This window comes from Cryptomeria japonica, chromosome 4, assembly GCF_030272615.1.
Source record: "Cryptomeria japonica chromosome 4, Sugi_1.0, whole genome shotgun sequence".
NCBI classification, from domain to species: domain Eukaryota; kingdom Viridiplantae; phylum Streptophyta; class Pinopsida; order Cupressales; family Cupressaceae; genus Cryptomeria; species Cryptomeria japonica.
Window position 1 is genome coordinate 735,645,553 of NC_081408.1, and position 72,089 is coordinate 735,717,641.

Below are 72,089 nucleotides of genomic sequence, written 5' to 3' on the forward strand. Positions count from 1 at the left end.
GTAGGTGTTCAGTATTCATTTCTTGATCAAGCTGGACAGTTTATTCTTCGCTCATCGTGTCTTGATCAATCAAGTTCAAGATCAATTTTTATCATCACTCACTGTATCTAAGTTCAATCAAGTTCTAGATCAGTAAGATTCGCTTCTTGATCAATCAAGTTCAAGTTCGGTATCTTTGTTTTCTATCGTTCCTCAGTTCAATCAAGTTCGGGATCGGTATCACTTTAATCAGACTTTATTCAGCTTTGTCGCTTCGAATCAAGCTAAACACCTTGCTTTTCATCTAGTTCGTGATCAATCAAGTTCAGAACTGGTATCTCCTAGACATCACACATTCTTTGAACCAACGCGCTGCTCGCACATTAATTCAAAGAGGGGCAAATGTAATACCCTAAAATTGGTCATCTAAACCATGGGCCCCTAATCTTGACAACATCACCAAGGTCCTAACCAAGACAATTAAATCAATCTTGAGCACATTATTAATTCTTTAATTATCAAAAATCACATGGCAAATCAATTACTCAATATTAATTAAATATTTATTTAATTAATTGAATCATTTCCAAGAATATCATTTTGATCAATTATCCTATTTTAATTTATTAAATATCTTTGCATATTTAATTAATTAATAAATTTGCCATTCAATCATGCGAAAAGAATTAATTTACTACAAAAAGAAGAATTTATTACAAAACAAAGAGCTGAATTGAAAATTAAATAAAATAATTGAATTGAGAGAAATCAAACTTGAGATATTATTTCTTTTTCTAAATTTAGAACTTGAAATCAGAAAAGCAATTAATTGAATTATTAATTATTCTCTTAAATTGGAACTCGAAGCTTTTCAGAAAAAGAAGTTCAGTTGCATTAAAAAGACCTTTTTCTTGAATAAATCAAATATGTACATGGAATTATCTATTTTTATCTGATATGCATGGAATTAATTTATTATTATTTTCCAATGCAACTTGGACTTCTAATTTGAATGCATTTCAATTAAATTATAATTGGAATCTATCTCAAGGTTAACTCAACCTGATTTCTCAATTATTTTCAATTAATCCTAAATTGAGTTTTTTCTCTTGTGATTCTCTATAAATTCAGTCTCCAGCTCTCATTCCAATTCACCCCAAAGATTTTTGAGAACACGCTTGGAGATTGTTATCATGTTGATTTTGCTCTGGAGTCATTGATATATTGTGCTCTTTTTTTTTAGATTACTTGCATCCATTATTGCTTGAATTATTCATCCATCTTGCATCCATATAGCTTAAATATCATATAGATTAAATCCTTTGTCTTGGTGTTGTCTAGTCACTGGTATTGCTTATAAAAATCTAAGAGCAATCTTATACTCACATCTTTTAGAAGGCAATTGGTCGATTTGTCATGGTTTTCTTATTAATGCTTATATCTGACTAACCATGCATATAATGACTAAATTAAAGTGTTGTGTATTGCAGATACAGCTCCTTATCCCACTTTTCACACACACAGTTGTCACATTTTTTTCTATGTTTTTTTCTCAGGTGTCTTTATGTTTTTGTCTCAGCTATCTTGTTGTATTTGCTACATTTGCTACAGCTGAGTTTCTATATCTGATTACATATTTCTGATCTTATTATGTAATTCTTATCTTCTCCCAATAAAAATTGTTAGATTTCTTGGTTACTTCCTTCTATGCGTAACACAAAATCTTTGACATCACAAACTTTTAAGACTTTCATGTGCAAAGAACATTCGTGAGGAAGTGAACAATGTAATTGAGGCATTTGATTCTTATTGTATAGTGAATATTTGACATCAATGTCTTCTAAGAATCTTTTGTGTTTAATTGGCATTTCAAGGAGAACAATTTTACGATACATGAATGTCATTAGCGAGGAAGTGAATAATGAAATTGAGGTGTTAGATCTTTATTATGTAACTTTTGACTCCAAGCTCAATATTAAGAAAAATCAATTCTTAATGAACAAGGCTTCCCTTCTTATCTTGTTTCCTATTAAACAAAACACATCAAGCTTGTTATGCTCATCAAATATCATGACATTCCCTTAAAGATTAGGGTCTCTTCTAAATTACAATTTTTTCCATAGATTAATTCAAATTCAAAATCCAACAATTTAGAAATTAGTACTCATACTTTGTCAATAGAATATATTAGTGCTCAAATTTGCAAGCCTCAAAATTTATAAAATTGATCCATGTCCTTACCATTTTCATTCCCTAGCCCTATTTGTGCCAATCAATTATGCCCAATCTAAAAGATATTCAATGGGCTTGTAGTAGTGTTCCATATTTTCTAAGGAAATCCTTAAGGTTTTAGCCTTTCTAATTTTTGAGGGATTTTTCCTTTTTATTTCTTTGCTAGATCCTTGGTCTTTATGTCTCATGGCCCTTTATGTTACACATTGCTACCATGATATAATATTTCATTGTTGACTGCTTGCCTAGATTATTTAAGTTAACAATATGTATCGTTATTTTTTCAAACCCTTGTTCTCACTAACTGTCATTGCTCATGCTTTCTTTTTTACCTTGGATATATAATCAAAAGGAAGAGAGGTTTGTCCTAAGTACTATCAAGGAGTGTAATCATAGGTCTCAATAAAACAAAGTACAAGGAGCAATCCACCATCCTATAGAGGTACTCAATGACAATGATATCAATATGCAAGTATGTCCCAAGATCCATGGTCTAAAAAATGTCAAAGCATACCACCTGTCCTTCCTAATCATTTTCATGTATCCTCTTGGAAATATGGAAGTGTATCACTGATTTTTTTATTTGTACTTGTGGGTTCCCTGTTATTTTTACTTGCATCTTGTTTTAATCTCTCCTTGCCTCGTGCTTACTCAATATGCAAGCAAATGGACATAAGAGTTAACTTCATTATAGCATAATATATGGATATTAGGGTCCATAACAAAGCATTCATATAACCATGGACTTTCTAATCCTTTTATATAACCATGACCCCACACTAAACACATCAATTCATAACAAGAGAATGTTGCTTCCGGATTCAATTGTGTTCAATATTTTTGCACCAATGTTTCGGATCACACTCTGTGATCCATCATCGAGATGAAGAGAACCAAAGGAATCATAAAAGATGCAAAGTTGCAGACCCAATATAAATAAAGGGGGATGAGAGGAGTGAGAGAAGCTCAAAGACCGAGAGAACAAGAAGGTCAAAAAAATTCCAAAAGAAAGGATAAAAAGGGAAAGAAAAATGGAAGAGAAATAACCAACTAAAAAGAATAAGAACAAACCAAGTCAATGATAAAAAGAACAATAAGTGGACAAAACAAGAAGGGAAACAAAAATTAAAATAAGAATAAAAAATATAACAAAAGAACTAGGGCATTGATATGTAATTAATGTTGATAAAAAGTTAAAATTAAAGAAGATTAAAAAGACTCCCACTTCTATGTAAAAAAACCGCTTCCCTCCTCTCAAAGACCATAGAGATGTCTTTCTAGACTCCAGTGCCTACAAGATTGTCTATTCTTGTGGCACACCATATATAGGTGAAACGGGTCACTCATTTAGCACTAGAATCCAAGAACATAGTGCAGATATTAAGCATGAGAAAACCCTCAAGTTTGACCACTCCACTACCAAACACCATATCTGTTTAGAGAACACCCAAGTCTTGTTCAAAGAAAACTTCTTCAAAAGAAAACTCAAGGAAGCTATTGAGATTTACAATCATCCCACAAACCTCAACCGTGATGACGGTTGTAGCCTTAGTGTTTCTCAGTACCCCTTGTTAGCCAACCTTAAGTAGTCTTTTTCTTCTTCCATGTTCTCGTTCCTTTCTTCCCTTCCTCTCGCTAACCTGTATCTTGCCCATTCTTTCCCCCTTTCTTGGTGCTCCCTTGGTTTCCCCCAACTTCGCCCCCCCCCCCTCTCCGTTTTGTTTTGCACCTATGGATCTTAACCATGGTGGAAAAGTGAACCCGATGGTCAAAGATGAAAAATCTGAAAATCAATGCAGACAAAGGTTAAAATTGAATCAAATTTATACAGAAATATGAGATGTTAAAACAAATTATTAAATTTTAAACACCCTAATCAATATGAGCCAACAATATAAGGGAATTAGACATGAATATGTAATTTTCACAGCCATACTCCATCCCTAACAACCAAATTCCTTAACCTTCCAAACAAAGGAAAAATTAAATATTGTTTTCTTTACCAATTAAAATTTAGGAGAATTAACTAAAGGAAAAATTAAATATTGTTTTCTTTACCAATTAAAATTTAGGAGAATTAACTCATCCTTCTACTTACCATTTTATAGTAGATAAAATAATTTTGTAATCAATTAAATCATAAAATTTGCAATTTAAAAAAGAAAATCATTCAAAAAGTTTATAATATCATATTTAATAATTTTCAATTTCCCATAAAATAGTAACAAATAATTTATTATAAAATCACTTCAACAGATCGCACTCAAATTCTGCATAGTTTAACTAAGTTGATTTGCACTTACTAATTTCTAATAATACGGGGAGAATATTCTTTCCATATAAATTTTTATTATGTTCTAACTAATTATTTTTCGTGCTAATACAATCACCCAACATTGTCTCTTGAATACCACCTAAAAGAGGACCTGTCTTAATTAAACCTTTATTTGGATAATGTTTGTATCACTTGAGACAAGAGATCCCGACCTTAAAGATTTTGCAAGAATTCCAAATTTGGTTAACCTTGAGTTTGTCATGATTTTTCAACTGTACTATTATATAAGAAAACATGAACACTGCTTTTACAATCAGTGTTGCTTTTCCATGAAATCCAGGCAGAGGAACTGAGTATACATTCTGAAAAGCTTGAAGCATTTTAACTCAAGCTTCACTGAAAACAGATAAACACCAACAATTAACCAGTCATACGCTTGGAAATGTATTTTCATAGCAACTGAGGGAACCAAGTCCAAAGTACGAAGAATTTAGTATTTCTTATGTTTCACAGGGAACAAATGAGGGAACACAAAAGAAGGATGCCTAGAAGAACCCTCAAATTCTAAGACAATACTTGAATAGGAAAATAGCATGAGGATGGGGATGGGGATGGGGATTGCAATAAGGGTGAGGAAACTAGGAGTTGGGGCGGGGATGAGTTCCTGCAGCACATAGCCCCAGGAATTTTACTTACAACTTTATTGGGAAAAGACTGCTCCTGAAGAGTAAGTGACCTTTGACTTGGCATCATTGAGGTATCTTTCAGCCACAGCAACATGAATTGCAGCACCAAGCGAGAGAACATTTTCATCAATAGTATAGAATGGAGAATGTTCTACATGAATAGATCCATATGTCTCATTTTTCATTCCAATGAAAAAGAAAGCTCCAGGTATAATCTCTAAATAAAAAGAGAAGTCTTCTGCGCCCATTTCAGGAGAAATGACTTTCAGATTATCTGTACCCACCAAATCAACTGCAACTTTAGACATATGATCATACATGTCTTTATCATTGACAGTCGGCAGATCAAATGGATATTCTCTTTCTAAGAAATCCACAGTTGATGTGCACCTGTGGACAAGGGACTGACCTACAATAATCTGTCACAATAAAATATGTAAGGTCACACACAGACATGCTCTCTAGATAAAATATGATGTACAAGCACGAAAAGAACTACCTTTGAATTTATGTGGTAATGTCAGCTTTTTTAGAAATCAGAATTATGTCCATTTCCCTTTGATTATTAGAAACAAATATAAAATTGATATTATCGATACAATTTCTTGTGAGATATATCCTCTTGTACGTACCTCCTCTATTCTTTGCTTGAGTCTATAAAAATTCTCTTTTGAAAAGGCACGAAATGTGCCACTGATTGTAACAGAGTCTGGAATTACATTAAAGGCATTACCTCCATTGAGTGCAGCCACTGTTACCACCTGTGAAAATGGAAAACCAACAATAACCGAAGAAAATTACTCAAAGCAGTAGCAATAGCACATTGCCTTCAACAGTCCAAAGATTTCATGCTGGTGTGTGTTAGTATGAAGATTGAAACCACTCACAGCCACACATCAACTTGATTTAAATACCTCTGGAACATCAAATTGTGCCCATAATATCAAATACACAACCTATGAAACATTGCATTTAACTACACAGTGATACATATTGAAACCCATTCATTTTACCTTGTGTATGCATAATCAAATCTAATTGTCCCACCGACAAGTGATTTTTTTCGATTAGCTACACTATTAAATGTATGGAATGAATGTGTCAATTCCAAGCGGCCGCAAATAAATATATTATAACATAAGCACTGTAACAAACCTCCAAACCTGCTTTTAAGTTTGGAAGAGATTGTCTGTATGTTCTAGCAAGCATTGCATGTCTTATCTGGTCTGCAGGGTTTTCATTCCTGACCTTCGGTATAAACCTTCAAGATGTGACCAAATTCCATAGTTTATGGTGAACTGATGCGATAGTGATCGAACTAAACACCTATAATCTTGAAATGAAAAACTACCAGATTTACAAATAACTCAATCTTTCAAATTCTTTGCGTCACATGATTCACAACTAGCCTGACTCTCAACGTTTTTATTCCTAAATTAATACATTTAGGAGTGCATCACTTAGCTACAAACTAAAATTATATAGGGATGGCTAATGATCCCTAACACAAAATACATACCTATTTCATTTTAAATGCACATCCAGTCAGTTTTGTTTGATGTTTTCTTTGGCTGAGACTCGTGGGTAGTAGGTGAATTGGCAAGGTTTTGGTTTGCTCCCTAGATTGGTCATGATGCCAGAACTAGCGTATATATAAGGTTAATGGAAAGAAGTGGCTGTGACCTCAAAAATAACCTTTCTTAAGTACAATGTCAAAAACCTGTGATGAATTTTTTATAGCCTCTACAGAAGCCTTTTTCTAACCTCTACCCTTAACATCCGGAAGAACTAGAGACATCATACAGGCTTAGACAAAACTAAAGAAGATAACAGGATTATTGATTTTGATTTGATTAAGTTTGAACACAGATATTCCATCGAAACTTGAAAATTTGAAATTAAAGAAGACTAATCTGAATGCTAAGGAAAAGAATTCAACAAACATTCTGTGCCAAATATAATTAGAGTAAGTCAGCATAGCGTAATACGCTTCCAAAACAATATCTATCAATGGCATTAGGCAAGCTGGAAGCATGGTATCTACTAGAAATAAACAAAAACGAATAGCTGCTAATTTCATTTCCATTTGGCCCATACTTACCTAGCTGCAGGTCTCATGTAAAAAGTAAGTAAAGCACCTGTGAGTCCAAGGGGTCAGATTCCCGGGATATAAGTTGTTGAAGGCTGACAACAGAAGCAGAAGCTGCCAGAATAGGATCAACTGCATGTTGGGGAATTCCTGAGTGACCTCCCTTCCCAGTTACAATTGCCTTGAAGAAACCACATCCTGCCATCAATGGCCCAGGTCGGGAAGCAAAAACGCCAGTTGGATAACTGCTGGAGACATGAATTCCGAATATAGCTTCTACATTTTCTAATGCCCCGTCTTTTATCATTCTTTTTGCTCCACCACGTCCTTCCTCTGCTGGTTGAAAAATTAGGACAACAGTTCCCTGAAATACCAAATGTAATAGTTACAAAGAGCTTCTTAATGATGTCCAGACAAAAAATACAATCTACAAGCACCCCTTGCTGTTTACATAAAGAAAATCTGGGTGTTTGGCCAAAAAAATATCTGTTTTAAGAATAAAGTAGATTCAAGTTACAGAGTTAGATGATGGGAGTGTCACAGTGGAAGGCTGGACTAGCATGTTCAATTGCTGACTTGATATAAACAAGTAGGCAGAAGCATTGAAAACTGTACAAACCTGCAACATATGTTGCCGCTCCTGCAATATCTTTGCAGCACCCAGGAGCATGGTGACATGTGCATCATGTCCACAGGCATGCATTTTCCCAGGAATTTTACTCTTGTGCTCCCACTCAACAGCCTCCTGCGAATACTTCCATAGTTCCATTAATTAAATTAAAAACTATGTAAGAAAGTCTATATAAGCAAGAACCATTTCAAGCAAAAGAAAATATTCAGTTAGTGTAAAATAGTTGGAGAAAATTTCCATTATTGTGTATAACAAATTCTGGGACCTGGATAGCTATGACAATATAGTGTCCACTGGTTTCTTGGTTTTATGACTAGCTGTTGTGACAGGTTTAGAAGACAACGCAACATTCTGGTCACCAGTGGAAGCATGTTGAGTCATGACCATGTTTTCCCACTGAACCAGTTTGGTAGATCTTCAATTTGGTGACTAGACATCTAAAAAGAGTTGGGAATTTAATGTAAGTAATAGAAATGTGAAGTACTGATGGACGTTTTTAGTTCAAAATCTGTGAGCAACTGGTAGAATTTTGGCTTTCACAAGACTGACCAAAGTTTTAATCTGCAAACACTATAAAAAGAGGCTTACCCCAAAAATGTTTAAGTAGGTTTTGTTGGTATGTGGCGACTAATCATGCTGTTGGTTTTGAATTTTGGTGAATTTGACAGACACGTTTTGCCCCCAAATCAATTAATGGAGGAGTGAAGAGGGGTAGAGCCCCTCCTGCAAAACTTGGAGGGACCAACCCCCCGGCGGGGGCTTGGGGTTCGATCATAAGGAAGGCAATACTCTCGCACTGTCTTCATACAATCCATTGAAATATGATTAAGCGCGTTCAGGGCAGTGGCTGCTAGGGTCAGCGCCCCTGAAGCAAAAATTGTTCATTATTTAATAATGGATTTGGTTGTCATTTTGGTATGTAAACTGACCTTTGTAAACCACCAAAAAGGCTTGATAAATAAGTGACTGTGGAATGTGAAAAGCCATGAGATTATAATTTGTTTCTTCATTGGATAATAGAAGAAAGTGGATGGCTGTTTCTTTATGGATGTAGTCCACATAGGGTAAACCATGTTAAATCTGGGTGTTATTGTGAGTTGTTATTTTTGCCTCTTTTTTCGCACATTCAACATTGTTTATTCCTCTGGTCTGCCTAAACCCTAACAGGTTTATTGTTTCCCCAGGTGAAAATGGAGACAAAGTGTTAAAACTCAACAGTTCTGGACATAGAGCAATTTTAGGTGAAGGAAAAATGTGTTTAGTGTAAAATATTTGGAAATGCTTCCATTATTGTGTTTGACAGATCATAGAATTTGGTTACCTATGATGATATGATGGCCAGTGGTTTCTGGGTCTTGCTGTGTGCGGTCAGAGATTTGGAAGGTGAAATGTAAGCATTCCCATTATCAATGGAGACGTGAACATGGCTTTCCACTGCACGAATATTGTAGAACTTCATACAAATTGGTGACTACATATGTAGGAATAGATGGGAATTTGATTTTAATAACGTAGAAATGCTACAGTACTAATATAACTGTATTGTTCAAGCCCAAGGGCTATGACCTATTGTTTAAAGTGTTGTTTCTTTCCCAGGAGTGACCTAAGTTCCAATCTGCAAACACCATAATAATGCATGCTCCAGACTATGTGAGTGACATAATCCTCTCCCAAGTTGAAAAGGAGACTGCATTTTTATTCTATGAAAATACTTAAAAGTGTTAAAAGTGGTAAAGATCTTATTTGTTTCCAATCTGCAATTTCAAATTTACTCATGCTTCAGGTCAGCCAGCTTAATTAGGGATTTTGTTTCTTTTTTTAGGTCAGGTAGGCTAGATTAGGATTTGCACTTAAAGGAGGTATAAATATAGGGTGGACCCTCACTTTCCTCCAAACATTTTTCACACTTGCATTGCAACATTTTCCAGCAAATTCTGCTTTTAGACCTTCCTTGAATGTGCTGCTGATCTGCATTAAAATCACTCCCAATCTGTTTCTGATTTTGTTTTTTGAACTAAGTTATTAGTCAACATATATAGCGCACCATATAATGAATTTCAACCCCAATAAGGGCCGACCTAAACAATGTTTTATTTGTTTCCAAATGTGTATTGTTTTATGTCAAGTCGGACAGACCTAAAGTTCATGTTTTCATTTAGAATTTTTTTAATTTCTTTCATCCTTTCCAAGTTGGCCCTATCTTAACTCTAACCCAGTGGGATTTACATGTGTCCATGGACAAGTTGAGCACAAATCATAGGTTTGTATGGACGACTAGGGTGGGATTTAGAGATTGTGAAGGACAAACTTAGGCACAAATCAAGGTAGTGCAAGGATTAAAAAAGGGCACGTTTTGGGGTTGTTCCTGGACTAGTGGGCGCAAAATCAAGGGTGTGAAGAACTATGTTGGACGCATTTTCGACCTTGACAGGGATTTTCCAAGTGCTTGTCTACCCCAAACATGGATAAGTGAGGGCACATTTAGCATGTAGTCAAGGACAAATGAACGCTATGGTGAAGTAGCCAAGGAATTCCATGAATTACCTAAGGAAAAAAATTAAAACTTGAATGTTAATCCATATTTGAACCTTGCATTTTACATTTTAATTTAGAATTCCACACTTGAACTAAGGATTGAGCATTTTAAATTTGGAATCCCATACTTGAGCTTAAGATTCAATCTTTGAATTTTGGAATTCGTTATCTCAACTTAAGGATTTCACATTTGAAAATTACAACTTTGTCCAAGGATTTTCACAAAAATTTTCCTAATTTCCCCTCTCTTGTCAAGGTCGGAAAATCCAACCTTGCCAAGAAATTTTCCTTGTCTTGGCATCACATCCTTGGAATTTTCAATCTCAATTCACACTTAACCTTTCCAAAATTTTACTTTTCTTTCCTTAGAACAATTGCACATTTTCAATCTCAAGCAAGGAACTTTCCTAGGCAGGATGGTGGATTACACATTCAGTCCCTATCCTAGACCTGCAACTCTTGACTCGACCTACCTATCCAAGGATAAACTTTGCACTCTAAGGTGATTGACTCAACAAGGATTGATCAATGAACACTTTCCCGGACTGACAAGATGTTACGAAACCCTTCTAAAGGCTAAGAGATCAAAATTATTGCCGAGCTAAAACAAAACTAAGCCAAAACACTAACTTAAGAAGCAAAAAAGTGAGGGTCTTGTTGTGACCTTTTCACACATTGCCCCATTGCAAATGGGGACCCCTCTTTTTGTTGGCTAGGTTAGGTGTTTTGTTAGTCTAGTGTTCGCTTGGCAGCATTTTTGTGATCTGTATCCTTAGAATGAGAGGGTTTCGTCTTGACAAGTCCAAGAGTGCGTCCGAGATTGCAGAAGAGGTCTTGAGGGGTGAGGTTGCAATCTTGCTTTAGTTATTACAGGGGTGGAATTGCAAGGTCTCCTTGCAATTTCACCCAAACATCGCCTTTAACCTTTGTATCCCCGAGTTGCATTGCAAAGTTGCTTTAACCCCAAATGTCGAAGGCATGTGAAGTGATCAAAATCTACGCATGGAACCTTGCAAATGCCAAATTTGTGCACAAGCAATGTGAAATCCCGACCTTAGAGGTTTATGCATGACTATGATGAAGTTCTGACCTTGGTTGTTTATGCATTGACATGGTGGATTTCCACCCTTGTAACCTCTTTTAATGCACGCATATGGTATAATTCTGCCTTGCATTGCATGGGTGGGTCAAATCTCCACTAGGGATTGAATAAGCACAAGAAATCTCTGCCTTCCAAAACACAAGCATCACAAATCTTCGCCCTAAACATGTTGTGCATACAATCAAGGTGAAATCCCACTCAAGGTGAGTGAAAATCAATAAAAAAGCACTGCAATCAGGTCAGCCCTTTATCAAGTTAGAGGAAATGCTACAAGAGAGCATACAAAGGTGAAATCAAAGAGTTACTTTTCCAAGGCAATGTTGAAATTCTGTTTTGAAACTGTTAACCCCTTGCAATTTTTGCTCAAGAATGTATGAGCAATGATGAAATTTTCTTGAAAATGTATGACCGAGGTACAAGTCTGAAAATCAGAGTTCATTTTTCCAATTCATTGCAAAGGGCAAAAACCAAGAGGTTTCACAAGGAAATGAAGAGCAAGGGCTTGGAGAGGATTGATGGAGCCATTTCATGAATTATTGATTATTGATGCGTTCAAGTGCATTTCACAATATTTTGAAGAATATTTTTCGTGAATTCCTTTTAAGACTCTTCCACATGAATTAAAGGCCCAAGACCTTGAACTCTTAATCTTCTTACTTCTTATCTACATAAGATTTCATTCATTAATCATGATCTAAACTACATTTTCTCTTTCCATGTGATTGCAAGGTAGATGATGGAGGCAAATGGAGAAGAAAGATGAGGGAGTCAACAAGGCCCTACGAAGGATTTTACAACATCAACACAAGGGAAGCTCAAGGTCAAGGTTCAAGACATTCAAGATGATGACAACGAAGAAGATAGCAAGAATAAAGAAGAACATTCAAAGAAATGCCAAGGTGATATTGCAACATGAAGGGAATCACAAAGAAGGAATTCCAAAGGATGAACATTCAAGGATCTCAAGGATAAGCGTGACAATGCGAAGACAACAACTACAACAAGAGGAAGCTTGTGGAATGATGAAGAATGTGGCAAGCAAACAAGTGAAGGAGAGAGATATCCCACTAGTGCGAAGGAATCAAAGAATCAAGGTCAAGAACATTCAAGGTGAAAGATTCCAAGGTTGAAAGCAGAAATGCATCATAAGAAGAAGGATTCCCAAATGTGAAAATGGAAAAGTGAAATGTGATCAAGGAATAGACAAGATAATTTCAGAAGATTTAAGCAAAGTTGGAAACTTGATCACAAAGATGATACAATTTGGGAATATGTTCCATCATCATCACATCAAGCATTGGAAATGTTGAGTATCAAGAGATATTGCTTGAAATGCGAGCACTTCTTTGTGATGATCTACAAGATGGGCAAGTTGAGTTGGCGCCCATTCATCACCAAACCAATTAGGAGACTCCAAGTCGGCATGACCAAATTCAATATATATGGCTCATCCTACAAGGAGGATAACTACCCATGTGGAAGGCACTAAGTTCCATGTACCTAACCTCATTTCTTATTTGTCCGAATTCAAAGAGGGACATGTGTCCAATACATTGTAATTTTCTCATTGGTCAAAATGGAGTTAGTTATAACTAACCCTAATTAGGCTTTCATCATGTAATCTTGGTCATTGATTTCAAATCAATCTTGGCCCTTCAATTGTAATTGGAGAGCTATATAAGGCCTAGCATTCTCATTTGCAAGGGTTAAGAGTTAATAGTTCAGTAGTAGAAGAATAGTTGGCTAAGTAGGAGTGGAGTAGGAGGAAAGACAAAGATTGTTGCCAAGGCTTGATGGAATAAACTTATTATTTTCATTGAAGATATCATGAAATTTTGTGTGCTATTTCAACATGTTGCATGGTTTTCTACTTCTCAAGTTTCAATTCAATTTTTTTATAAAGTTCAATGATCTTAATGGAACAATGCGATGATATATGACAAATTTCTTGGTTCATACTTTTTGTGGTTTGTTGATTGTAAGCTACAACGTAAAGTTAGCCTAAACCTTGTGATTGTGGCTAAGTTCGATTATGGATATTTGTTCAAATTGCACCAATATTGCATTGTTGTGACGTTTTCACACATCGCCCCATTGTAAATGGGGACCCCCATCTTTTTTGTTTTCTAGGCTAGTTGTCTTAGTTTCGTTGTCTAGTGGTGTCTCTGGCTATTAACCTTTAACTTGAGGAGGTGTAGTGCTTTAGTTGTCAGGAAATAATCCAGTCTCTCTCTAAAAAGAGTTGTCAATGTAGCTTTTCAATGCCTCAATAATGGACGATATATGATCATTTCGTTTGATCGTCGTCTTCAGAGATGGAAACAATGAATGCAAGTGTGGAGATCAATCACGAGAATTGAGATGATAGATGCAAGTCAATTAAGATAGAGGCCTAAACAACCATGGAGAGACTTTGTTGATGATGACGGACCCTTAGAGTGAGCGAGGCAAGTGCCACTACTCACAAAATTGAGCGATATCACTATTAGTGACCCCCAAAAAGTCCGGCCTGCCTTCACTCATCGTTAGTGGGGTCCAAAAAGTCCGACCTGCCTCTTCTAGCATTGCTAGTTAGTGGTAAGATCTCCGACCTGCCTTGAGATCATTTCTAGTTGCCTACCCAAAGTCCAATCAAGTTGAAAGGCTCATATGTTTGGTGAGTTGGATGTTGATGAAGTCAATACTTGAGGGTTTTGAGTGATAATGATGTATGAGATTGGTAGAATCAGCTAGGAGCAAGTGGAAATGCCTTGAAATGCTCATTGAGCAAGTAACATTGATGCTTTAGAGTGAACTGCCAGTAGACCCATAGATCCACAAACTTCTTGATGTCACTGTCAGTGAGGGGTCAAAATCCTGATCACTTCCTGTGACCCCTCAAAACCCCGACCTACCTTTGCTTTCGCTGCCAGTGAGGGGTAAAATCCCCGACCACTGTTAGCAGGTGCTCAAAATCCCACCCAAGGACTTGATGTGTTTGTGCTGCTGGAGATTGGAATGATTTCAATGTTTCAACCTGCGAGTGATCAAGTTGATGAGAGATCCAAATGATTTGAGAAGAGAGATACCACTGTCAGTGGCCCCTTAAAAACCCGGACTTCTTAAAGAAGACTTTCACTTTCTACATAAATCTCCAATCTGCTAATGGTGCTTCCAGTTGACAAATCCCACCCAAGCATGGAGATGGTGTTTATGCTGTTGGAAAATGACTGATTTCATTAATCAAGCAAGTATATGATCAAATATGTGAAAGAGAAAGCAATCAAGGACAGCAAGAAATAACGTCTATGATGATGAGTGAAGGGCAAATTCAGTATGTCATACAAAACAGAAGGAATGATCAAATGAGTCAATGATGCCTGAAGGAGATGTGCCTGACAAAGGTTGAAAGCCTTCACTTCCACTTGGGGGTGAAATTAGCGAACTTGATGGAGATTTCCAATAGGAGGTATAACCATGAACCTCATTGGAGACTTACAGTGGGAATCTAAATCTCCGACCTTCCTAGTATTACTGCCAATGAAGGGTCAAAAACCCAACCACTTTTGAGCATTGCTAGTGACCCCCAAGATCCTGGAACTTCCAGCTGGGGGTGATGTTGTGACTTCTTCACACATCACCCCATTGCAAATGAGGACCCCTTCTTGCTTGCTTAGATTAATTGCTTTAGTTGTTTAGGGTTTTGATCCAGCAGCAATTTGGCCTCAATGAGAGTCTTGATTGAAAGAATTCACATGGTATAATTGTTCAAACAAGCTCCCAGGATTCCAAAATGGTGAATTTCGCTCTACATAATTACCATTCATTATGCAAGGGTTAGTGATTCTGAATCAGCCTAGTTTGGCAGGAAGGATCAATTTTGAAAGAGTTTCATTTTCTTGGCGAATTAAGGAATAGTCCTTCCAAACTAAGAAGTTGATCAAATCTAGAAAGCGAAATCACTAAGTTCGAAGGATTAATTGAGATGAAGAACATTTCGACTTAGGCTGACAGAGAACCTCATGTGGATTGACTTAGGTTGGCGAGAAGTAAACAAGTATTATAAAGTCACCTGCACACCAACTTAGGTTGGTACGAAATGAAATTTGCTTATTCGAGTTCAACTCCCAATGATGAGAAGAAGTTTTTTACACCAACCTAAATTGATGGGAAATTGATCCTCCTAAGAAAGATGAAAAGGGCGCACACCAACTTCATTTGATAAGACATTGATCTTCCTAAGAAGATGAAAAGTGTGAATTAACTTAAGTTCATGAGAAGGGCAAGCGAAAGAGGTAACGGTTAACTTCTAACCTTAGAAGGTAAAATTCTGCCCCATAATCTAAAGGATGTCAGGTAGACGTTGCAATTTAAAATTTAAACCCCTTCCTCTTCCAAATCAATGAAGAGACACATACATTGAACTTGGCTTCATTAGCAATGAAAAGGCGAAGTTCAAAGAAATGAGATTCACGAAAACCTAAATTGAAGTCTACCTGATTGGAAATCAAACATGAAGCAAAGTAGGTTGGACAAAGCGAATTTGACGAGATCAAAACTAAGACAGCTGGGAGATGAAGCAAAATCGAAAGATGTTTGATCAAAAGCAAGGCGATTTGAATTTAAATTAAAAATAAAATAAAAAAATTAATTTTGCTTGCCAGAGTCGGCTAAGGACAAAGGGTGCGATTTCATTGATGATTAAAGAAAGTGATAAGATGTTTTTATTTAGCAAAGTCAGCCTTGTTGAGCCTTGAAAGGATTCGACTTTCAAGTTGGAAGCCTACAAGATGATAATTGAAGGTCATGATTTTCAATTCAAAATCCAACTTGCTCTTCCTAATTCGCATCAAAAGGAAATCAGGCTCAAGTAAAATCGCGGCAAGGAGAATTTTTTCAAAGAAAATTTTTGAAAGCAAAAAGTTTTAGCAATTAAAATAAATTCAAATCGAATTGCTTCTGTTACTCCAAAGTCGCACAAGCTGCTGATTATCTCAAGTTCGATCTAAGAGGCTTTGCCCAACTTCAATCAAAGGAGGTTGTTTTGGATCTGCATTAAAGAAAGACCCAGTAAATTCATCTCAAGGACTGAAAATCAGGGAGCAAACCAAGTATTACGAAATTCCTTTAAGAGGATATAGCTGGAGAGAAAGATTTACAAACATCAACTCGTGGGAAAGAAGGATCAAAAGGCTGGTCAAAGACCAAAGCCTAAATCATTTCAAATTCTGAGTGCTGATTAAAGATACATCCATCATTAACTCAGAGATTCAATTGTGAAGCTTAATCAATTGTTCCAGAAGTTCAGAAAAGAGATATATCTCAGATTTTCTGAGTGATAATCAAACCTCCAGGGTCACAATATTCAGGTTTTGAAACATAAATCAAATGCACGATTATGCTAATTTCAGAGCTTAACATAAATGATTCTAAGTTTTGGTTTTGCAAATCTGAAAGCATGTATATTCCTCAATAATAAAAATAATCAGAACTTAGCTGTATTATTATTTGGCTTTGCAGTATACTTTGAGTCTTCTAACTTCTAGATTCGTATAGGAACTTGTCAGGAGAAGGATCAAGAAAGGATCAAATAAAGGCAGTGCTCAAAGGTTTCTATCCGGAATCTCAGATAACTTCAAGATGGAAGAGAGTTGGGGACACCAACCTGGAGCAGTTCGACTTGACCAAGTTCAAGAGGAGAATGTTTGGCACACATGAGCAAATGCCCTCTACCATAGCAACTAACATGATCAAGAATGGAATCTGTCAAGCTGCTGGCTTCCTACCTGCGGTCCAATGCAACGAATTGATGGTGGAATGTGCAAAACACTACAACCCCAAAGAAAGGACGTTAGTGGCACCCAATGGAATGGTCTTAGCACACCTCGCAGAAGAAGCAATTAGAGAAATATTTGGTATCCCTCACTATGATGGGATGGCTGAATTGACAAACAAGAATCAGAAGCCTTTTTTGAGAAAGCATCCAAAAGATGTATGCACCTTATTACTTCAGACTAGAGAAATGGACCAAAGAAACCACAATCCAAAATACCTAAGAAGTTTGTATACTCTGACTTCGAAGAAGAATATGGTGATATGGTGTTCTTGTTGAATAGGATCATGGGACATCCACAAGGAGCAGTATTTGAAATATGGATGTTTTGTTTTGTGGAAGAGGTCTCTCTAGTCTTAAAATGATAAATTGGGCCAAGTTGATTAGTGACAACTTAGACATCCAGTTGAGAGAATTGGAAAGAACAAGAACATTTTACATGAGTTCTTATGTGGTGTATGCATTGGCTAGACACATAAGGTATAAAGGATTGATATGCAAGAGAGAGGTAGGTATTAAGAAGGAACAACTCAAGGTTTGTGACTGCTATCCTCAGCTACGGTTACATGAGAAGCAACACTTAAAGAGAGTCAATGATGTATTCACAATGTATCTTACTCGATTATTGCAAAGAGGACTGCACACAAGATTATCAAAAGGAGTTATGGCGTTGGGAGAGAAGTTCGGTTCGTGGTTTATCCAATTTGCCACTTTCTCATACATCAGGATTCAAGGGGTGTTCATATCATCCATATAGTCTCCCACGATATCCCACTGATAGGATGGTACTACTTGAAGTGGTAAGGCAGCTAACAGAGTTTGATTTTATCCAAAAGGAAGAGGAAAGGCAAGGAATTTCATACCCTATCTCAATTGGTAAATTAGTAGAGATGTGTTATTCAGCTCAAGCCGCTGAGACAACAAACATAGAGTTAGAATTCTATCAACTTGGTGTGTACAAACAAAGATCCTATTTTGATCCTCACAATAAGATACCTACCATTGGAGGGAAAAAGTATAAACATAGAATTGATATGGAAGATTATTGGGCAAACTCTTGAAGCCTGTATTGATTAATTGAACGTGGTAGATCAGCAACTAGATGCTTTGCCAAGTGTCGCCACAGAAGAACTTGAGTTAATCATGACCAGATTCATTGCATACGGAATCAAAGATAGGGATAAGGGAAACGAGGTTCTAGAAGACAATTTGATGGATAAATAGTTGTCATCTAAATTTCTCATTGGTTCTTGCTCTTCATTGCTCGTGATGGAGATAATGCTCCACTTTTACTGCCTAGTGTTTAGTAAATTTTGTTGGAAAATCTAATTAGGGCTTAAGTGGTCTAATCTTGGCCTTTGATTTTAGAATAATCTTGGCCCTTCATCCTTTTGGAGCTCTATATAAGCTGCCATTTTTTTCATTTGTAACTAAGAAGAGAGACTTGAAGAATTGTTGCTATTTTGCTGCTAAAATTAATAAAAACACTGAAGTGCAGTGTTTTCTATTCAATCTTTGGAGCATTTGCATGGTTATTCATCTTCTCAATTCAAGCTTTAAATTTGTTTAAGTATCTAAGTTGAATGATAGAGCATTGTGTATGATTCATGGTGAAACTCATATATCCATACCGCTAGCAATTTCCTGATTGTAAGTTTGCCTTGTGTGGTCAATTGGAATTCTTGAATGTGCTTAAGTTCAATTATTATTCAATCATTGATATGCATTCAAATGATGGTGTCTATGTTTGATAGTAATTTGAAAATTATTTAATTTCCTTAGAGATTGCATTAGCCTTTGTGGAGTTGTTCTTGTATGTCAAAGCAACAACTAATAGAGTTTCATCGGAATTGTCCTTCATCCTTGCATTCTTAGGCACAGTTTAGTATCCTTCAACCCTCAACTTTTGCATTTTTTTTATTAAACATCTAGTAGTAATAGTAAGAGAACCACATTGCATATCTCTCGAAAAATATTCCTTGAAATCAAGACATCCATCTCTTAAGAAACATATACGTAAGACCCCTTGGATTATCAGCAATCACATCGACCAATTGAGCTATTCACACGTCAAGACCTGACTAAACAAACCTTGGAGTCATCTTGGTTGATCATTTTACTTAGCATCCAAGAGATTTTGATCAAGAGAGGATAGAATACCTTTGGTATTTTATTATGTGTTCGATTGTGCAAAAAATCACATCAACAGGTGAAAATCGTGAACTTCAAGTGAGGCCTCAAAATCACGACCACTGTCAATAAGGCTTTAAAAGCCCAGCCAAGTGTGCATCACTTCCAATATGGACCTAAAACCCCAGCCATCCTAGAAGACTTCTAGTACATGTCTAAAAGCCTGATCACTTTTTGATGACTATCATGGCCCCCTTGAAAGACCAAACTTCTTAAGGAGTCACTTCCAATCCACGCCTTAGGAAGCTAATGAGTAAGGACAAGTCTTAGAACTGAAATCATGTAAAATCAGACATGAGTCAGACCATTGAAATATGAAAATCAGAAATCAAATAAAGGGAAATCATTTCCAAATCTAAAACATGAAATTGTTCTCTCCTATATCTTGATCAAGGTTTGTTTACTTTTCATGTTGTGGAAGCAAGGAAGAAAGAATTTCATCACTTGAGATAAGGACACGCAGGAGATCAGCTCATGGTGTTCAAGACTAAGGACATGAGAAGACAAATAACTTAGCAACAAATGATGAAGACCAGCTCAAAGATGATGGCAAGTTAAGGACAAGTAAGATAGGAAGCAAGGAGGAGTATGATCAATGCATTCACGACATCAAGGAAAGATACTCTAAAGCAAGTGTAGGATGCAGCATCAAAGGAAATCAACACATATACTTCACTTTTTCAAACATTACACTTCAAGCTAGAGAGGTATATGCAACATGAGGATGCCAGCTTGCTTCATGAAGAGAGAGATTTCGCCACATAAAAGAGATCAAGGACAAGTTCAAGACATCATAAGGATGGATTTATTATAGAAGAGGAAGAGACTGCAAAGGTGATCAAGGTGGTAGATAGTTCCAAAAGAGTTAATCAAAGTTAGAAGATGATGCAAATTGGGAATATCTCCCATTACCATCACTGCAAGCGCTTGGAAATGTTGAGTATCAAGAGATATGCATCAATCACCTACATTTGTGATGAGTTACAAGGAACAAGCTGAGGTAGTGCCCAGTCATCTTCAACCCAATCACTTCATTCCAAGTTGGAGTGTTCAGATTCAATGCATCCAACGAGGCAGATAACTACCACATTGTAATGTCCCCTGACCGTACTGGCTAGGGAGGCAAGGGTGTACGGTGGTGTTGGTGCAGAGGCCGTACGGTGGTGTTGGTGCAGAGGTCGTACGGTGGATGTTGGGTGGGTGTACGGTAGTGGGTTGTACAATGGGTGCTGGATGGGTGTACGGTATTGGGTCGTACAGTGGGTGTTGGATGGGAGTGTACGGGAGTGGGCCGTATGGTGGGTGTTGGATGGGTGTACGATAGGGCCGTACGGTAGGTGAAAGCTTGCTAAGTTCCGCCCTCGAACCCTTCAGACACTTAATCAGTGGAATGAATTGTTATCAAGCACAAGAGACTTAGGTGTAGATGATGAATATTTGCACATGCACAGGAAATTATATTGATAATGATCCCACAACAAATTACACAAACTCGGAACAAAAACAGAATAGGGTGAGGAGAACTCCCACCGAAACTGCGGATGCCAAGTAGAGAGGATCTCTCACCTCCGACATGACAGACAAGCTAAACTCCAACTAGAATTCGCACATACAAAGAAAAATACCAAATTCACATACCTATGACAAAGACTAACTCGGCCATATATATGGGCTCCGGGAAACTTCCCAAAGGGTTACAAACGGGCCGACAAGACTTGCCTAAACTAATTAAATAAAAGCGCCCGGAAGATTTGATATTAAATTTGGGACCGTACAATAAAGTAATTAAATTTATTATTTAATTATATCGGGGACATCACAGTCCTCCCAAGCCAAGAATTGCTTGCCCTCAAGCAATTGCAAGCTTGAATGCTCCAGAATTTGCTCGCCTTCCCAGGTGACATCCTTGATGGGTAGATTCTTCCAGCGCACAAGGAACTCCTTGACTGTGTGTGATCTCAAACTCTTTTCTCTGACATCAATGATCTTCGCCAGCTCCAAAATTAGTTTCCCTTCTTCGTCGATAGGTGGCAGATCCTTGGACACTGTGACGCACTGCCCGACGGCCTTCCTCAGACATGACACATGAAAAACATTGTGAATCCGACTCCCCTCAAGAAGCTCCAACTCGTAGGCAACTTCACCCACCCTCCGAACCACCCTGTAGGGTCCATAGAAACACGGCTTCAACTTCTCCTTACCACTTGTCTTCAAGGAGGATTGTTTGTGCGGTTGAAGTCAGAGGTATACCGGATCGCCAACCTCAAAATTTCGCTCAACCCGGTGTCAGTCAGCATACATCTTTTGCTCGTTTTGAGCCCTCTACAAGTTATCTTTGAGAGATGTCAGGATGTCTAAACTCTCCTGAAGCCAATCTTTGGCCCTCGGTGCACGACTGTCTCCCAATGCCAGGTCAACAAATGAAGAAGGTTCATAACCGTACAGAGCTTTGAAGGGTGGCATGCCTATCGACATGTGATAGGTGGTGTTGTAACAATGTTTACCCAAATGTAACCAGCGAACCCAAGCCTTCCGTTGAGTTGAGACGTAGTTCCTAAGATAACCCTCCAACCATTTGTTCACAATCTCGGTCTGTCCGTCTATCTGCGGATGGTAGCTTGTGTTGGGCGACAACTCAATTCCTGCCAACTGAAATAACTCCATCCAGAAGGTACTCAGAAAATGGCTATCCCTGTCATTGACTATGTTTCACGATAGACCATGTAAGCGGAATGCCTCACAGAAGAACAATTCGGCCACTTGAACTGCTTGGTATCCTGTGGGGATGGCAAAAAGATGTGCATACTTGGTCAAGCGGTCAACTACGACGAAAATGCAATCCTTTCCTTGCACTCTGGGGAGGGCAGTAATGAAATCCATCGAGATGCTATCCCATTTCTAGTCGGGGATTGGCAGTGGTTGCAACAATCCGGCCGGTAGGGTGTGCTCATATTTGTTTTGCTGACAAGTGGAGCATTCCTGCACATACTGCAAGACGTCGTTCTTAACCCCCTTCCAAGAAATCCTCTCTCGGATCTGTCTGTAGGTTTTCATGTATCCCGGGTGTCCAGCCAAGGGAGAGTCGTGCATTTCCTTCAGAATCTTTTCCTTCATCTTGGACTCGAGTACCAGATAAATTATGTCCTTGTAGTAAATGATGTCGTCAACCACCTTGTATCGGTCATCCTGCACTTGACCATCCATCAATTCGCAGGAAAAAGTATTCTTGGAGTATTCAACCAACAGGTGTTCCTTCCAATCCGCCGAAATTTGGGATAAAGAACATATGGCAGGCCTTCTTGACAGGGCATCAACTACCACGTTATTCTTGCCCTTCATATATTCAATATCGAAATCAAATGCCTGGACTTTGCTCACCCACTTCTGTTGTCGTTCATTCAGATCCCTCCGCTCCAAGAAATATCGCAAGTTGTTGTGGTATGTACGCACAACAAACTTTGCCCTGATGAGGTACTGTCGAAACTTCATCAGTGCATGCATGATGGCGAGCATCTCCTTGTCATAGATGGAGTACAACTGCTCAACTCCCGAGAGCTTCCAACTCTCGAACGCAATGGGGTGATGGTCTTGCATCAACACCGCTCCAATGCCTTCCCTCGAGGCATCGCACTCCAGGATGAAAGGGCGAGTGAAGTCTAGTAGTGCCAGAACCGAACACATAATCATAACTTCTTTTAATTTGTCGAAGGTTTGTTGTGCCTGCACATTCCAATGGAAGGATCCTTTCTTTGTCAGATTTGTCAATGGTGCACCAAGTTGTGAAAATCCTTTCACAAACCTCCTATAATAACTGCACAATCCAAAAAATCCATGCAGCTCCAAGAGAGTCTTGGGTGGAGGCCAATCCAAAATTGCCTGAATCTTCTCCTGGTGAACTTGTACCCCCTGGGCGCTGATGACGTGACCCAAGTACAGGACCTCGGTCATTCTGAATTCACATTTGGACCTTTTGGCATACAATGATTGCGATTTCATAATCCCCAATACTTCATCCAAATGTCCCAGATGTTCCTCCTAGGTCTTGTTGTAGATGAGTATGTCATCGAAGAACACCAGTAGGAACTTACGTAGTTGCTTGTTGAAGATGTGGTTCATACAGGACTGAAAAGTGGTCGGAGCATTAGTTAATCCAAACAGCATGACAAAGAACTCAGTGTCTGTAATGGCAACGAAAAGCTGTCTTTTCCACATCTTGCTCCCTCATACGGATCTGTGGTACCCAGAGCAGAGATCAATTTTGGAGAAATAGACTGCGCCATGTAGTTCGTCCAGCAACTCATCGATCCTAGGAATGGGGTATCTATTCTTGATAGTCTTCTTGTTCAATGCACGATAGTCAACACACATTCTGAGTGTCCATCCTTCTTCTTCACCAGTACCACCGAGGACGCAAAGGGGTTAGAGCTGGGCCGGATCCATCCTTTATCAAGGAGTTCCTGGATCGTTTTCTCTATCTCTTCTTTGAACTTTTTCGGGTGGCGGTAGGGTGTGGTGATAACGGGTTTTGCTCCTTCCTCCAACTCGATGGTGTGCTCGAACCCTCGGTGTGGGGGTATACCAGGTGGAATGTCAGCGAAGACCAAACTATGCTTATCCAGAACCAACTGAAGTTCCTCATCCTGGTAGTAAGTCAAATGCTCTTTCACAGGTTTTGTCGAGATCAAGCAATGTGCTACCCAGACTACTTCATCATGTCGGAAGATGGCTTCCATCCGTTTGGCGGAAATCTCCCTCGGGCCTCCATTCGACATTCCTCTGAGAACCACCTTCCTACCATCCACCTCGAATGAGAACTCCATCCTTTTGAAGCTCTGTGTACTGGTCGAGGGTCTCCATCCATTGAATGCCCAATATGACATCCGTGTCATCTAGATATACTACAAAGAAATCGTCCATCACCGTGTAATTTCCCATGGTGATGCTCAGTTGCGGAACCACATGAGTGCATGATAGGAGATTGCCTCCTGCCACCTTGACATCAAACCCTTCATGCTCCTTTGTACACAAACCCCTTCGGATGACGAGTGATGAGTTTATGAAGTTGAGCGAGGCCCCATTGTCGAGCATAACCAAGACTCGTTGCCCTTGGAGTGTACCACGTACCCTAAATACATCGCACCTTGGGGTACCCGCCAATGTGGCAATGACCCCTCCCCTTCGAACCAATGTGGAGATTGTCTCTGCCAGGCTGGTTTCCTCGGCAGATTCTTCCCTTGGTGGTTCACTTTCCTCAGGCTCCTCTTCTCCATCGAACATTACTTCAATATAGTGAAGCTTTCCTTTGCCCAAACATCGGTGTCCTAGTTCCCATGGCTCCTTGCAGGTGAAACAAAGCTTCTTCCTTCTAAGTTCCTGTTTTGTGGCTTCATCAAGAAATGACCTCTTCGGAAAGGGTTTATTATCCTTCTCCTTCGAAACGAAAGGTGGTTTGGTATGTGCAAAATTTCTGGAAGAGGAAGATGTTGCCATGTTACGGGCCTTTTTGATTGCTTCCGTGAGTGTGCTGGGGTTGAACCCTTTTACCCAACCTTTTAGAGGTTCCATCAATCCGTCCATGAACAAGACCACCAATCTTCGCTCTGAGATGTCAGTTACCAACACGGACAGTCTCTGGAACTCTGTGATGTAACTGTCCACTGGTCCCGACTTTTTAGTTGCGCCAACTCCTTGAAATTGAGTTTTGGATCCTTCCTGTCAAACCGATCTATGACCTTCTCCGTGAATTCAACATAGGAAGTTATCTGGTCATGGCCGAGAGTGACCATTCCATGATGCCACCATTCGTGCGCGACTCCTTCCAAGTGAAGTGCCGCAAACTTGATAGCTTCATCTTCAGGCATGGGGTTGAGTTGGAAGTAGGTATCTGCTTTTTGAACCCAAGCTCGTGCCGAGGTTACTCCGGTCCCATCAAAGGATGACAGGTTGATCTTGCCAACCTTCTGCTTGATGTCATTGTTATAGTGTCCATAATAACCCCGACTTTTGTCGCCTAAGTATTTCATCTGGAGCTCAGCATAATCCTTGAAGGATATGTCCCCCTCGAGATTTGCATCCCTCCAATCTTGGTTCAACTGTGCTTGCAACTCCAAAAAGGAGGGTTCATGCTCCCCGCGTGCCGCTTTTGATTTCTGAGGAAAAGTCAGCATCAGCGGCCGTGAATGTGAGTGTTGGACGTTTGACCTTCCAGTGACCGAATCATTGCCATGCCCATTTTGTTCTTCATTTGTTTTTCCCAAGGCCAATTGTCGTAAGGTTTCCTCCATGATTTGTTGTCATTGAGCTGAACTTAGCTTTTGGTTAGTTCCCTTAATAGTGCCATGACTTCTCTTGCAGGATCCTGTGGTTCCCCCATTCGGTCGGTCAAACGGTACCTCTTTCTAGTGTACACTTGCATCCACTACACAACAGGCTAGCAAGATCACAAGCTTTGATACCACTGTAATGTTCCCTGACCGTACTGGCTAGGGAGGCAAGGGTGTACGGTGTTGTTGGTGCAGAGGTCGTACGTGTTGAGCAGAGGTCGTACAGTGGATGTTGGGTGGGTGTACGGTAGTGGGCCGTACAGTGGGTGTTGGATGGGTGTACAATATTGGGTCGTACGGTGGGTGTTGGATGGGAGTGTACGGGAGTGGGTTGTACGGTGGGTGTTGGATGGGTGTACAGTAGGTGAAAGCTTGCCAAGTTCCGCCCTCGAACCCTTCAGACACTTAATCAGTGGAATGAATTATTATCAAGCACAAGAGACTTAGGTGAAGATGATGAATATTTGCACATGCACAGGAAATTATATTGATAATGATCGCACAACAAATTACACAAACTCAGAACAAAAACAGAATAGGGTGAGGAGAACTCCCACCGAAACTGCGGATGCCAACTAGGGAGGATCTCTCACCTCCGACATGACAGACAAGCTGAACTACAACTAGAATTCGCACATACAAAGAAAAATACCAAATTCACATACCTATGACAAAGACTAACTCGGCCATATAAATGGGCTCCGGGAAACTTCCCGAAGGGTTACAAACGGGCTAACAAGACTTGCCTAAACTAATTAAATAAAAGCGCCCGAAAGATTTGATATTAAATTTGGGACCGTACAATAAAGTAATTAAATTTATTATTTAATTATATCGGGGACATCACACACATGTGGGCATAAAGATCAAAGTATGTACCCTAACCATCTATTGGTGAATAGTTCAATGAAGGACATGCATCCAACTCAATGTAATTTTATCATTGGTTAAGCATTAAATGCTTTGTAATGGGTATAACAAACCCTAATTAGGGTTTTTATCTTGTAATCTTGGCCATTGATTGAGAATCAATCTGAGCCACTCATTGTAATGAGAGCACTATATAAAGCTCCACTCTCTCATTTGAAGAGGTTAATAGCTAATAGTGGAATAATAGTCAATAGTTTAGTAGCGGACAATAATTAGATAGCAGCTAGAGTAGAGTAGGAGAAGGCAGAAATTGTTGTCAAACTTGTAAATAAGCATCCTTTTCATTTAAGATATGGTGGAATGTGTTGTTTCTTCTACATAATTGCATGGTTTTTTGTTGGATCCTCATGTTAGATGGTGATAATTAGATGGATGAAAGCTATTGTGAATGGTTAATGGTGGAATTCTTATATTCATACTACTAGTATTTCATTGATTGTAAAATATCTTGCATGGTCGACTGAACTCTTTATAAGCTTAACTTCAATTGCTACTTGTTCATTGATATGCATCGCCTTGATGGTGTCTATGTCCTTGGTAGTGATTTGAGCATCATATGCTTACCTTAGGAGATCGCACAAAACTTTGTGGAGTTGTTGCTTTGCATGGCAAAGCAAAGTTTAGTTGAATTTCACTAAGTCATTCATAGTCTCTTACGTTCCTAGGATTAGATTAGCTTTCTCAATCCTTTATCCTTTTTCTATTTTTTCAAGTCAAATTAGTGTCCACGTTCCAGCAGCATTCAAGTATCAACGTAAGTCCCCTTGTGATTCCAGTAATATCACATCAAACACTGAAGCTATCGAAGAGCAAGTCAAGACCTAACATTCAGAACCTTGGAGTCATCCCATTCGGTCACGCAGTTTAGCACTTGGGAGGATTTTGTTCAAGAGAGGATAGAGCATTCAATATTTTATTTTGTGTTGCATAGTGCATCAAAAACACATCAACAGGTATTTGTATGAATATTTGCAATAATGAAAATCATTCACTACCTTAGGAGATGGAACGAGTCTTGTGTAGTTGTTGTTATCATGACGACGCAAAACTTGGTTTGAAGGAGTTTGTCTATCAAAGCATTATTCATTATCGTTATTGTCCTTAGGTGTTAAATTAGTTTCTCTAAACCCTTTATCCCTTTTGAACTTTCTTTGTTTGAGAGAAGTTAGTTTGCAAGTTCCAGCTGTGATTCATAAACGTAAGACCCTTTGTGATACCAGCATATCACATCATTTCAACTGAGTCTATCCATTGCAATGTCAAGACCTAACTAAATAAACCTTGGGGTTGTCTTGTTTGATCATATTCTTCAGCATATAAGGTTTCCTTGTCCGAGAGAGGTAAAATACTTGGTATTTTATTTTGTGTTCAAAATGCATTAAAAACACATCAACGTGTCCCCATTTGCAATGGGGCATGTGTGTTTACAACACAACAATGACCACACTCTTGTGTCACCTTGCATATACTTTATCTCCCAATTATTACAACATGGATATGCTTTCTTTGCCTAGAAAAAAAACAACATATAAAGAAAGTGAAGTTGTTGAAGGGTACAAGAAAATATTCTAAAGAATTTTCTCAAATCCAAAATAGGTGGATAATGTTAGGAATAAATTTGGTAGGTTCATCTTATCATAAAATCATAGTATTTGCACTCTTTAAACAAATACAAGCAAATGCTCATACATGGTGATACCTCCATGGGCAAAGTTATATATTACTCCAGCCTCTTGCAATCAAAATTCTATCACAAATAAGCATTTTTTATTTTTTAATATTCTTACCATTGTTTCATATTTCTAAGCTATACTAGCTTTCTCTCCAATTTCAACAAGTGTGTGATTTTCTTCTACTGAGTGGAATTAGAGCACATACTCTATTATCCACTTAGTTAAGCACAAACAATTAGCTGCAAAAGAAGCAAAAGATTTGATCTACGCCTATTCCAACTTGTGCCTTCTACCACATAATGAAATTGGCTACAAGCAAGGGGCAATGAAGAATTGGGATATAATCCCAAAGTGTAGCAACTTGGATGCATATGTTCTAGAGCTTGCCATAGTTACTTTAGATGATGACGAGGCTCCTACATATGACATAGCTAGTGGGAGTGGCACTGCGGTTGCTTTGGTTCAAATGAAGTTGAATTAAGTGATTACTTAAATCTAGACACTTTCATTGGAGAGCAAGATACAATTTGTTTGTATTTATTATTTACTATTTTCATTTTTTCTAATGATTGGATGTTTATGATATGACATTGAATTATCAATCATATTTATCGTTACAAGTATTAGGGTATCAAATATCATATATTTTTTTTTTGTAGTAAATAGGTTAATCACCTAGTAATTAATTAATCATCAATTAATTACTTAGACCCCCTATTACTTTATTACAATTAAGTTAAACTTAGTGTTGTTTTTCTATATTTAGATTGAGCTAACTCTAGATCATGTTGTCTCACAACATAGGATGAGGACACCTATCATGATCTAAATTAATCCTCACCTAGGGTGTAATGTCCCCTATTTATACACTGTCAATTCCCAAGAGCAACATCTATGTTACTACCTTTTATCACTATTAATTGAGCATAACTAACTAATTCTTTGTAATATAACTTATGATGCCATTAAAACCATGCCTAAACCCAAACCAATCTGACCCCATTCCCAGAAGAGGGCTTGGCTGCCTAGGGCGCTTGACACCACCTCCTTAATGTAGCCCAGATTACCGGAACTCAGTCCATTCACCCTTGGGGCTTTTTATTAAAGTGGTTTTACTCTGCCCTCCCCTAGCAGCACCCATCTCCCTTGGGGAATAGAAGGATTAGAATAGATTTATGACCTAGGACAATGTTATGGCAATATCACTTTGTACTGTGGATGTATATTATGACTGTCATACATATTGCAGTCTATATTAATATTACAATTAAATTCTGCATAAGAACATTATCAGGCTTCATATATTAAACATATCTATTAAGCACATCCCCATGCATAACACCAAGAACAAGGATGTTACTGCCTGTAACTTAGTAACAGTTTTGATCTGATCTGATCAATGGTGATGTCACTGGATGCTTTTGTTTCCTTTCCTTTATATCTCTCAATGTGAGGGAGAGGTTACACCTTTTCATTATGGATGCCCTTTGACAAGAGACACACCCTTTCACCATTAGCACCCTTTGAAAGAGTGCAACTCTTCATTACTTCTGCCCTTTAAAAGGGACACAACCTTTCACAATCAGCGCTGCATTTCTTATTTAAATCAAATCGTCACTTCTCATTCCCAATTATTCCCCCGCTTTCAAATGAGTTCTCTTCTCCCTTTTATACATCATATTTGGAGGAGTCACAACTTATCATTTTATGCCTTTTGACCATTCATTAACTTTAATAAAAAGTTTAATTATATTTTTATATATTAATTTAATTTTTATTTTTATTTTTTGTGTATTTTAATTTTATTATCATTATTTATTATTAAATTATATTTCAAAGTGGGGACATTACATAGGGTTCTTCTAAGGTTTTTCTTTTATAAGCATTCATTCATTCAATATAATCAATCTAGTTGAATCAATTCAATACAAGAATATCAATCATGCTTTCTGGATCAATCTCCCTCTCAAGGTTGCATAGCACACAATCATGGCTTTTTCTCTTCAGATGCGATAGGAGTTTGGTTGCAGGTGATTTCTGGGAGCTGTGGGGTTCAATATCAAATCCAATATTTTCAAATTTGTACATTGTATATTCTTAGTATCTAGTATCTTATGTATTTTCAATCATGCGTAGCGTATATTTTTTTTTGCTTGTATATGTACAGCCATAACTATTCCCAGGAAAAATTCGTCATGCTAGCATACCCAAACCTCGAACCTATACCACAACTAACAACTTAGGATAACAAGTGGACTTGATTCTGGGAGAAACTTCATGGTTAAGCATGGTACTAGGATAGGTGACCTCCTAGCAAGTTTTAGCACTTCACTCCTATGAGCATCACCTAGATCATAGATGCATTGAATGCTAAGTGGACCATTGATGGTCATGATAGATATGTTCTTGTGATCCCACTACTCATTCAATATGGATTTGATAAAGAATGAATCTAAGCTATGCAATTGAATCCTAATAAACTGTCACACAGGGAAACAAAGACTTTTGAACTACTGGTTCTATGGAGTTAATTTTTACCTTGCAGATGTCGCTAAGAAATTTCATAAAATATAGCAGGTGGAATGGCTCCATGGCAGTTTATGTTTGCTTTTGTACTGCAAAATATCAGAATCTACAAGATAGACCATAGTTGAAATTTTTAGAGATAATCAGACAATGGTCCCATGAAGATGGCTGCCAGAAATTTGTCAGTGTGCCATTGAGCAAAATGTTTGAGTTATTTGAAGCTAAATGGTCCCATGGAATCTATGTAGGATCCAAATTTTCTTGGTTTTTTTTGAAGCTGATATTTGAGAAAAATCCCACCATGTACTAGTTAAAATTCCTCGAAACTTTCAGCTAATGCTGCAAACTTCTAGGTCCCCCTTGTAATGTCCCCTACTAGGTTTAGGCCTGTTTAACAATAATTAATCTATTTCAATATACTTATGAATTAAACTAAATTGATTAGGAGACAACTCAATTCTTAGCTCTTTCCTTAACATTAATCACCATAGTTTCAAATAATTTATCAATTATTAATGAATAAATTGTCAATCTACCATACTAGATAATTAATTCTATCATACTAGATAATTAATTTTATCATCCATAATTCTTAATGCAAAGTTCAGACCTTATTAATACCCAAGTTCTAAGGAAGAAGAGGATGACTATGTTGCCAAAGTGCTTAGATACCAAAATTCAATAGGCTTCCTCAAAGTTTACGGATCCAAGACCTTACCCTATCTTGGGACCATGCCCTCAAAGTTTATGGGACACCAATCCCTACCCTATCTTGGGAATGGGAATCATCCTATTGGCTGGATTTAGACTGCCCCTCTTTGGAAACAATTCAGTCCCTTCTTCTTAGGTACTTACAGAAATAACAAGAATTAGACTATAAGTATACTAACTTCTCACGTATTATGAATATAAATATGAAATTAAGTACGACTATCGTACATATTACAATTCATATTAATATTACTATTAAATTCTGCATAAGAACATTATCAGGCTTCATATACTAAGCATACATATTAAGCACAGCCCATGCATACCACAAAGAACAAAGATGTTTACTGCCTGTAAATTAATAACAGTTCCGATCTGATCCATGGTGATGTCGCTGGATGCTTTTGGTTCTTTTCCTTTGTATCTCTCAATGTGAGGGAGACGTCACACCTCTTCATCATGTATGCCCTTTGGCAAGAGACACACCCTTTCACCATTAGCACCCTCCCTTTGAAAAAGTGCATCTCTTCATTATTTCTGCCCTTTGAAAGGGACACAACCTTTCACAATTAGATCTGCACTTCTTATTTAAATCACAGCTGCACTTCTGATTTCCAAATTATCCCCCTCTCATGTAAAGTTCTCTTCTCCCTTTTATATCTCATTGTTGAGGGAGTCACAACTTTTCCTTCCATGTCTTTTGACCATTCATTAACTTAATTAAATTTTAATTAATTATATTTAATTATATTTTTTTATATTTTAATTTTATTACTATTATTTATTAGCAAATTCTATTTCAAAGTGGGGGCATTACACCCCTTTTAGGCAGTAATTATTCCTTTCTTGCAATGTTTATGCTGAATCAAAATCCCTGAGGTTTTATTTGTTGGGTGTTAGCATGGATAAATAGTGCAAATAGGCTTCACAAAAGCGGGGTCATTAAAAAGAATTTAAATAAAGCAAGATGGTCCCATTTAGAGGCTCTTTAGGTTAATTTTAACACAAAGGCGCCTCTTGTGGTAACGCAATGGTTCCAGGTGCTGAAAACCTTGTTAGAGATCTAAAGGATTGGCTCTTTTTTGTTTCACTTAGGGTTTTGGTGAAGCATCATTTTGTTGCTAGTGTTTTTACGCACTATGCAACGCAAAATAAAATACTAAATATTCTATCCTCTATTGAACAAAATCTCCCCAAATGCTAAACTACATGATCAAATGGGACAACTCCAAGGTTCCAAATGTCAGGTCTTGACATGCTCTTGGATAGACTTAGTTGTTTGATGTGATATTGCTGGAATTACAAGGTGGACTTACATTGAATCTTGAATGCTTTGAATATCACTGGAACATGGAATTTCACTTTTAAAAAAAGGAAAAAAGGATGAGGGTTGAGAAAGCTATTTTACTCCTAGGAATGTAAGATTGATGGACAATCTTTAGTGAAACTCAACTAAGTTTTGCTTTACATGCAACGAACATCTCCACAAGGCTAGTGCAATCTTCTAGGTATAGCTTTATGATTTTCAAATCACCACTACAAGCATAGATACCATCGCATCGATGCATATCAATGAAGAAGTGGCAATTGAAGTTAAGCTTGGCTAAGATGGATCCAGTTAACTACGCAAGACACTTTACAATCAGCAAGGTGCTAGTAGTATGGATGTATGAATTTGACCATTGATCATGCACAAAGTTCTTCCATTCATCTAAACAACATGAAAATTAAACAAGAAGTAGAGACCATGCAAATTGTTGAATCAACATATGAATTTCATCATATCTTTAATGAAGTTTATATGCTTCTTACAACAAAGTCTTTGCAACAATCTTTGCCTTCTCTTCCTACTCTACTCTAATTGCTATTTGCTATTGAACTATTCTTGAACTATTGTCTATTAACCTTTACAAATGAAGAAGTCGAGCCTTATATAGTGCTCTCATTACAATTGAGTGGCTCAGATTGATTCACAATCAATGGCCAAGATCGAAAGATAGGAACCCTAATTAGGGTTTGTCAAACCCATTACAAAGCATTTAATGCTTGACCAATGATAAAATTACATAAAATAGGACACGTCTTTCTTTGAATTCTAACCAATGAGTGATGAGGTTAGGTATGATAAACAATATTTAACAAAATGCCATGCGTCATTTGTTGCTTCATTGGATCAGTTTGGTTCAATGCACCTAGACGTCTTGACTTGAAAGAATTTGATTGGCTTGGTGGTGACCAAACGAAAGCTCAGCATGTGTCTTATAGATTATTACTTTCATTCTTCTATCTTCATGCTTGGGAATCCTTTAATACTTCCTTGAAGCTCCTTGATTTTGGAATCACTTGCCTTGTATGGTTCCTTCCTTTGAATGGTTGATTTCCTTGATGTAGTCTTGAAAGATCTTAAATTCGTTTCCCTTGAGAATGCCCCTTTTGTCTTCATTATTGGAATGTGAATTTGACCATGTTTCACCATCACCCTTATTCGCTGAATATGTTGATCTTCTGTTGTAATTGTTGAATCCTCGGCCTTGAATGTAAAACTTGAACCCGTCTATGTGAATGATTGCTCACGCCTCCGTTGTATGTTCATCCTTTTTCATACCCCAAGTGCTTCCCTATATTAGACCTGAAAAGGAAAACATTTTGATCAAAATTGTAAATTAAAATTCTAAGTTGAGGAAATGCAAGATAATTCACAAGATTCACTTCATAAAATCCTTGAAAATCTGGAAATAACCCCTTTAAATCAGGAAGTTCTTATGTACTATATTCATTTAGGCTATTTCCTCCCTCCTCACAAATCTGGAGCACATTTTAAGTGTGGAAAAGTTGCCATAGGTCTGAAAATGATTAAAATCAGAAATTTCTGGGAAAGATGTTCCTTGTTTCTATTAAAATTCTGTCTTACACAAATGCTGAATTTCCCTCCTCAAAGGATGAAGTGAATTCCTTCTTCACCAGGTATGAATTGAGCTCTTGCTTCCATCCTTCAAGTTGCTACAGGTTTCTCCAAGTTCGCTAAATGTTATCCTCTCCAAAATCGAATTGCTGCTTTGTTGATATAATTCGCTGCCTGATCAAGATCATTCACAAAATCGATTCTATGTTGATCAAATGCAACGATCAACATTGCATTGAAGTCGCTGAAAGAGGATGCTATACCTCATCACAAGGCCAACTTGTGATCTTCGTTTGGTGATTTACAATTTAGACTTCAAGGCCGACTTGATTCACCAATTTCGAATTTAAATAAAATGTTCTTCTTCCATCATCATGGGGCCCATTCTCAAGGTGGCACAAGTTTTAACGTCTCCCCTTTGCCTTGAATGAAATTGTACTTCCTCCTTTGGGTGGCACTATCCTTAGTTCGCACATTTAGAGGGTCATTGGAAGTGTAAAACCTTAGTTCGTGCTTTGAGGGTGTCAAAGGAAGTGAGATCCTTAGGTCGCACTTTTGGGTCATCAAAGGAAGTAAAATCCTTAGTTCACACATTGAGAGCTTCATTGGAAGAGCAAATGCTTAAGTTGCTCCTTGGGAAGTGTTGTGACGTTTTCACACATCGCCCCATTGCAAATGGGGACCCTTGCTTTTTTGCTTTTTAGGGTTTGTTTTCTAGGTCTTTTAGGGTTTTGTTAGTTAGCCTTTGCATTTTGAGTGCTGTCGGGAAGATCAATAGGATAGCAGGTCCTGCTGGAGTGAAGTCCTGATCCTGAAATTTGGCTAAGTCTGGAATGTCCTGATCCTGAATTTGACTAAGTCTGGAAACTGAAAAACCTCCAAAAACTAGATTTTGCAATATAACTCCTGGAGGCCTGAAACCACTCTCAAACATCCTGAAAGTATATATGGAATATAACTTAAAGTTTCCTTCTATGTTTCTTCTTTCTTATACTTAAATGTTATATTCCATTAAAATTGTCCTGATAGAGAGTTCGAAAAGTCAAATTTCGCTCCTGTCCTTCACTGAGGATCCAGAGCGAATTTCGCTCCTGTCCCTCTCAGGAGGACCAAGGCGAAGCGCTCCTGTCCCTCACCAAGGGTCCAGAGCGAAAAGGCTTAGTGGAGTCATTCCTGACCTTGTTTGGACAAATTGAGACATCAAAAGCATGATGGAGGACGAAATGAGCATGATAGAGCATCCAGACTTGATCAAAAACGATGAAATGATGAAGTTTTTGCCTAGAAGGTCAAATTCGCTCCTGTCCCTCACTGAAGGACCAGAGCGATTTTCTTTATATGCACAATTTTAGACCTTTTTTGGACATTAACTTTTATTCATAGCATGAAGTAAGATGATATCTTCCTTAGCCAAGACTTTTTTTGATGAAAATTGTAACGATTTGGCCTAGAGAGCAAAAATCGCTCCTGTCCCTCACTGAAGGACCGGAGCTTGAAATCCAAAATTGCCTTGTCCTTGAAAGATTTGAACGATTTCGCGAATTGAGAAGATCAAAGGAGATACATTTTATCAGTTGAATATAACTTGAAAGCGCAATCATGAGGAAAATTGACCCTAGAAGCAAAATCGCTCCTGTCCCTCACCAAGGGACCAGGGCGAATTTAAGTGATAGCTCCCGTCCCTCTCTCAGGGACCAGAGCGATTTTCCTTATAAGACAGGTTTTGGGCGAAGATCAAGTAAGTTTTAAGTTTGGGGCAAGCAAAAGGGGCATAACGAATCCATTGAAGATAATTTGAAGATTGCAAGACACCAAGTGAAGGCCATATTGTCCTAGGCGCTTTTGTCCCTCTCCAAGGGACCAGAGCGATTTCTTCCTTAGACAAATTTCTCGCCAAGTCGAAACGAATTTCATGTCAAAGATAAGTGAAAGGGAGCATGACAAGTCCGTTGAAGACAAGTTTGAAGATTGGCAAAGCACGAATGGGCTTATAAATGGATGTTCGCTCCTGTCCTCCAGTCGAGGACCAGAGCAAAATGTCTAAATGTGCTTAAATGTTGAATGTCACTCCCATTTCATACGTTCAAGAAGGAACAAAAGACATCATTTTACGCCTTGAAGACAATTTGATATCAATATGATGGAAGATTTGCACCATAAACCAAAGTTTGCTCCTGTCCTTCAGTCAAGGACCAGGGCGATATTCATTAGACTGGTCATTTCTTTCAAAAACTACGTCAAGGCGAGGTCGCACAAGGTCGAAAATGCCTTTGAGAATATGATAAGCAAGGAACCAAACGTCAAAAGGTGACCAACTTGAGCAAAGAGGAAAGTTTGCTCCTGTCCTTCAGTCAAGGACCAGGGCGATATTCATAAAATCAATCATTCTTTCTAAAGGATCACATCAAATCAAAGTTACACAAGATTGAAAACGTCATTAGAAAGGTGATGAACAAGGAGTTGAGGTTAAAAAATGACAAAGTTGAGCTAGGATTCAAAGTTCGCTCCTGTCCCTCACCAAGGGACCAGGGCGATGAACATTCAAATATCAAATTTGCCTTGTAAAAGACAAGTAAGTATGCGTGGAATGAAAGAACAAAGTCATTACTTGCCTTGTGATATAAATTGGTGATTAAAGAGGCGAAAGACCAAGGAAGAAAAAGCAAGTTCGCTCCTGTCCCTCACCAAGGGACCAGGGCGATAATGGTCTTAAGAGGCATCCATCTACAACATTGAATCGATCAAGCTCGAGATTCCCAATGAAGATGCCAGTTTCAACGTAGAGGAAGTGATTTTGAACGTAAAAGGCGAGAAAATCAAGAGCAAAATGCAAAATCGCTCCTATCCCTCTCCCAAGGACCAGAGCGATGTGGTTTGTACCCCTTACATCTTCCATGTTTGGCGCCAACATCATTTTCAAATTACATTAAATGCTAAAAATCGATAAAGTTTGAAATATTCAATTAAAATTAGCATTTAAAAATAGCACATGAAACATTTATTAATTAATTTTGCCTTTTTCAAAAAAATTAATCACGAAGGCATTTTAATTAATTATTAATTTTAATAAAATTGGTGCGCTTGGATTATATTTTATAAAAGTCGGCCTTGATTTTTATTTGAAATTTGTTTTAATTGCCTTATTTTTGCAAAGTCGGCCTAAGGTAATACATAAGGTAAGCGCCTATAAAGGGAAGGTGATAATTTCATTTTCAAATCATCATTTCACCTTCATTCATATGCGATTTGGAGAAGACAAAGAGGTGTGCGATTTGTATTTACAAGGAGCGAATTTTATAAAGGAGAAGTGCGAATTTCATTAAAGGAAGGTGCGAACATCATCTTCAAAGGGGAGTGCGAGCTTAGTTTCAAGTGAGGCGAACTTGCCAAAGACTACGTCAAAGGCATCCCAAAGGTGGCGAAGTTGCTAGCTTGAGGGAGGATCACATTGAAAGCTTCAAATTTCGATTTTGCCTAGGCGAATTTCCTTATTTTGCATCTTTTTAGAGTTAGTTCTCAAGTGAGGTATGGCGAAAACTTCTTTTGTCTAAATTTTGAGTATTGGTCGTCCTAACCTCAATCTTGAAATTTTGAATTTTGAAATTTTGAATTTCCAGTAGCTCAATCATATTTAGGAAATGATAACTCAAAGACTTATCATGAAGTTTCCTAAAATTAATCTTTAATCTAATCTATGTTTATACATTGCAGAATCTATTACTAATTTTGAAATGTTGTGTAGGTACCAAGATGGCGACTCTCAAGGAAAATCAAGCCAGATCAAGGACGGTCTCCTCAAGGACGATCAAGCAAGGACAAGGGCGGCCTCCTCCAATCCAGCGTTTCAAGGCGAGGTACATCAATCATCCTACACATCAAGGACACAAGAAGTCAGAACAAGGGTTCGTTGAAGAAGCAAATAGTTCCAGATGAATTAATTAAAGCTAGCTTCTCAACAACACCAAGTTGAATATTTACCAAGTTACAAGTGTCAGATGAGGTGGCATCCTAGTCATCACTTCTCCAGTCAGTGTGGTCCACCTCAGCATGTCCAGATTCAATGTACCTAACTCATGGAAGGTGGCACAAACTCCGATGTACCTACCCCGGCTATCCATTGGTCGATTTTTCTAGAGAGGACATGTGTCCAAGCAATACAATTTTATCATTGGTCACGCATTAAATGTTATGTAATGGTTGTAACAAACCCTAATTAGGGTTTTCATTGTTGAATCTTGGCCATTGATCTCAAATTGATCTAAGCCATCGAATTGTATTGTGGGCACTATATAAGCCCTGGCATTTCATTTGTAAAGGCTAATTAGCAATAGCTAGAGAGTTAGAAGATAGTTGGAAGAGTTAGAATATAGTTGATAGAATAGCAATTAAAGTAGAGTAGAGAGAGAAGGCAAAGATTGTTGCCAAGAGGTTGTTGTAAAAGACTTGTAACTTCATTGAAGAAATGGTGAAATTTATGGGTTGATTCGACAATTTGCATGGTCTTTATACTTCTCGTATTTGATTTCATGTTATTAGATGAGTGGAAGAAATGTGCTTGATTGATGGTGGAATTCGTACATCCATACTACTAGCAGTTTGTTGATTGCAGAATTGCCTTGCGTAGTCAACTGGAATTATTCAGCTTAAGCTTAACTTCAATTGTCGCTTCTTCATTGATATGCATCAACCTGATGGTGTCTATGCCTGCAGTGATGATTTGAACATCGTAAAGCTTCCCTTCGAAGATCGCACTAGCCTTGTGGAGATGGTCCTGCGATGTCAAAACAAGACCTAGTTAGAGTTTCATCAAAGATCAATCATTGCTCCTACATTCTTAGTATTAGGATTAAATCTTCTCTTCGCCCTCATCCTTTTTCCATTTTTTCAAATCTAAGCTAGTAAGAGCCTGTGTTCGAGCAAAGCTGATCAGAAGTTCAATCATCAAATGTAAGTCCCCTTGTGATTCCAACAAATCACATCATACCACAGAGAGCTTATCCACACGTAGAGACCCTACATACAAGAACCTTGGAGTCATCCTGATTGATCCTTTTTCGTGATATCTTCAGCAATCAGAGGCTTTATTCAAGAGAGGATAAGGTACCTGTTGACGTGTATTTTGTACACAATCATACACAGAATAAAATACCTAAAGGCATCTTATCCTCTCTTGAGAAAATAGTCTCTAACTGCTGAAGATTCGCGTAAAGGATCAGTTAGGTAGACTCCAAGGTTCTTTTAGTGGGGTCTCCACGTGTGGACAAGCTCCAGTGGTATGATGTGATTTGCTGGAATCACAAGGGGACTTACATTGAACTTCCGATCTGCTTTGCTGGACACAGGCTCTTACTAACTTAGGTTAAAAAAAATGGAAAAAGGATAAGGGCAAAGAGAGGATCTAATCCTAATACTAAGAATGTAGGAGCAATGATTGATTTTTGACAAAACTCTAACTAGATCTTGTTTTGACATCAATGGAACATCTACACAAGACTAGTGCAATCTTCTAAGGGGAGCTTTATGATGTTCAAATTATCACCGCAGGCATAGATACCATCCAAGTTGATGCATATCAATGAAGAGGCAACAAATTGAAATTGAGCTTAGGCTGAATGATTCCAGTTGACTACGCAAGGCAAGTCTGCAATCAACAAACTGCTAGTAGTATGGATGTACGAATTCCACCATTAATCAATCACATTTCCTCCATTCATCTAATCATCTACCATCTAAGATTGAAGACTCAACAAGAAACCATGCAAATTGCAAGAAAATGACATATTTCACCATTACTTCAATGAAAATGGAGTTTGTTTACAATCAATGGCAACAATTTCCTGCCTTGTCCTCCTATTCTACTCTAATTGCTATTCTATCAATTATTTACAACTCTCTCTAATTCTATCTAAAATTCCCTTTTTTACAAAATGAAATGTCTGGGCTTATATAGTGCCCACAATACAATTTGATGGCTTAGATCAATTCAAGATCAATGGCCAAGATTTTACAATGAAAACCCTAATTAGGGTTTGTTACAACCATTACATAACATTTAATGCTTGACCAATGATAAAATTGTATTGCTTGGACACATGTCCCTTTTAGAAAAATCGACCAATGGATAGCCGGGGTAGGTACATCGAAGTTTGTGCCACCTTCCATGAGTTAAGTACATTGAATCTGGACATGCTGAGGTGGACTTCACTGACTGGAGGAGTGATGACTGGGATGCCACCTCATCTGACACTTGAAGCTTGCTAGATATTCAATTTGATGTCGTTGAGAGGCTATCTTTAATTAACTCTTGTTCTAACTCCTTTTGTCCTTGATGTGCAGGAAGATGATGTACCTCGCCTTGGAACGCTGGATTGCCCTTGATGATGCTAGTCCAAAGAAGGTCGTCCATGTCCTGGCTTGATCGTCCTGGCGAAGACCGTCCTGGCGAAGACCGTCCTTGATCCGGCTTGATTTTCCTTGAAGAGACCTCCATTTGATGCCTACACAACATTTCAAAATTAGTAACATGATTTTGCAATACATAACATAAATTAGAGAGCAAATTTTTAGGAAACTTAATGATAAGTCCTTTATTAATCATTTCCTAAAAACAACTGAGCTAAGGCAAAACAAAATTTCAAAATCCAAAATTAAGGAAATGACGATCAACGTTCAAAATCAAAACAATAAATCCATATCGTCATACCTCTTTGAGAGCTTAACTCTAAAATGCAAAATGAATAAAATCGCCTAGGCAAAATTTGAAATAAGATGGTCTTGATGTGATCTTCAAAAGAACGTTCCTCTTATCAACTTCGCCACCCTTCAAGTCTTGGACGTGATCTCCTCTTCAAGTTAGCAATTTCGCCATCTTTGATATGTCTTTGACGTCCTAGGCAACTTCGCTCAAATGGAAACTTCAAGTTCGCCTCTCCTTTGGATAGTAGTTTCGCACCACCTTTGATTGAATTCGCTCCTCTTCTTGAATGATAATTTCGCCCTTCCTTTGTATGAAATTCGCTCCTCTTTTGCCTTCTCCAAGTTGCATATGAGAGATGATAAATGATGATGTGAAAATGAAATAAACACCTTCCTTTATAGGCGCTCACCTTCATATTGACCTTAGGGCCGACTTTGTAATTAAAAGCGAATTTAAAATAAAGTAAAAGGCCGACTTTTGGTAAAATAAACAAATAAATATCAAGCGCTCCACTCAATTTTTATTAAAAAAACTTAATTAATTATTTGCCAACGTTTTTTTTAATTTAACAATTTCGATTTTTTACAAGGCAAAACAATTAATTAATGAATATCAAGCGCAAATTTTAAATGCTACTTAATTGAATTTTCAAAAATTATCGAACTTAGCATTTAAGGAAATTTGAATTGTTTATTTGGCGCCAAAACTATGAAAACAAAGGGGACGTACCTCATCGCTCTGGTCCCTTGGAGAGGGACAGGAGCGATTTTGCTCTTGTGGGCCTCATTTCACTTCATCACCTTCGCAAATTATATTCAACGGATTTGCAATGCCTCCTTTCATTCATTCATGCCTTGAGATCAGTTGAAATTTGGCGAGAAAATCATCTACAACAAAAATCGCTCTGGTCCCTTCCTGAGGGACAGGAGCGAACTTAAGCATTTTGGTCCTTTGTTGACGTTTGATAATCTTCAATTTGTCTTCAACGGGTTCGATTGACCTCCTTTCTTGCCTTCGAACATAAAATTTGCTTGGTCTTTGTTCAGGACGTACCTTATGAAGAACTTCGCTCTGGTCCTTCAGTGAGGGACAGGAGCGAATTTGACCCTCTAGGCAAAACTTCATCATTTCATTGTTTTTTGATCAAGTCTGGATGTTCTATCATGCTCATTTCGTCCTTCACCATGCCTTTGATGTCTCGATTCGTCCGAACAAGGTCAGGAATGGCTCAACTAAGCATTTTCGCTCTGGTCCCTTGGTGGGGGACACGAGCGATTCGCCTTGGTCCCTTGGAGAGGGACACGAGCGCATTTCGCTGTGGACCCTTGGAGAAGGACACGAGCGAAATTTGACTTTTCGCACTCTCGACGAGGACAATTTTAATGGAATATAACATTTAAGTATAAGTGACATTTCCTTCTATGTTTCTTCTTTCTTATACTTTAAGTTATATTCCATATATACTTTCAGGATGTTTGAGAGTGGTTTCAGACCTCCAGGAGTTATATTGCAAAATCTAGTTTTTGGAGGTTTTTTCAGTTTCCAGACTTAGTCAAATTTCAGGGTCAGGACACTCCAGACTTAGCCAAATTTCAGGATCAGGACCTCACTCAAGCCGGACTTGGTTATCCATGTGATCTCCCCGACAGCACTTCAAGTTATATTCATTTGATAAAATGTACCTCTTTGGACCTTTTCACATCGTCAAGACGTTAAAATCTTGCAAGGACAAAGCAAAATTGGATTTGTAGCTCCGGTCCTTCACTGAGGGACAGGAGCGATTTAGGCAATTAGCACTGTTATGGACGTCCCAAAAATCTTCAATTTATATTCAACGCATTTATCTCATGTTTTTCCTTGTTTTTGAACGTAAACTTGCCTTGACCTTTGTCTGGATTTTGCAAAATGAAGGAAATCGCTCTGGTCCCTGGGAGAGGGACGAGAGCTACAAGGTACCTCGCCCTGGTCCCTTGGAGAGGGACAGGAGCGATTTGGTCAATATAGGTCATTCTCCTTCGTTTTTTGCATCTCAAATTATATTCATTTGGCAAAGTATCTTCCTTCGGACGTCCTCAAATCATTAAGTTTTCAAAATCTTGCAAGGACAAGGCGAAATTTGAATTGTAGCTCCGGTCCTTCACTGAGGGACAGGGGCGATTTTCCTCCTGGAGGCATGTCTGTGCTCATAAAAATCTTCAATTTATATTCAAATGAAAGATCTTGTCGTTCTCTATCACTTCAAACGTAAAATTTGTCCGGACTCTGCAAGAACGATGAGATATTTGAAAATGAGCTCCCGTCCTTCACTGAGGGACAGGAGCGATTTTGCTCCTACAGGCCAAAATAACAAGATTTTTCACATTTTAACACTTCACAAGGCTAAAACAAATCAATTCCAATGCCCAGGATCAAACTTCAAAAAAGTCAAAATTTGGTCAAAATATTCAGTCAGACAAAAATTCATATTGACGGTCAACACTTAGACAAGTTTAAGCTCTGCATGAACATTCCAATTGAAAACTAGACCATTTTGGCGAATTCATTGCATTTAAAATTTGCATTCTAGAAAAGAAGCTCAAAAAACTCTCAAAAACGACTGGATTCTGGTCCGAAAAGACGGTAATTAAAACCCTAAGGCTTGACCCTAAATCCAGACAACTAACAAACTAACAAAACCCTAGAAAAAGCAAAGCGAAAACGAACAAAAAACATGGGTCCCCATTTGCAATGGGGCGATGTGTGAAAACGTCACAACAGTACCCTTAGGTATTTTATTCTGTGTTTGATAGTGTACAAAATACACGTCAACAGGAAGGTCATTTGAAATGATCAACATGCTTAAATTGCTGATTTGAATCATCATGCCTTAGGTCACGCTTCAAAGAGCTCAAAGGAAGTGGGAATGCTTAGTTCGTGGATTAAGAGCCTTATTGGAAATCTTAGTTCATGGATTTGAGGCATCAAAGGAAGTCCCATTCCTTAGATCATGGACTCAAGCCTTCACATGAAATGCTAGTTCGTTGATTGGAGCCTTTGCTGGAAATAAAAAATCCTTCCTTACTTGCTATCACTCAATGCTTGCAACATCTTCCTAGCAACGCACTTCGCAAAATCATGATCTCATTTCAAACAATGTAATGCAAGAACCTTAGTTCGCTGATTTGAGGGGTCAAAGGAAGTCCCAAAGCTTAGTTCGTGCTTTTGATGCCACACTAAAAGTCTTAGTTTGTGGACTTGAGGCATCAAAGAAAGTGTAATATCCCTGTTTTTTTGTTTTTTTTTTTCAAGGCCAACAATAATCATCAACAAGAAGTTAACCCGTTAAGGTTAGAAAGCATAAACTGAAACATGCTAGGAAAGTAACCCTTCCACTTTCTGATCACCAAGTGCCCAATGTGGGAAGGTGAGAGCATACGGTGTTGAGGGGATCATTAGCTTAATTAACTGAAAACAATGCAGTGCTTGGGCGGCAAGCCAGCCCCTTCCGCTTATCCAGCGGGAAAGCAAGAAAACTTGGCGGTGAACCAACCAAGTGAGATACACAAAAATACGAATCACTAAACCGCAATATTTCAGCAAGAGGACTGCAATTACATAACAACCTCAACTCGACCGCTTATGCAGCGGGAGGACCATTACACATAGATATCACTCGACCACTTATGCAGTGGGAGGACTGAAATTACAAGTTTGCTTGATAATAGGCGGCAAGCCAGCCTCTTCCACTTTTCAGCAAGATGAGAATTACAAAACAGAACTGGTTAGTAGTACTACTACTTAACCTTACAGAAATAGAGATATGAGAAAGAGAGTAATGCAGACTATCCCAATAAGAACATGAATTTCTGCTAATAACCAATCTGCAGGCTGGAATTGCAAAACTAGCAGCCTAAGAAAACTCTAAAAAGCTCACAACTCTCTCATTACACATCCAAATCACCCCAAATCAGTTCCAAACCCACACTAGATTAACTGCAATGACAACCAACCCAAACCATGATACCATACCCCCCTTATTGATTTTGCATGCATCCCAATGCAAAACAAAAAACCACGCCTAGCCTAAGAATTTCGATTTGGTCTAGGAAATTCAAAACTCAACTAAAAATGCCACAAACTTACAAAGTATATCGCCATTACTGGGAAGGATAAAAGAGCCAATACCCATAACGGTCAGTCGCTCCAGCAAAGAGGTGTGATCGAAAATGCACTTCAGCCACAGGCAAACCAGCAAGTCACCAAAATCGTCCCAACACCAAAAATGACTATGACATGCTCTGAGAATGTAGTAGATAACAGCACACAGCTAGGTACTATGTTTCAAGTACGAAACCGGGAAGCACTAGGGAGAGACACTTCGAAGCCTCAAAGTTATGTCCCCAAACCGGCAGCATAACATTACAAATTTTCAAGATGCCCAGAATGGGAGCACAAGGTTCTTATTTATAACTTTCACACCATCAAATTCAAATGCAAATTTGCTTCAAACTCAACTCTCTTCATTTGCATTTCATTCCAACTCACGTGGCCCCCAAGGGTGGCGCCATCCTACAAGTCAACCCTCACGCCAAAAGCATGGACCACGATTTTCACTTGGCAACATTAGAGATAAAAAATAAAATAATATCTCTCTTAATAATTTTGACGTCCCCTTTTAAGACATAAATTTCGCCAAGCATTTAGAAAATAATAGGCATTAATCCCAAATTCAATAAATCAGTAGCAATTAATCAGATTAATTAAATATTAAACCTTAGGATAAGGAAATAATATTTAATTGTGTCACATATGACTCCCAACCTGATTACTGTCAAAACCAGGATGAAACTGAGCCAGGAAGACCACTGAACTGTTGCAGGATCAGGACCCTGTCCACTGCCAGAAATAGAATTATGCCATACTGCCACTTACTAAAAATAGTAAGTCATGAACTAATGCTCCAAAAAGCATGATCTTCGTGCCCAGTGACAGAGCATGGAGAGCTCAATAGGACAGTATCACCAAAATAGCCATTCCCTGATTTAATAAAAATAGTAAGTCCTCACCTCATCAATGTTGGACCCTCATTCTTCATTCCACCTAGCCTACGGGTCTCAGGAATAGGCTAATGGACCACTGGAAGGTCATCAACAAGAAGGGGACATTACAGAAAGTGCTTCAAAAATGACAACCTAGCTGTCTTAGACCATTTGTTCCAAGCTTCTCATGATGATTGAACTCTAGCTCCTTCTTTCTTTAGAATATTGACCTCTAAAACCAACTTGCCTTAGCCAAATTTCTAATTTTGCAAGATAATGATCAAATGGAATGATCACCATGAATCATTCACTTCCTAAGCCTTGAAAACTAACTGACCTCACCTCATCCTAAAGAGAGAGACTTGACTTGATTACTTCTTGGCCACCTAAGATACTATACCTCTTCCAAGTGAAAGGCTAATAGCTAAAGACTCCGCAACTAACCTGGAAAGCAGAAAAAAGTGGAGGTCCCCATTTGCAATGGGGCGATGTGTGAAAACGTCACAACACAACCATGTGGGAAAAGCTCTGGCTATTTGGAGGGGGATCACATTGTTGATAGCTATTAATCTCCTTAGAGAAATCCTGGGGACTAATTCAAATTCTTTCTTCACTACTTACAGCTGAAATATTGCACACTAGAAGCTTAATGCAATAATATGGGGCATCCGCTGACTTCTGAAAAAGTTTTGGGAATACTTGGTTTGACCCTCTTGGCCAAAAAACATTAATAATAGAATTGGTTGTGAGTGGGAAGGCAATATGAATGGTAGAAATGATATAGGGCTTAGAGCAAGCCTTCATAAAATTATATCCAATGATTAGAGAGATAAGATTTCCACAGTCCATGCTAAATTCATATATGCTTCTGGATTCAGCTGTGTAGTAAGAAGTTTTTGCATCAACGTTTCGAATCACATTTTTTCTCCTGCAGCTCTCTCATCGTGATGATGAATCACGGAGTGCGATTCGAAACGTTGATGCAAAAACTTCTACACAGCTGAATCCAGAAGCATATATGAATATCCAATGATATCAAAAGAATCAAATATTTTCATCAGAGGCTATTCCCACCTCATTATTAAGATTTGATTTTAAATCAGAATCTAAGGTTTTTAAGCTAGTTTGTGCCAGCAAAAAACTTTCATTATAGCTTGGTCATTCTGATGATTTCTATGTCACCCATGTCTACTCCTGACAGACATATAAATAACAGCCTGCCTCTCGACAGACATTTTGCATGTGGGAGCAGTAGAAAATTGTGGAATTAGCCCTAATTATGGAAATGACCTTTTCTTCTGTTTTCACATCAGTTTATCTCATTTGAAGAAGACATCTGCACTTGGTATCATTGTATTTTCTTTGGCTCTCTAGATGGCAGTGTGCCACTGAGATGTGTGCAACCGTGTTTCGGTGATTTCCGAGCGACTTGGCAACTCTGAAGGAACACTCCCTTTATTCAGAACTAGAAAGCCAGCGTCATTTTGTGCAGTAAAATACCAAAGGCAACTTTTTTATTAAGGCTAACAGCCCCTAAAAAGCTAAAAGAGAGAGGATGGTCAGTGCAATTTCAACCCATTATATTTCCCTTTTATAATTTCAGCTTCTTTTAATTTGTTTAAGTTAATAGCCATCTCCCACCATCCCCAAATTTTGAGAAAAAATTATGTCCCTGAAACTGCATCCCTTTGCTCCAAAAACTGAGAATCGCTGCAGTTGTGGTGCCTCCCTTTTGAAGGACTTATTCGTAGTTCGATAGATTGTGGGAGACCCAATTGATTGGGTGACATATAAGGTTACAGATGGCTTCTCATTTTTCTTGCTTTACAGGTTGGTCCCCTTTCTCTGTCTGGTTTCATTTTCCAATTAAAATTGGGGATCTTGCGTATAAGATTGCTGTTGGATTCACCAGTATATGTTTTTCAGTCAATGTTTTGGATTCGATTGTTTTTGGATTAGACTGTGTATTAAATTTAGTTTTAGATTCAACTAAGTTTGATCCGAAATGTCGACTGAAAAATATACTTAGTTGAAATTAAAAGCAATCCTATACGCAACTTATCTTATAAGTAACTTCTTGGGCTGTTGAAAACTCATGCCAACTATTGGAGATCTTGTCAAGCATTTATGAAAGGCTATATTTTCAATTAGTTTATTTTCATCTGATTCCTGTGGCGAGCAAGGATGATCTCAGGGACCCTAAAAATCCCAACCACCTCCTAAACATATTCCCAAAGTCTTTGCTAAGGTCTCTGCTACTACGTTTTCTCTCACACCTAGACAACGGAATTGTAAGAGATGCTGCCGTCTACCAACTGAATTGGGTACCTAGCCAGTATTCTCCTCTTCTCTAACGACAGTTAGGTCACTAATAACATGGAGGCTGTAGGACATGTTAAGGAATATACTATCCCTCTGGCTATAAGAAGACCCCTTGCCCCCATCCCCTTTCTCCCAGGTCCTATGAACACTTGGTTCACAAGAAAGGCCTCACAATCTCACATTTTAAACAAAGATAGGAAACAAGGGTCTATGAGAGCCAGTTTCCTCTCCTACATTTACTTTTACGAGGAGGTATTGCTCCTAATGACTATGCTATAATTGTGGACATTAACATCTGTTGAATCAACATTTCTTTAAACTTGTTCAGTTTTGTGAGACAGTTCATTTAAGACATCTCTATTTTACATTTGAAAAAGGCCCAAAGTAAAATTTAGCAAAAAGGGCACCTGGATAGGTAGAGCATCCATGTCAGCTCTGAGTGCAACGAAAGGAGGAGCTCCGGAGCCTATGAAGGCCACCACTCCCGTCTCTGCAAGTGGCCACCTGTATTTGACACCAATTTTCTCCAGTTCGCTTCGTATGATTGCACTGGTTTCGAACTCCTCGTATCCAAGCTCGGGATTCTCGTGAATTCTTCTGCGTATGTGTTTAAGCCAATCAAAAGTCTCTTCTCTCTTTGCCATCTGGAGAATTTCCTGTGAATGTTCCCTATAAGACTGAGAAATCCCGAAGCCATCCATGGCCGGTGAATATGCATCTTGGTGGTTCAGATTCTCATCCCACGCAAGATAAGCCGAGGGCATATGCAAAATGAAAAATAGGATAGTAGCTGAAAATCCATACGAACATCTACCCATTTTCGCAGACTAAGTGCTCCGGCAAGTACGCGCTAGTTCATTTTTACTTTTGCAACGAGTACCTACTTGCCCCAAGTGACAATTTGAATGGGATCGGGAATATTAAGGTATTATTGGATGGTATATATATGGTTTGTTTGTAAAGTATTGTGTATAATTGTTTTCTTTAATCATTTAGCTGGTTTTGGATTTGATTGTGTGTATTTTTTTTCATCAATATTTTGAATAGCTAATGAGAAGGTGAGATCATAGCCATTTGGATGCTATTAAATATCAAGTTCTTCAACTTCATGTGAACAATACTATGTGTTTCAGGCAATTGCAACAACTTTTGAAATTTAAAGTTTAAGGTGTCTTGTTGAAATTTCACAATGGAAGGTTCTAATTTATTGTATGTTTCTAGGTGACTGTTGTTGCAGCTGGTGCTCTTTTTTTCTTGGCAGCCTTTGTTGCTCATTACGTATCTATTTTTTGCATTACTTCAATAAATAAATAAAAACATTTTGAGTCCATCGCTAGAATGTAAGAGAGTGTCAAGAGATATAGAAAAAATTAAATTGCAGACTGAGATTCACTTAAGGTGAAACGGGAAGAAGCGCGTGAAAGGAGAAGGGGACCCAAAAAATAGCATATGGCTAACAAAGGAGAGAGAGAGATCAATCAAAAAAAGAACATAAGGAAACAATTACAACTTGAGTAAACTAATAATAATGTGCCAACAAATAATGCATAGAAAAAGGAATAATTACTAATTAATAAAGACAAAAGAAGAAAAACATTATAAAATTATGGTCTAATATGGGAGTAATAAGATAAAAAATAAGAATAAAATAATGCAAGAAAAAATAATAATGTGAGAAAATAGGATATAATATCTCAATTAAGTGCATAAGAAGCAACACAATGACATGATATAAGGAAACAAAAGAAACTATTTAAGATTTAATGAATGATTTTTTCTACATCTGTTGACACTCTCTTACATCTTGATGATGGAAAACATTGATACAAAAAAGATACAATCAAATCTAAAAGCAGCTAAGTGATTAACTAATGGATTGTGGGAATTTCATAAAATTATTTGTATTTTTTTGTTTTCATTGTTTGGTTGATAGGATTATTAATTGTTGTTAAGGTAGGAATTGTCTCTTTTTTACCAATCAATACAAATAATTAAATTTTTTGAACTAAATTCTATAATTTATATTTAATTTCTATTTTAATTTATTGTAAAAATAAAAAATAAAAAATTCTTCCTATTAGTTACAATAACTAAAAAATTCAAATTTTCCATAAAAAAAAGTAGGGGGATATAGACTCACCCCTCATGGTCAAATAGGCAAAGCCTGGATAACCAAAACACACATTAAACATGGGCCAAGTCCGAAGAGCAGAAAACACCAATAGAAATCGCTAAGCAGCTAAAGTAGTAGTCAAAAGAAGCAGATCTCTCATCCTTAAGACCCCATACATCTCTCATCCTTAAGACCCCATACATCAAAGAGGGGCCACCCTTTTTTAGTAGTAGCCTCTTCTTTCTCCTTATCAGTGCGAGAGCACGAGATTGCCTGAGCCAGACAAGAGAAACCTTTGGAGGAACTAGGCCATCCACTATCACCACCAAAAATTGACCAACACCACCAAAAGTCGACCAACACCATGGAAGCCTATCAACACCCGACATTAAATATGATATTATTACTCCTTGAAAAAAGGTGGGATGACTCTTTTATATAGTACTAAGTTGGCAGGTTTTTTTTTCGAAGGTTGGCTTGAAAATTAATATCGTCAATTTGAACAAAATAACCACATTTTCAAACAAGGGACGTAATGTGTCAAGTTCCTGCCAATAGTTAGTGTTGATAGAAGAGAGAGGGGGAAAGATGTGTAGGGGAGAAGAGGGATATGGATAAATAGAGATAGAAAGAGGGAGATAATCAAAGAGGGGTAGATGGACAAATGGAAAGGTAAAGATATAGCACTGATATATAGAGAGGAGTAGATAGAGGTATAAGGCAATATTTTTAGTAAAAGGCTTATGTCACTCATGAAGTGGGTCTCAACAAGAGTGAAAAACATAATTGAAATATGAGGAAAAATAAGGTCCAAACATATTTATGTTTTAATTTGATTTAAAAAATAATATTCTAAAAAGTAATGAAGAATAAAGATGAAGCAAATTTAAGAGAAAAACATCTATCTTTTACAAGATACACAGATATTATAAATATTTAAACATGTTAATTTTTTTGTATTTGTGAATGTAAATGTTTTTATTTGAATGCTAAATATAATTAATTAGAAATTATATTATTAAGTAATTTAAGAGTGAAATATTAATTGTTTCAAAAGAAAGGAAATAAAATATTGTTTAGCTTTTTAATTATATATATAATTCTAAAAAACATAGATTTTTTTATTAAGTTTTGAAAATACATATATAGTTAAATAGTAGTAAGTATTTAATAGATATAATTAATTTTAAAATTATAGATTTAATTTTTTTAATAATAAATTATTTGTTTAATTTTTTAAATTATTTTTGATATTAAAAGCAGCCAAAAACGAGGGGGTTGACCCATGGGTACAATTATCAGAACAGTGGTAGGACCATTGTCTGCATAAAATCGGCAAAGTGGCAGCCTTTTACCTCTATCAAAAACAAAAAAATACTACGAGAGTTTATCAGCGATAAAATAATACTAGTCAGAGTATAAGTCATATGCCACGCAGGGCAATAAATAGTAAAGTATAAACATAAGCATAAACTAGGCTTATACATCCAATGACTACACAGAATAAACAAAAAACTCCTCCACATGCAGAAAGTTATTTCTTTTTCCCTTGGCACTTCTTAGGGAGCGACTTTCTAGCCCATTCCTTAGTGAGGAACTTGAACAGGCCTTTGTAGTCGTCGTCCTCCTTGCATTTCCCTTTGGTTGTGCTTTCCTGCAATAGGCACAGCGTAGTAGTCGAGCATCTCATAACATTCAAAGCAAACTTGGACACATCGTGCATCTTGGACTTCGTCGCCTCCAGTCTGTTGGTGATCACCTGCACATTGTCAGAGAGGGCCTCTATCTTTTTCTCAAGCTCTGCCAGGTTGGATTCCTCTTCCTTCACGTTGTTAGCCTCTTCAACAACCAACATTTTTTCCATCCTGAAGGTCGAGGAGGGGAAATTGGCTAGCTCTAGACTCTTGGAGGATATGGGGCTTTCAAAAATCCAGGTGGAGCTCACAGAATGAGGGGTCAGATTGTGTTGGGCCAGGGGCTTTTTAACAGTCAGAATGGAATTGCCTGTGTCGTGCGAGGAGGAAGGGTCTCTCTGGGATTTATCCGAGGGTTTAGAGGCCAGTTTGCTAGAGCGACGGGGGCTATTGGCTTCTTCAGTAATTTCCATATCAGAGTCAATCTCTTGGATTTTGACTCTTTTGGGGGTTCTGACCTCCTCCGGGGAGTGATTCTTGGTTTTCTTGCTAGAGGAGCCAATTTTCGGGCACCGAGGTCTTGAATCATTAATGGCAGGAGGGTGGGTCGAGGGACCGACATTCTGCACAGAAATGGAATGGGGCAGGCAGAGGGCGAGGTGAAAGTTATGCAGGCAGAGAATACGGCCCTGATGCAGGATGGGAAAGTCTTTCCCTTTTTTCTTAGCTTTGGCAATATCTTTAATATTAGCATCCATAGAATGCAGTAAAAAGAACGAAATGGAAATGAGGTATTTATTCCTCAAATGGTTAAGGAACGGGAGATGGTAGTAGTAGAAAATGCCATACCTTCCCTTCAACATAAAATACTTCATCACGGTGTAGCAGACCTCGTCCCACGGGTGAGGGAGCTCCTCCCTATTGAATCCTCCTGCCCTCTTGATAAGGTTTTCGCCCTAGCGGAAGAACTGGTTAAGGCTGGTAGAATCTGCAATGCAGCTCTGCTTTTTCCATTTTTTGCCCTCCATAGAAAGGCCTGTCGCCTGAGCTATAACTTCTTCATTGATTTCGAAAGAGATTCCCCCCATGGTCACCCTTATGTCCTCCCAAGAAGTCACAAATTGTCTAGAAAGTCTTTCGTCATTACTCTTTATACTTTCCATGAATTTTTCAATACCACCTTCAGTGCACACAAACCAGGCCGTTGGTTTAGCTTTGAACTCATCCACTTTATTGGGTTCCAGTCTGAGCCTATCCCCCCCCATTCTTGAATCCTCCAGTTTAACAGATTGAGAAAGACTTACAACAAAAACGTAGAGCCGAAGAAAGCTTAAGACGGAATTGTTAAAATAATTGTGTCAGACTTGGAATAAACATTCGTAATAATCAGAGTGATTATTATCCCTTAAGATCCAGTAGATATCGAAAGCCAGAGATCTACTCGAAACGTGCGAGCCTTCATTTGGGCCAATGTGAGTTGACATGTCCCCAACACCGCCTTTATCGTCGCCAGTTGGCTCGGTCCGGGTAATAATTAGGGAGTAATCATTCTCGATGTCTGTACTTTCATCATAAATCCATCCCATATGGAAGTGGTGACTCAGCCTGCCTTTGAAACATGGTCGTCTAGGATAGAAATTGGTGGGATTCCCGTGCCAATTTGAAATTTGAATAAAGGTTTCCTTCATCATTGAGCAGATAGGACGGTCCCTTCCTGCATAAAGGCCTTTTCCTTTTCCAAGATTTCCTTAGTGGTGATCGGCAGTAGACTGGGGTCCCTCCAGCATCATAAGCCGTTTTGCAGCCTTCCGTCAGCCACCATGGAATCGGCAACTCTAATTCCTTCTCTAAAGATGTGGCGGATAGTGAAGTCCTTCATCTTGACCAGGAGGCACCTAATATCCCCCAGGATGGGTTCCACTCTCCACCCCGCCGATGAGTTCCCTTTGACAAAGTCCACAATGATTTGAGAGTCTCCTTCAATTTCCAGATGTTTTATTCCTATGGAGTTAGCCATTTTCAGACCCCAAAGGAGGGCCATTCCTTCAGCTTGAGTGACCGTCTTATTCCTTAAGTTGCCAGCGTAGGTTGCAACCATGTTCCTCAGATGGTCCCGGATGACTCCACCTCCAACCTGACAATTGTTTTGAGTTGAACCATCAAAATTTAGTTTAAACCAGTGAAGCCTGGGGGTTCACCATCTAGTCATCCGTCTCTTGTTCTTGGTACTGTTGTTGAACGATCAAAGCCAGGGGGGAGCTTCCAACAAACAACAATCCTTTTCTCAACCTCATTGGGAGGATAAGGGGGGATCTTCCATTTTGTAACTTCTAAGTTTTAAGAGATCATCTTAAAGCAAATGTGAGCCATAGTGTCCGGGGGGTCTTAGTGTCTCTGAAAATTATGTTGTTTCTTTCTCTCCACAAGGCCCAGCAAATGTGCGGAAGTATTTTTTTCCATAGTTGAATGATGAGGGGATGATGGGAGGGGGGGATCCAATCAAAAGCAAAAAAATTTATATCCTTCTGGAAGACCCAACAGAGGTCGCATTTCTGAAGAGTAATAGACCAAATATGAGCAGCAAAGGGACATAGGACAAAAAGGTGGTCAATGGATTCCTCATCAGCTTTACACAGACTGCATCTATTGGGGAGATGGAATCCCCTCTTCTTCAAGTTATCAAGCGTGAGGGTTTTACCATGCATGAGGGACCACCAGAAGAAATTGATTTTAGGGATTAGCTGCGAGTTCCAAACTTTCTTCCAGCATTTAGCATCCATAGGGTGCTTAAGGGGTTGATTGCAAGCAGATTTGACTGAGAAAGAGCTCGATTGGATGTCTTTCCAGATGAAACTGACTTCATTCGGGGCCAGGGTGATTCTGGTTTTTGACAATATGTGTTGCAGATCCTAAGCAAGGGGGACTAGGTTAGGTTTGTTGCTGCAGATGTGAAAAATGTCCTTCCAGCAAAAACATCCTGGTACCAAATAATCCGCAATATAATGCCCTAGGATACCTTTAAGGTGGTTCATGGTTTGATGGAAGCGAGTGTTGACCAAAGGCCTGTCCTCCATCCAAAATTCTTCCCAGAATCTCACCTTTCTACCGTCTCCCAGCTACCATTTCAGACCTTCTCTAACCATCACTCTGCTCTTTAGGATGTTGTTCCACAACTTGGATCCTTGGGGAAGTTCAGTTGTATTCAAATTATAATAGAAATGCTCCCGGTCCAGGTACTTGGCTTTGACAATGTTGCACCAGTCCGCCTCACCTTTAGCCAAAGTCCATCCAATCTTGGCAATTAGAGCCTTATTGAGGGCATTAATCTTTCTTATGCCCAGACCTCCCAAAGATTTGGGTAAACACACGGTATCCCAATTGACCAGAGCAAGGCGTTTTTTCTCTTCCAAGCCAGTCCATAAGAAGGTTTTTTGGATTTTCTCAAGTTTTTCCCCCATGGTCCCTGATATTTTAAACATGGAAAGGAAGTACATAGAAATTCCCTGTAGGGAGGCTACGAGAAGCTGGAGCTTCCCCGCACTACTGAGGAATTTCCCTTTCCATCCCGCAAGTTTTTTCTACATTCGTTCCAAAATAGAGTTCCAGAAGGTGGGGGTGACTTCCTTGACCGTGAGGGGGAGACCCAGGTAGGTCCCTGGAAGAGTTGCCTCTTTGCATATGAGGATGGAGAGAATTTTGAGTTGGAGGTCATTTGGAGTGTTGAAGAAGTAGAGATTACTCTTCTCATAGTTGATGCATTGTCCCGAAGCCTTGGCGTAGTCGGCAAGTAGGATCTTCCACCCTTTAGCCTCCATGACAGAAGACTTACCAAATAGGAAAGTGTCATCCATGAACTATTGAATATTAGAGGGGGGGAGTGTGGAGGCCGTTTTGAACCCTTGAAGCCTACCATTGGTGACTAGATGGGTCACATTTCTGCTTAAGACTTCAGCTATCATGATAAACAGATAAGGGGACAAAGGGTCACCCTATCGAATACCTTTTTATGCTTTGAAACAGCCCCTAGGAGTCCCATTAATCAAAACCGAGAATTGAACCGTGGTAACACATTCCCGAATCATACTCACCATTTTTTGGTTAAATCCCAGTTTTAGAAGCACTTTGAAAAGAAACTCCCAATTAACCTTATCATAAGCTTTAGATATATCAAGTTTAAAGGCCATACCTGGTAATTTTCTTTTATCCATGGAGTGGATTATCTCATGAGTACCAATGGCAGCATCCAAAATTTAGCACCCCAGGACAAAGCCTTTATGGGAGGGACTGATAATTTTTTCCAGGAAGGGTTTAATCCTATTCACAAGGACCTTGGAGAGTATCTTATAAATGGTATTGCAGAGGCTTATGGGACGATACTCCTTCAAGCAACTGGGTGTAGTGGTCTTGGGGATGAGGACAATGAAAGTATTATTGATCTTTTTCAGCAATCTCCCCGTCTTGAAAAAATCTTGAACAACTTTGGTGACATCGTAGCTAACAATGTCCCAAAAATCCTGGAAGAATGTTAGGGGAAAACCATCCAGGCTCGGAGTCCTATAGGCCCCCATAGCAAAGACAACCTGGTGGACTTCATCAATAGAGATGGGGGCCATAAGTTGCCGGTTGTCATCCTCATTGATGACCATCGGAAGCTTACTAACAAGGCAGTCCTGGAGTGGAGGATCACTTCCACCATTATCCGCATACAGTCTAGTGAATAAGTCCACCGCACTTTGTCCAAGCAGAGAGTCATCAAAGATCTCCTGGCCAATTTCATCCTTAATGCTTTTTATATAGTTCCTTCTCCTGTGGATACAAGCCGATCTGTAGAAGAAAGCAGAATTTTTGTCCCCTTCCTTCAACCACTGGATCCTGGATCTTTGCTTCCAGTACACTTCTTCCTTGGAGAGGGTATCTTTCCAACTCTTGTGATAGTCTTCCTCCTCCTTCAAAATGGGGTCCGGGGTGTTACCGATAGCCATAATATTCTGAAGTTGATCCAGTCTGAACCCCAGGTCCTTCTTTCTTTTGAAGATGTCTCCAAAGGTGGTCCTATTCCAACCTTTGACTTCCCTGCTAATCAGCTTTAATTTCTCCATGATTATGAACATGGCAGTCCCTTGGATCGGGGTGGTCCACCAATATCTGACCAGCTCCCTGAAGTCAGGATGAGAGGCCCACATGAACTCGTAGCAAAAGGGGGGGGGACCCTGGTAGGGTCTATCTTTCCAGTGGAGAAGAAGGGGGTTGTGGTCAGACGCAGTCCTTGGGAGGGTTTTCAGGTAAGAGCTATGTCCGATGTCCCAATTGGTGGAGATCAGGAATCTATGCAACCTGACTTGAATAAGATGTTTACCTTTCCTATTGTTCGACCAGGTGAAGGGAGCACCTTGTAGGTCAATATCCATAAGGCTAGAAGCATTGATGAAACTGGCTAGGTCACCCATGCTATCAGAGAAATCCTCAAGGCCTCCACACTTCTCAGAGGGGTAGAGGGGAGAATTGAAATCTCCCGCAAGCATAAATTGAGCCTTCTAATTAGTCACAATGATATTAGAAATTTCCTCCCACAGGAGTCGTCTCCCCAACCTTGAGTTGGGAGCATAGATATTGAACATCTGTCAGCATTGTTCTCCGTAATGAAGAGAAACCGCTAGGAAGTTTTGGGAGCTAGCGAAAAGATTACCTTTCATTTTAGTGGGATCCCAAAGGGTAGCAATACCCCCAGAAGCACCCAAAGCATCAACATACAGATAGCCGCTCCAAGCCAAAGTTTACCAACAATTGAAGCAAAGGTTTGAAAGGGCATCTTGACTTCCTGAAGAAGGCAAATGTCAATTTTCATCTCCAGAATGAGTTGTTTTATGGTGAACTGCTTCTGGGGGATGTTCAGACCCCTTATGTTCCAAGAGAGGAACTTCATTTCTTACTTTTGTTAAGTCTGTCCAGGGTCAGTTGTCTGCCCTTTGCAATGTCCCTTGCCATTACCTTGTGTCTCAGGACTCTTTCTGAGGGTCCGCCAACTTTATTTTCATGCTTATTTTAATAATTATTATATTATAAGATATATAATACTCAATTAAATGGTTTTAGAATATATATTATATGAAACAATTAATTTATTATTTATCTTTTAGAAATACATATATAGAGAGAGAGATAAATAATAATAAGATTTTAAAACATATAATTATTTTTTAAATTATATATTTATTTATTTATAATTTTTATTCTAATTTATTTTAATAACTATTATATTATAGTTCATATATAATATATGTTATATGAAAAATTTCAATAATATGATTATTAACTAGATAATGTTATTAAAATTTTCATATAATATATCATAAAATCACTTACTTATATATAATAATGTAATAATCATTAAAAAAAAATTAAAAAATAAACATATAATCTATTACTAAAATAATTATATGTATTCAAGACTTATTATTTCTTGCATAATATTTACATTGCCCATTCATTCTATATCAAATAGCATAAAAATCTAATCTAAGTGAAAAAAATTAAATATAGTAAAATATACTAGTATAGATATCTTAAATACATTTATCTAAAGAAATGCCTATAGATATCAATTGAAATTACTTTATTTACCTTAACATTATTTTATTTCATTTTTAATTATATTTACTACATATAAAAAATATTTAAATTATAATGTATAAAAATAAAAAATTATAAAATATATTTTTTAGGAATACGGTCACACTCCACCCCTTGCTGCATTGTTGGCATTAATTATGATTTGGCATGTGAATGGTTGTCAAATTTAAGCTAAAAGATAAAAGTTAATATTAACATGGTCACACTCCACCCCTTGTTGCCATTGTAGAATGCCTATTGGCATGAGCAAATATAAAAAATTAAAAAATCAAATAAGTATATAAAGAGAACAAAGAAAAGGTTGAGAACAATTTGAGAATTATTGAATGTATTATTGATAAGAATTTCTAAACCGTGCATTTTTCTCATACTCCACCTAATAATTTTATAAAATCTATTTCAATTTTCAAACACCATAAAAAGTATATAACTAATTTTGTTATAATGAATTAGCAATGCATTGTTAATATATAAATAAAAATATTTTATATTATTATTCTTCCCATCTTTATTAAAATATATAATTCTAAAATTAATAAAATTATTAAAAGTTTTTTTTAAATTAATCAATTAATATTAAAAATTAACTGCATTATAGAATAGAATAACAATAAAAGTGGATTCTCGTAACATAATCACTTTCATTAATGCCTTGTCCTTTTGCATTTTTTCTTGCTCTACAAGATTTGAATTCCTTTACGCATGGTGCTCACTTTGGGGGGACCTTATCCCTCCACCTCTTGCTCCTCGTGTCATTCCCAACACAACCCCTGTGTCGTCTTCTGAGGGTTAGATACTATAGAAGTTGTTGTGGTTCCAGCTAGGGTCTTTGTAGATTCTTCCTTAAATGTCACTACAACAATTGAAAAGGCAAGTCTCGAATCCACTACCCAACCTGATGATCTACCCAAGAAAGACAATGATGGTCTCTCTGTGGGGATTGAGAATCTGGAGCATGCACCTCCAAGTGGAAGCTCAAAATCTAAGGGTTGGAAAAACATTCTCCTTGGCAGTGAAACAGGGCAAGAACTCCTTAATATAGCCTCTGAATACTCGCAAACAGATGAAGAAACAACTATTATGTTGCCTAAGTCTGTGGTGGACTGAATCATTTCCTCCATGAACATTTCTCTATTGGGAAAGTTCTCCTTTCACCTAACCATTAACATGGTTTGTGGTTGGATTAGTGCAAAATGGAAGCTAAAAGGGAGTGTGACCACTAGTGCCATGTTGGGTGGTCTCTTTCTCTTTAATTTTATGACTAAGGAGGACCTTGTTGCTATTATCACTTTAGGTCCATGGTCTTATGGTAAACACCATTTGTCTCTTTGTAGATGGAAATTAGGTTTTGATCTAGTAGCTAACTTGAACAAAACAATTACTAGGTGGGTGCATCTTCAAGTCTCTCACTTGAATTCTAGGATGAATAAATTTTCAAATGGAGTGGCAACACTTTTGGACATCATGTCTCCACTGATGGGGTGATCAAGGTTAAATCTAATCTAGTATTTGTACATTTATGTGTGAATATGGATATTAACAAAACACTTTCTAACTTTATATATCTGCAATCTAAGTTAGGAAAATGGATCCAAGCTATGTGTATGAAAACACTACAATTTTTTATTAGAACTATTCCAAATTAGGACACCTAATTTCTGAGTGTAAATCCCCTTCACAAAAGCCTCAAAAACTAAAAGAAATATGCATCTCCTTATAGGTGGAAGCAACCTAGATAACTAGAAATACACCCTAGGGGGAGGAGATAGGCAATGACCATCCCTTCACTAAGGGGATCCTTAAATTATGGAAACTCCAACCAAGGTTGTCAAACCTCAAGAGGAACATAACATGGAGGCTCTCGTTAAGGAGATCCTCTTAGAAGAAGGGGAAATCCCAATCCTTTATGGGTAAAAAAGCACAAAGCTATGTCACACTTTTATAAAGGAAATGGCCAATGTTGATTCAACTTTTTAAATTGAATCAATCAAGTGAAATATATGTTTTGAATTTTGAAATGATGTAAACTATTAAAATGTATATTTTTTGTGTATTTTATGCTTGTAATTTTTTTAAAATTTTAAAAAATTATTTGAATATACTTTCTTATAAAGTAAAAGTTGATGATAAAATGTTGAAATTGAAGTTACACGAGGCGTCACACTTTATATAGTAAATTTTACCTTTTTATCCTCAATTTTTTTATGTATATTGATTAGTTGAAACTTCAGTGCAAAAATATATTTTAAACTATATATATATATATATATATATATATATATATATATATATATATATATATATATATATATATATATATATATATAAAATATAAAATATAAAAACTAATTAAAATATTAAAAGATATATATTTTGGAAAATTCACTTATAGATCTATAAAAGAGTATTTTTACATTTAAAAAAAAAAATACTCTTTATAAGAGTAGGAGTTGTTGAAACGTCAAGTTTTTTTTTTAAATAAAATAAAATTGGTAATTAGACCCAAAGTGATGTAAAATATGCATTTTGTAGATAATTCCAATTGGAAAAGTTGTGGCCATATATAAGATAGCTATAATGCATCTCTATAGACCATATGTTTGACTAAAATTAATTTTTAGTTAGAATTACTTAAATTCACTTGTGCTAATAAGTTGGCCTGAAACATGACAAAGTTTTGTGCTTTTACCCTTCCACCCAAAGCTCAAACTCATGTAAACAAGTTGAGGGTGTGTTCTCACCCAAGCCCCTTGCCTCCTCCCAAGTGTTTTCACCCAATTTCCCTACGTCCTCCCCAACTATAAGTTATCACTTGGTGCAACCATAAGTGGTCAGATTATGTCATGAGTGCTAACTTATGTTCTTAGATAGATGACGAGGGATGGACAACCCCAAAAAAAGAAAACAAGAAACAAGATTGATGTAGGGGTAGAATCAAAAACTAGTCACCCTTCCCAGAGACTTACAAGACAAAATAAAGTTGGGAGGAAAATTGCCAATGGAAGGCAGCAAACCCTCAAATCCAACTCAATTTTTTTTGAAAATGAAGTTCCTCTCTTGGAATACGAGGGGCCTCAATAGCCCTCAAAATAAATATTCTCTTAGGAACTACCTTCTTGAGAAGAAAACATATATTTTATTACTTCATGAGGTTAAAATTACTACTAATATAGTTTAGAATATTGTTGGTTATATTTGGTTGGGCTCCTACTTCCTTATAAGTGATGATATTGGTGCTTCAGGTGGTGTTGTCACCATGTCTGACCCTAGAAAACTAGTGGGAGATCTTCTTTCTAGCTTTGCTAACAATCTGACGGTGAAGTTTACTTCTCCTCAAGACTTATGGTGTTTGGTAAATGTTTATGCTTCTAATATTCATTATGCTCGTAAGACTATTTGGGAGGAGATCTTTGCACGAGTATGTTCAGATCAAGAGAACCATTGGATGATTGACGGGGACTTTAACTCCTCTCTTTTCCTCTTTGAAAAGTTTGGGGGTTGGTGGACTAATTTGACAGCATGACAGCTTTGGCTGACATCGTTAATAAAATGGCACTTCTTGACATTGAATTGTGTGGTCAACTATTCACTTGGTCTAATCACAAGAAGGGAGATACCTCATTCAAGTTAAAGTGGACCGATTTTTGGTTTCCTCCAATTTGGATCTAGGCTACAACTCTATTCCTGGGGCTTTACCTAGAACAATCTCATACCAAAAACCCTTTAATTCTAGACTGCACAGATAAACCATCAAGGGGACCTATCCCCTTCCATTATGAAATCATGTGGGCTCCATAGCTAGACTTAAGGAATTGTATCCAAAATTGGTGGAGTACCCCTATCCAAAAAACAACTATGTATAGGGTGTAAAGCTCTGATCCCAATAGTTAATAAGATGAGAGGGTGGGGGGGGGGGGGGTGTGAATCATACAAACTTAATCTTCAATATATTCAACAGATTCAACTTTGGTAGCATATACTTTTGAATATATAGCCAAAACTGTAAAACATTCAAACTTATGAACAGATAACATCACAACACATATAACACCAAATTTAACGTGGAAACCCAAATAGGGAAAAACCACAATGGGATTTCGGACCCACTAAGAAATATACCCTTCTAGAGTATGCTCGGTTAAAAGCAAATCTTGTTAAAGATTATAGACACATTGCTAGATGTGACCCGGTTAAGGGATTTTCCTCAGATCTGTTAGAATCTTGCACTTTGTTAGAAATGACCTTGTCAAAGGATTTCAAACACTCAACTAGAATGTTACCTTGCTAGAGGATTTACAAATAAGACTGTTAGATCCTGTAGCGTCCTAAAATTGCGACACTTGCAATTTCGACTGCATTTGGGTCTTCACGATGGCGGCACAACGTTGAACCTGAATGGAGACCCCGAAACCTGTTTACGACACCAAAAACTGCATTTTTTCAGCACCCTGGCCTGATCCTCCTTGCACCCTGCTATCCCGGGAGGTGGGACCATGACGCCCAGCGCCCTAGTCCCTGGCCCTATTTTGGGCCCGGTCTCTTTTGGGCATCGGGTCTTTAAGTTTGCAAATTGGAAAATATTGTTTCTAGGTCGGCCTAAGGTCGGAAAAATCAGTCTATCAGCCCTAATTGACAAGTATATAAACTACATTTCCCCTCCCATTTGAGGCAAGGGAAGAAAAGGAAGACATATGCAAGCAAGAGGCGGAAGCGATATTCAAACATTCAAACATTCAAGTATTCAAGCATTCCTTCAAGCAATTGAGCATTCTAAGTCTCCATTCAAGGCTAAGTGTTGCATTCAAGACAAGGATTCAACCATTGAAGAGGAGATCACTTACAACATACAAAATACAACATTCATTACACCTTCGCATGTAAGAATACAAACATTCTTACAACAAGGTATCAGTACTTGTTTACATTACAAATATTTACATTTACAACATTCTCATTTCTTGGTTAATTCCAAAACCGGGGTTTGACCTAAAGGCAAACCCCTAATCCCTAATCCCCCAATCGTCCTCTCTTTTCTGTGTGTAGGTTGCAGGTACGCGGCTGTAATTGAAGATCTGGAACCCTTGTGCAGAGACGAACAGATCCCCCTTCGTTTCGCGGATTTTTCGGAGGACCGTGTGCCCACAGGGCGCCATCGTCCCGTCAACTTTCGTCCGAATTTGCAGAACAGCATCATCTCGACATTTTACTGCTAATTCCAGGTCCGCAGCTTCATCCCGTATCCCTATCTCTGTTTATAAGTGAATCTTTCCTACTTTGCATGCATTCCTAGTTCAATCTTTCTATCTACATTCTTTACAAAAGAGGGTATCCTTGATGTCTCAACCCTTGAAACTCATTTAGAATCCAATCCTGCATTGTGTGGGATTGGATCTTGTGGGTTTCAACCCCTCTTTTAAATGTAAAGTCCCTCTTAAGTGAAAACCGTCAATCCTAGTGACCCCCCTTCTCCTTAGAGTGGGGGAGAACACCTAGGGTTCGATTTTCCGCTTTACATTTTGGTGAACCCGACGTGAACATCCTAATTCTGATTATTCATGGTTAGATCTGAAAAATTTGCTCCCTTAATTACATTTCCGTGTTTGATCTTTTGCAAATTTTAGAGGTTAATTACACAAAACCCTAAATTTTCTTTTTAATAATTGAGCTTGCGAAATGTTTAATTGTTAATGCTTGTTTCAGATCTACCCTTCTACTACAAATTGTCAAATCATATCCGTGCTTTAATTTTGAAAATTAAGTGGTTAAGTGTCAAAACCCTAATTTTTAAAACCCTCTTGATTCAGCCTTTGACTGATGATTTCACTGATTAAAACACCTCCAAATCGGCTGTAACTTTGGATTCCGCAACAAAATCATAATATCTCTCATCCCTGAAAATTTGGAAAAAAGTTGCGAGGACCGTGTGCACCCCGAGCGCCATCATCCCCGATATTTTTTCCGAAATTGCGGGAGCTAGATCTTACTGTATTTTTCTGCTAAAATCCAGGATTTTGGCTGATTTCATTAATTCTTACACTTTCAAAATTACCGTCAAAGTTGGTCTAGTGATTGCTTGGATTGAGGCTTCTAATCATTCAAAAAATTGTTGAAATTGAAATTCATGTCAAAATTGTGCTTCTTACTATCCTAAATCTGAAAAGTGTGTTGGCATTCATTCGAAATTTCAGTGCTTTATTCAAATTTTTGCAATTTGTGACTTTTGAAATTAAATGTTTAATTGCAACAACCTTGATTTCCACTTTCAAAATTGAATTTTGCATGAAATTGAGTCAATTTTTAAATTTCAAAACCTGCATTGCTTTTAGTATTCCCTCTAAAATCATAAAATTCAAAATTTCAGTTTCCCTCTCTTTTTCAAAATTCAAATTTTGCATTTTTCAACAATCTTGGTAGAGTTCAATTTTGAGATTGCAACTTTAATTTGGCCTATCTACAGATCGTAAAATCACTCAATTTTTTCAGGTTAGCTTTAAAATCATCATAACTTTCATCCCTGAAAATTTCGAAAAAAGTTGCGAGGACCGTGTGCACTCCGTTCGCCACGGTCCCGGACATTTTTTCTGAAATTTCGGGAGATTGTCCTGATTGTATTTAACAGCTTAAATCTAGGAGATTGGCTAATTTTATTGAAATTTGCTACCTCTAAATTCAAAATTTTCTCTCTCTCCCTAGTGCATGAGTTTTACAACAATAAGCCCTACTTACACTATTCCCGTTAGACGAAGCCTTAGAATTAAGTCTTTCCAAGGTTTAATTACTAAGGAGATGGAACCTAATTTGAATGGCCTTTTTAACGAGGACACGGGTAATTCCTCTAATCCTCCTAATGATGAAGAAGCTCTCCCTGAGGTTTCTGAAGAACAACTTTCGAAATTGGATAACCAATTTGATGATTTTCGACAATGGATGTCTCAAGAATACCCCGATAGTCAAGCTCTTCCCTTAATTGAGGGTCTAAAACGTATGGTTCAAAATGATAAGAATGGAATTGATATTTTGCGTAGTATTGCACACATGGTAGATTTGAATGTGATGCCTATGAAGAGTTGTGCTGAAACTTTGGGTTATACACAACCTCCTACTCAAGTTAATCATTCTATTCCTTTGACAACTTCTATTGCTAGTATACCTACTTTCACATCAAACATAATGACTACTTCAATACAAGACATTCCACCTATGATCACCAGTCATGGGGGCAATCCTTCTTCTTCAAGTAACCCTCTTCCTTCATTCAATCCGACTTCTTCATTCATTCCTTCAATGAGTGTTCCTATTATATCTCCACAAATGAACCTGGCGCAAGGGGGCAATTCATTTAACCATTCCATTCCTCCTTGTAGTGTTCCTCCTTTCCAATCATCTCCTATGACTAACTATCATAGTGTCCCACCACCTTACTCTCAATCAATACCTTCTTTCAATAACATAATACCTCCATCTCAATCTAACACGTCTAATATGAATTCTTCGACTGAAGCAACCATTAACAATCTTGCACAAACTGTCTCTTCTTTACAACAACAAATTGCCTCTATGAATCAATCTAAGTTTAGTGTGCCCACATTTGATGTGGCGAGCCCACTTTCTCTTGACATTGTTCGAGCTATTCCCCCTAAGCATGTTGAACTCCCACAGTTGGAGCTTTATAATGGTAAAGGTGATCCTCTAACACATGTTAAGACCTTTCAAACAATATGTACCAATTTTGCTCATGACCAAAGATTGCTTGCAAAACTGTTTACTAGAACATTAAGAGACAAGGCTCTGCAATGGTATTGCTCATTGCCTTCCTATTCTATTACTTCTTTCCAACAACTTGCAAATGCTTTTATTCAAAATTTCAAAACAATATAAGTCCTAAAGTTACTTTGATTGATTTAATGCATTGTAAACAAGGTGTTAAAGAAAAAGTGACTGATTTCATTGGTAGATATAAGCATTTGTATGCCCAAATTTCTTTTCCAGTACCTGACAATGATATTCAAAGAATCTTTATTTCTAATTTACAAAAAGATATTAGAGAAAAACTTCTATTTTCTGAGTTTACTTCTTTCCAACAGTTGTGTGCAACTCTTCACAATTATCAACTGACTGTGAGTCAAATGGAACAAGCAAATCCTATGGCTCCGAGTGATAAGGGTGATAGTAGTCAACAACCATTTGGGAAGTTTAAACCGAACAGAGAGTCCATTAAATTCAATGAAAACATCATCAACAACAATGTGAATGCAGCATCAGGTGTGCCTCCTATTTCTAAGTTTTTCAAGAAAGAAAGAAAGTTTACTCCTTTGAATGAATCATTGCATGGTATTATGAATAAGTTATTGGAACAAAATGTGCTTACTCTCCCTCCTATAAAGCAAATAGATCCTACAAAGATTAATTCACCCTATTTTGATAACAAATCTTTTTGTCAATTTCATCGTCAACCTGGGCATGATACTGAAAAATGTTTTGCTTTAAAGGGTAAAATTCAAGATTTGATTGATAATAATACTATCTCTGTTTCTGGTGTGAATGATAAAGGCAATACATCTGTAGCTCCTCCTAACCAAAATCTCAAGATTTTTACTGATCCATTACCTTCTCATACCTCTAATGCGATTGATACTAATGATTCCTCTGTCTCACCTGATGATCTTGTGTCTATGACTCCGAATGTGATTAACTTTGTAGAGCAGCAGAAAATCCCTAAAGAACATTCCATCACCTTTGATTCCAATGAAACTATCAGGGCACCTGATGGTCCTTTATATATAGTTGCAAAAGTCAAGAATACACCTTGTCGTGGAGTGCTTATTGATCCTTCTTGTATGGTTAATGTCATTACTGAAGAATTTCTTTTTACTTTGCAATTGAATCAAGTGATCTATGACAAAACAAATGTGGTTGTGAAATTATTTGATGCATTTTCTTCTCCTGCAATTGGTTCTATTACATTACCTATTGAGGTCCATAACAAATCCCTTGATGTGAGCTTTGCTATTATTCCATCGTCCGAACAATTTCGTGTGAAGCTAGGCTATCCTTGGCTATCTTCCATGAAAGCTATTGCTTCTCCTATTCACAAGTGTTTGAAATTTCCCCATAATGGTGAAGTTGTTACTATCAGTCGTAGTCTCTTTAAACTAGCTGAAAGAACTTCTAGCGTTCCTATTGATTATTTCTGGCCTAAACAATTCCAATCTCTTCCACCGCGAAGTGATCATCTTTTCAAATCTTATCAAAAGTGGAAAAAAGATATGATCCTATCTCTAAGTGAACCTAGAACACCCAAACTTGATATTCCTATCGTTCTTGAGAAGGAAGTTCTTCCTTTGAAAGATAAAACTAATGTCATTCCTCAAGAAGATTCCCAACCCATCCCTATGGATGTGACTATGTCTATGCCTAATAAACTTTCCAAAGGTAGACCTATACCTCCTCGTCATGACGGACTTGGTCTCCTTCCTAAACCAGATATTCCTCCTTTATATGGAGCAGTTCCTCCTCCTTCTTCTTATAGAGAGAAGAGACCTTCTTCTTCTCCTATTATCCAACCTAAGAGATCACACCCAAGTGATAAGGATGAGAATATTCCTCCTCCTCAATCTTCTCAAATTCCTACTAAGACTAGACGAAATCGTTCTGCACGTGAATGCAGACGAAAGCGTCGTCTTAGAGCTCAGGCAGCTACTTCTCAAACTTTGCAATCCCCAAAAACACCTTCAGCTAGCATTATTCCATTTTCTCCTCAGCTGGAAATTGAGCCAAAATCTCCTAAACATAAGATGCATGATGGTCTTGATCCTGTGCGAGTTAAAGATCCTATTTTTATAAATCTTGATGATGATATAGATGAAAATGTTACTTCTTTTCATTCTAATAGTGAATATGAATATATTGATGTTGATAACCATTTATCTAACGAATTTTCTAAAGCACTTATCCTAGCTCCTAGACAAGAACAACGTGGCTTGGAACATGAACATAGCCCTTGTTTGGATCTTGTGATAGCTCCATCTGCTGTGTTGGATGTTCCTCCTCTAGCGTGTTTCCTGCCTTCCCGAAATATTGATCAGCAAGATCGGGGGGTAGATGACGTGCTAGACTAGTTTCATTAGCATAGCGGACTCTCTCCTCCTCTCTTGATCTTTTGTTACTTCTTCTATGTGTTATTCTCATTCTTCTATTGGTTTTCCTTAGTGTTGTCTACTTGAGGACGATGCAAAGCATTGCGACCTCTTTTGGTCTCTCTCATGTTGACTCAAAAGACACATGTGTTCCCTTCTTCTAGGTGACCTTCCTTGATTGGGGAATGAAGAACAATTATGCATACATACATATGATATACATGAATTATCATACAGCATACTGACCCCAAGGAAAGCGAAGTCACCTTGTGCTTTGTGTTTTGTATCTATTATCCTTGGGTTTATCTCACACTTGGGGGCTAAATCCTTGTGATAACGTGCTCCTTTCCTTTCTCATTTCCTATATGTATCACTACCTTAAAGCAATCACCCCCGATGAGGCATGTGCGATCGCTTTAACGTAGGGGGGCATACACCCTGGTCATATCTCTTCAAGATACTTGAAAATTTCTTGAAAAATTTAGCTTTGCCTTGAAAATTTTTGATATTTTTCTTGCATGACTCATAGTGAGGGAACCTTACTACTGACAGTCATGGTCCTCCCTCGTGATCTTCCCTTTCACTTTGTCAATCGAAGCTGTAAGATCCTTAGTCCACTGGGGGCTTGGCATATCTTGCCTTCTTGACGTGGTGAAAGTCTTTCAATGTTGTTTCCTTGTACTTTACCGGAAGTATGGGCGTACGCTTATACTCCCGCTAAAGTGGGGGCTAAATGTAGCGTCCTAAAATTGCGACACTTGTAATTTTGACTGCATTTGGGTCTTCACGATGGCGGCACAACGTTGAACCTGAATGGAGACCCCGAAACCTGTTTACGACACCAAAAACTGCATTTTTTCAGCACCCTGGCCTGATCCTCCTTGCACCCTGCTGTCCCGGGAGGTGGGACCATGGCGCCCAGCGCCCTGGTCCCTGGCCCTATTTTGGGCCTGGTCTCTTTTGGGCATCGGGTCTTTAAGTTTGCAAATTGGAAAATATTGTTTCTAGGTCGGCCTAAGGTCAGAAAAATCAGTCTATCAGCCCTAATTGACAAGTATATAAACTACATTTCCCCTCCCATTTGAGGCAAGGGAAGAAAAGGAAGACATATGCAAGCAAGAGGCGGAAGCAATATTCAAACATTCAAACATTCAAGCATTCAAGCATTCCTTCAAGCAATTGAGCATTCTAAGTCTCCATTCAAGGCTAAGTGTTGCATTCAAGACAAGGATTCAACCATTGAAGAGGAGATCACTTACAACATACAAAATACAACATTCATTACACCTTCGCATGTAAGAATACAAACATTCTTACAACAAGGTATCAGTACTTGTTTACATTACAAACATTTACATTTACAGCATTCTCATTTCTTGGTTAATTCCAAAACCGGGGTTTGACCTAAAGGCAAACCCCTAATCCCTAACCCCCCAATCGTCCTCTCTTTTCTATGTGTAGGTTGCAGGTATGCGGCTATAATTGAAGATCTGGAACCCTTGTGTAGAGACGAACAGATCCCCCTTCGTTTTGCGGATTTTTCGGAGGACCGTGTGCCCGCCGGGCGCCATCGTCCCGTCAACTTTCGCCCAAATTTGCAGAACAGCATCATCTCGACATTTTACTGCTAATTCCAGGTCCGCAGTTTCATCCCGTATCCCTATCTCTGTTTATAAGTGAATCTTTCTTACTTTGCATGCATTCCTAGTTCAATCTTTCTATCTACATTCTTTACAAAAGAGGGTATCCTTGATGTCTCAACCCTTGAAACTCATTTAGAATCTAATCCTGCATTGTGTGGGATTGGATCTTGTGGGTTTCAACCCCTGTTTTGAATGTAAAGTCCCTCCTAAGTGAAAACCGTCAATCCTAGTGACCCCCCTTCTCCTTGGAGTGGGGGAGAACACCTAGGGTTCGATTTTCCGCTTTACAGGTCCACTCAATTAAGAGATTTTCTATCACTTACAAAATAAATAATAGTAATAAAATATATCTGCAACTTCACATCTGAAATGCTAAAGCATATTCTATTTGCTCAAAACAATCTTGCCATAAGACTTATCTTGTCCCTTGTTGGGCTTGCTGGGCTTCTCAATCTGTTCCTCAATCAGATCTTCAAGCTTCTGTGCTCGGTAAACATTACTATAGCATTAATGTGCATACATTGTTCATCAACAATTCCTTATTTAAAAAAAATTTCTAACTGCTTAATCTCCTTCATCAAATTTCCTTTGATCAATCTTAGCCATCAGATCATCAAACTAGACTAGGTTCAATGTATCATTCGATCTGAAAAATGTTTTACCTCACCTTGGAACTTGTGCTAGGTTATTGTGGTTCAATATGTGCTATAGATCTTCCTCTTGATTTTCCATTGCCGTAGATCCTTAACAAACTTCTTGCGCGATACACCTATCATTTATTCATCTCCAGCTCATCAGCATCCTTCATTAAATAATGCTTTTATTCATCCAATGCGATCTATTATAACTCGGTTGTAACTCGGTTAATACTGAAATTCACTTGGTAGACATTCTGCCTTCTTCCACTGATATTGATAACCTTAGGGTTTACCGACTAGGTTCTTTGCTCGGTGACATAGTACAATATTAAACTTATAATCAACAACATATGTAGGATATCAAAACAATCAAAACAACATGATCTCATCATTGTCTAACTCGGTAATAGTTGCCCATTGAATAACTTATTTCTCCCCTTTATTATCACATTCTTTCTGTGTCACTTACCGACCTCTTAATACGCATCAAAACATACTTCTCAAGATATGGCAACATCATACTGAATCAGAAAATCAATTTCTTGACATCAATGACAAAATAATATTATTAAGACAGTAATCATCCTTCTTCAGTTATATCAATAATCTCCAACAACCTTCTTAATATCCTTATTGAAATGCCAACATAGGGTGTCCCAAAG

General features: G+C 38.0%; 1 protein-coding gene across 1 annotated transcript; it reads right to left on the reverse strand.

Annotated features, from left to right (window-relative positions):
* Positions 1–4,619: 4,619 nt before the first annotated feature.
* LOC131027456 (IAA-amino acid hydrolase ILR1-like 1) lies at positions 4,620–49,553 on the reverse strand. The gene is made up of 5 exons (XM_057957533.2): positions 49,041–49,553; positions 7,881–8,006; positions 7,311–7,625; positions 5,805–5,933; positions 4,620–5,591 (listed from the first exon to the last, which is right to left on the reverse strand). The coding sequence occupies exons 1-5, from the start codon at positions 49,449–49,451 to the stop codon at positions 5,187–5,189; spliced, it is 1,386 nt and encodes a 461-aa protein (XP_057813516.2). The 5' UTR covers positions 49,452–49,553; the 3' UTR covers positions 4,620–5,186.
* Between the last annotated feature and the right edge of the window lie 22,536 nt (positions 49,554–72,089).

Excerpts from the sequence above, each read along its gene's own strand:
- LOC131027456 (XM_057957533.2), bottom strand. The coding sequence starts at position 49,451 with ATGGGTAGATGTTCGTATGGATTTTCAGCTACTATCCTATTTTTCATT. Across the intron at positions 7,626-7,880 it reads AGCGGCAACATATGTTGCAG|GGAACTGTTGTCCTAATTTT; the intron begins GTTTGTACAGTT and ends TTGGTATTTCAG. Across the intron at positions 5,592-5,804 it reads TCAAGCAAAGAATAGAGGAG|ATTATTGTAGGTCAGTCCCT; the intron begins GTACGTACAAGA and ends TTATTGTGACAG.